Source organism: Daucus carota, chromosome 5 (assembly GCF_001625215.2).
Source record: "Daucus carota subsp. sativus chromosome 5, DH1 v3.0, whole genome shotgun sequence".
NCBI lineage: Eukaryota > Viridiplantae > Streptophyta > Magnoliopsida > Apiales > Apiaceae > Daucus > Daucus carota.
Genome location: NC_030385.2, coordinates 36,234,384 through 36,305,965, shown reverse-complemented (window position 1 = coordinate 36,305,965; position 71,582 = coordinate 36,234,384). Strand labels below are relative to the sequence as shown.

At 35.1% G+C, this 71,582-nt stretch overlaps 7 protein-coding genes across 9 annotated transcripts in view; 3 read left to right on the top strand and 4 right to left on the bottom strand.

Annotated features, from left to right (window-relative positions):
- LOC108221674 (uncharacterized) overlaps nucleotides 1–780 on the top strand; it is an 804-nt gene extending 24 nt beyond the window's left edge. The window contains exon 1 of the mRNA XM_017395537.1: nucleotides 1–780. This exon is cut by the window's left edge and continues 24 nt beyond it. Within this exon, the coding sequence (XP_017251026.1) occupies nucleotides 1–780 (780 nt within the window).
- A 3,832-nt stretch (nucleotides 781–4,612) lies between these two features.
- LOC108222834 (CLIP-associated protein) lies at nucleotides 4,613–18,351 on the bottom strand. Its single transcript, XM_017396760.2, has 21 exons — nucleotides 17,790–18,351; nucleotides 15,798–15,953; nucleotides 15,639–15,701; nucleotides 14,451–14,519; nucleotides 13,232–13,397; nucleotides 12,793–12,954; nucleotides 11,986–12,083; nucleotides 10,635–10,709; nucleotides 10,491–10,559; nucleotides 10,323–10,408; nucleotides 10,125–10,242; nucleotides 9,322–9,420; nucleotides 8,851–9,193; nucleotides 6,958–8,738; nucleotides 6,755–6,856; nucleotides 6,470–6,574; nucleotides 6,313–6,387; nucleotides 6,164–6,232; nucleotides 6,022–6,090; nucleotides 5,415–5,516; nucleotides 4,613–4,944 (listed from the first exon to the last, which is right to left on the bottom strand). Exons 1-21 carry the CDS (start codon nucleotides 18,120–18,122, stop codon nucleotides 4,783–4,785), a joined length of 4,302 nt encoding a protein of 1,433 aa, XP_017252249.2. The 5' UTR covers nucleotides 18,123–18,351; the 3' UTR covers nucleotides 4,613–4,782.
- A 5,707-nt stretch (nucleotides 18,352–24,058) lies between these two features.
- LOC108223656 (uncharacterized) lies at nucleotides 24,059–29,383 on the bottom strand. 2 transcript variants are annotated; one of them, XM_017398010.2, is made up of 6 exons: nucleotides 29,070–29,383; nucleotides 27,810–27,956; nucleotides 27,604–27,677; nucleotides 25,620–27,395; nucleotides 25,029–25,179; nucleotides 24,059–24,931 (listed from the first exon to the last, which is right to left on the bottom strand). In XM_017398010.2, the coding sequence occupies exons 2-6, from the start codon at nucleotides 27,946–27,948 to the stop codon at nucleotides 24,207–24,209; spliced, it is 2,865 nt and encodes a 954-aa protein (XP_017253499.1). In that variant the 5' UTR covers nucleotides 27,949–27,956; nucleotides 29,070–29,383; the 3' UTR covers nucleotides 24,059–24,206. The 2 variants fall into 2 exon arrangements, with proteins under 2 accessions (XP_017253499.1, XP_063949827.1); XM_064093757.1 differs by having other exon boundaries at nucleotides 29,078–29,218.
- A 9,432-nt stretch (nucleotides 29,384–38,815) lies between these two features.
- LOC108223581 (photosystem I reaction center subunit IV, chloroplastic) lies at nucleotides 38,816–40,331 on the top strand. Its single transcript, XM_017397903.2, has 3 exons — nucleotides 38,816–39,194; nucleotides 39,913–39,978; nucleotides 40,105–40,331. Exons 1-3 carry the CDS (start codon nucleotides 38,943–38,945, stop codon nucleotides 40,204–40,206), a joined length of 420 nt encoding a protein of 139 aa, XP_017253392.1. The 5' UTR covers nucleotides 38,816–38,942; the 3' UTR covers nucleotides 40,207–40,331.
- Nucleotides 40,332–40,638: 307 nt separating this feature from the next.
- On the bottom strand, nucleotides 40,639–45,069 carry LOC108223580 (monothiol glutaredoxin-S10). Of its 2 annotated transcripts, none has more exons than XR_010292140.1 (5): nucleotides 44,689–45,069; nucleotides 44,447–44,520; nucleotides 43,031–43,105; nucleotides 41,721–42,937; nucleotides 40,639–40,874 (listed from the first exon to the last, which is right to left on the bottom strand). XR_010292140.1 is itself a non-coding variant. In XM_017397901.2 (5 exons), exons 1-5 carry the CDS (start codon nucleotides 44,949–44,951, stop codon nucleotides 40,798–40,800), a joined length of 516 nt encoding a protein of 171 aa, XP_017253390.1. In that variant the 5' UTR covers nucleotides 44,952–45,067; the 3' UTR covers nucleotides 40,639–40,797. The 2 variants fall into 2 exon arrangements, 1 of the variants encoding a protein (XP_017253390.1); XM_017397901.2 differs by having other exon boundaries at nucleotides 41,721–41,747; nucleotides 44,689–45,067.
- Nucleotides 45,070–55,446: 10,377 nt separating this feature from the next.
- Nucleotides 55,447–56,871, top strand: LOC135152875 (uncharacterized). The gene has a single exon (XM_064094022.1). It carries the CDS (start codon nucleotides 55,447–55,449, stop codon nucleotides 56,869–56,871), a length of 1,425 nt encoding a protein of 474 aa, XP_063950092.1.
- Nucleotides 56,872–60,984: 4,113 nt separating this feature from the next.
- LOC108222162 (probable indole-3-pyruvate monooxygenase YUCCA8) lies at nucleotides 60,985–63,056 on the bottom strand. The gene is made up of 3 exons (XM_017396067.2): nucleotides 62,162–63,056; nucleotides 61,669–62,040; nucleotides 60,985–61,431 (listed from the first exon to the last, which is right to left on the bottom strand). The coding sequence occupies exons 1-3, from the start codon at nucleotides 62,822–62,824 to the stop codon at nucleotides 61,207–61,209; spliced, it is 1,260 nt and encodes a 419-aa protein (XP_017251556.1). The 5' UTR covers nucleotides 62,825–63,056; the 3' UTR covers nucleotides 60,985–61,206.
- Nucleotides 63,057–71,582: the final 8,526 nt, after the last annotated feature.

Here is a 71,582-nt window from a genome sequence, read left to right as displayed (position 1 = left end):
ACAAATAGCCAGGTTTCTCAAGCAAAACTTCACTCATTTCACACAATTGATCGTATGTTATATGCACTTCTAGTGGCAGATCTCTTGTGCGATCCAACAGATGCCATGCAGATCATGGCCTTTTGGTTATGGCTAGAGCAGGCTGGCTTTCGAAATGTCGTAAAAAGAATATTACATCTGCCTCTCATGCTCATTGATGATCTTGTACATGAGGCTAACATATGCCTCAGTTTCATCAAGAATCCACAGGCACTTAATGAAATTGGTGACATTCATCTCACACTGAGGCTAATAAAGGACTTTTCTCTCGAGTATTTACACAAAAATCAAACACTTGCACAGTCTGGAGTGAAAATAGTTTGCACTAATATCTGCTTGCAGGCTTTTAGTGATTTAACACAAAATGCTATTTTGCAAAATGAAGTTCGAAAGAGAGCCCAGAGCCAACAGCAAATCTTTGGGAATCAAGCACTGTTGCCTAATGGCTCTGGCAATGGGGTGGTACCAGCTGATCAGAGGACCATGTTTGTCACTTTTTCCAAAGGCTATTCGGTAGCGGAATGGGAAATTCGGGAATTTTTGGAGAATATATTTGGGGACTGCATTGAATCTATTTACATGGAGGACGTGACGGAGATAGATGATCAGCCTTTGTTTGCTCGAATAGTGTTCTTTCAAGCTTCCATGATTTATTTAATCCTCAATGGATTATCTAAAGCTAGTTTTATCATTAATGGTAAACATGTTCGGATGCGCAAGTTCGTTCCAAAAGGCGAATAGAAACACCTCAACTCTTCTCAAAAATTATTAGCATGTATTTATGATTTAGCAGTTGCATATGTAGCATATAAAACTTATATACATATTGTATTTTGGGACTCGTTTAAATTTTATGTAATACAGTTCACATTGTCGTTTTGTACTCATTCCATCCTACTCATTTTTTACGTATTTTTTTCAATAGTCTGACACGTGTTTTAAGACTCTGATTAAATATAGTTCCTTAACTTAATCTTCAAATTTTTTTCATGAACAAAAATTTTAAAGTTTTATTTTATTCAGAATAGAAAAAATATAATATAATTTATAAAACTATACTTAATAGAATTTTAAAATATGTGACGAGTCCCCGTACCTCTTCTAATATAAAGAACCTGGTGTAGTACGGAGGAAGTATATTTCATAATTCTTCGGTCACTATTTAATTTCACACTCATATAATTTTGTCTATATATATTTGCTCGAGCTGTTAAAAATTAAATATACACATTAAGAATATTATATTATCATGAATGTCATTTTAAATTATAATCCTTCTGTCCCCCTCATTTCTTGACGTTACTTTTCGGCACGTTTTTCCACACTCGTTTAAAGTATAGTTCCATAATATATTTTTTAATAAATTTTTTTCTCTGAATAAAACTTTGATAACTTTTATTAAAAAAAGAAAAATATTGAAAAAGGTTATACAACTATACTTTATAAGAGTTTCAAAATGCATGCAAACAGTGAAAGTAAACAAACACGGGGACGGAGGGGAGGGAGTAGATATTTACCTATATATATATCTAGCAATATTCTCAAGCGTATGTACTCGAGAATTTACTTAAATACATAAGCATATTCTATAAAATACTAAATTATTTACATTTTTCAATGCCAAACTACATCACTTGTGAGGGGTCCGGTAGAATTATTTATGTCTTCAAAATATGAGAAAATTTAACAAGATCAATAATCTAAGTGTAAAATAGTTAAGCAACTACTCCCTCTATTAGGTTACAATATATAGTTGCTTGACTTTTTTCACATACTTTTAATAATTTTGACTATTATATATGATATATATTTATATATTAGAAAATAGCGGTGCGGTTTGAACCGTACTTGTCAACCCGCACCGCACGGTTTGTTAAAATTTTAACCCGCAACCGCACCATAAAAAAAAACCACATTTTGCACTTTAGTATATAACGGTGCGGATGGTTTATACGGTGTGACGGTTTGATGAACACCCCTAGCTTCAAGGAAGGCTTGAGGTTCTTAAAGGCCAGCTCACGAATTTTAAAAGCAAATAACAACATTTGCACTCATTTTATGCTCCCATGTTTTTTTTAGAAATGAAATCAAGTAAATAGGAAAAAAGGTTTATTAAAATATCATTCCAAATTTTGTACTCCAAAAATGAGATGACGAGGAAATCAAGTGGTTAGAGCAACAAAAAAGATAGTGACAAATATGTCCTTAACAATTAAAATGCGAGTCTTCTAAATAAATCAAACCAAACCAAACATACTCGGTATATTCCGCTTAGAGTAGGATCTCAGGAGGGTAAGATGTACGCAGCCTTGCCCTTACCCTTAAAATAGAGAGACTGTTTCCGTGAAGACTCCCAGCTTAGTGCACGATAGATAAAAGAGTGTGTGATATAATATTAATATACCTAATCCATGGCCTTCTTCACACGGGACTTACCTAAACAATTCTCGTTTATCGATGATGGGTGACAATGATCTGAAACAGAGATTTCAAACTGGATAAGAATTGCCATTATTTGCCCACTTGCTTGAATTAACTTGATTCCTTCTTGTGTAATCCATACGGTCCTGTTTCATCTACGCTGCCAAAACAACAACACTCAATACAATAACCGCCACCAATCCAACGGAGCCTCGTTCTTGCCTTCTCCCACCCCCATGTAATACTATTACAGACTATGCTGACACGAATTCAGAATATTCCAGCATAAGAATAGGGGTACCGCGCCAAAACCATTTAAAAACTGCGTGAAATCTTACGTTTCGACAAACTAACATCCGTGATGATTCACTGGCACGCATAATATTAAATCTTGGCCACGCACAAAGAAAAGGAACACGGAGGGAGTGAAAGACAACATCTTGAAATCTTGCAGGAGTGGCGATTAATTCCATTCAAACCACCATCAGTGAAATCTCTTACTACCGCCGGCATTCTTTTGAAGATCTGATCCTTGCGCTGAGATCTCTGTCTTTGTCATCGTAAACACATTCTTTCCCCTAACCATCCATCCCTTTGCCGTGTTAATATCAAGTCTAAATAAAATATAAAATTAACCCTTCTAACTGATTGTACCAAAATGGAAGGACACGAATTCATAGTCGAATCCACGAAGCGCAACCGCGCAAGGCAGCAAGCAAAGATAATTATGAAGATGAAGAAACAAGTGAGTAAAATACTGTCCAATAAGTGCATACAATTCCCAGATGTTGACTGTTAGTGATATATATAACCATTTCAGGAATTTAGCAAACTGCACCGCTGTTGTGTATTTTGGCGAATACACGGGGATCCTCCTCCTTTATTTTCAACATAATCATCAATATCAAATCCCGGGAGGCTCTGCTTACTACAACAGACAAAACACCCACTCAACAATGACAATGTGATCACTGAATAAACGAAAATTTCGCAGCCTCATCTCCAATAACCGTGAGACGCTTCCAAAGTTGTAAACCTCTGTTTCACATACTCTGCCTCTCCATCTTTATCATAGACAATCCTCCCAACTTAATTACAGGGATTCATTAAAAGGTGAAATGCATGAAGGCTGCCGAGAAGAAGTGAAAAACCTTGAGTACCAAATCTTTTCTCAGAAAAAAAAATCGGCAAATATCATTTATCTCGCAAAATTAAATTAAATGTAAGGGTTAAATTAAATAATAATCAATTGAATGCTTTCCTTCCCCTGAGGAACACAATAATAATTCGTGTCCCCTCCCAATAAAATTTTTTCAGAGCAAGTGAGTGAAACTAGCAACATCCAATTTCACATGTTTCCACTCATATTCTTATGTTTTTCATAAGAAACTCGGGAACGTGAATAGATGAAGAAAAAGAATAAGTGACGATGCACACATACTACGATACACAAACTCTACACGTATGAACAAGGATGGAGATCTTTTGATGACGAGTTAGGATATCGTCCCTGATCCCGATTCAATGAAGAATAAATCACAATGAGTGCTGGATTTTGATGCTGCTATGCTCGTATGTTGGGATCTAGCAATGTATGAGTCTTTATGCACTGAAAGAAATCTTGGTAGTATGTCGGAAAAATCTTGATCGCATTCGCATGATAATTGAATTTGCCTTTCCTACTAACATACGAGGGTAATATGCTTCGATTTCATCAATAACCCAATCACATCTGACACGACAGCGCAGACTTATAATGGACTTTTCTTTCTAGTACTTGCAAAAGAAATCAAACACTTGCAAAGGTTTCGGTGAAAATGCCCATGCTAAAATTTTCATGTAGGCTTTTAAGTTTTAACGATTAAATAGGTCAACATTGTCAATTAGCAAAAAAAAGAATAGGTCAACATTGTCGAAAGGCTCTGGCAAGTAGCAACAGATTAATGTGTAGCACACTAGCACTGCTAAGTGCTAATGATACAAGATGGATGCACTCCATACTTTCCAACTGCTTTGCCTTAATTCACATTTTACATATCATACATGTCACAAATCTTAGATCAAAACTCTCCAAAATAGTTGTATACACACAATTACGACTGCAGATTTGATCAGCACAAACCAAAACGGGGGAAAAGTAATTGACAAGCACTCATCACAACCTGAAACCTATATAGAAGGAACAAAATGTGCGTTCAATATATAAAGTATAAAAATCAAAACCAAACCCCGCCGTCTAGAATTCCTAATACACAGGATATACAATCAATGAATAATTAAGAAGAAGATTCCTAAACCCACTATATGTCTGCAACATGACAGTTACTCATTGTTTGCTTCTATTGGAGTGCCAGTCCTAGCCAGTGATATCCGGTTAGCGTAAATTGTAACCAATCGCAACTGTGTACTGTTAAGCCCTTCCAAGTATGGCAAGAATGCTTTACCAAGCATGATATAGATGTCCACTAAACAGAAAACAACCGTCTGAACACCAAAAGTTAAAGTTAAAATATAGACAAATAAAGTAAACATACATTTGAAATACTGATCACTGCTAAAACCTATAAGAATAAGGATCAGAAACAAGAAATTTAAGAGGAAAAATTTGCTTTATATACCACAATATATAGAAAGCCAAAAATAGCACGCAGATGAGACTTGCGTATATCTTAAATGTGGATTGGTTGTCACCCATCATGGGAAGGCAAACAGTTGTGCAATACTAGGCTTTTTTTATCACGCGCGATGCATGTTATATTTTAGGTCCCCCCATTCTGTGGCATTCTGAGCATCTTTCCTCATAATCCAGCAAGTATATGTGCATGGAATATCTTTGTTTTTATTATCATTTATCAACTTTTTTAATATGGTTTTGATGAAACCTTAAATAAGGACGCTGCACACCAAATTCTATGTTCTGTCGGCCTTATATAAAATATATGTGGATATAATACCTTGCGAACATCAGCACTCTGGTTTCCAAAAGCTTCAAAAATGGAAGGTAAAAATGATGGTAGCTGTGTCATTAGTTCCTCCTGAGAGAGCCTGCCCACAAGCTGAAAAAGGCAAGGCAATGTCATTAGCAATTTATACTTGCATCAACCAATTAAATTTCAAATTAACCATTTTGTTATGTAAAACATATGAAAGTAAATTAACAAATACTGCATAGTAAGTGCCAATCACCTAAAACTTTAACATATGCAGAGTTTTCACTAACTTGCATATAAATAAACTAAATAATACTCCGTATTGCAATTACAAATAACATGTCCACTAGCAACACTGAAATTTATCACCAAAACTACAGTACTGACCATCAGAGACCTGAACCAGGCCAAAGTTTAAACTAAAAAATTTGACCTTAATAAAATAACTCAACATCATCTCTATATTTTCTTGCATTAGTCTGCAGTAAGTTTATTTATATCATTGGGTAGAGTACTACACTACTGCATATCATTTTCATAACATAGGGCATGAAACACCTTTTAGGATATAAATGACTACTGTATGGAGTATAATATATGTTTTAATCGGGACAAGACCACCAGATTTTACCTTTGTTAAGCAGTTTATGCATGTAACTAGAGTTTTCTCGTCTTCGGTTACCAATAAAGGGACGACAACCTGCAATGTGCATGCCAAAGGTTATGTATTCATATGGATTTGACTCAATAAAGAAAAAATAAAATTTACGTACACTTAAACATCTGAACGGGTCATACTGAGACAAAACCAAAGTCAAACAACTTTCTGCCTCGCTAGCAACCTATACATGAAACTGATCAAAGTAAGATATTGTGACAAACAAAAGGGAAAACAATTATGTAGAAACGGTTTAAGGTTTACTTTCGCAACAGGATCCTTTGTAACATGGAGCAGTCTTTCAATCACAATCTCAACAGAATCCTCCATTGGATCTTTCTGTACAAAAACATGTGCCATTAAGGAATTATAATCTCCATCAATCAAAACATGAACCATAAAATGTTGGAAGATATAAGACCTGATTCTTTAGCATCTCAACAACCAACAAAAGAGCAAGCTCCCTAATAGATGAATCTGAGTCGTCCAATATCTCAAGTACAACCGTCAAAATTTGATTGAAGTACTGCAAATAAACCAAATACAACATAATTGTTGTTTTAAGCCAGATCACATTCTATCGTCTCCAATACCAAATACAAGTGAATAAGACTAAGATATACAATACTGGATCTTGTTTGAGCTGAGAGATACAATTAACTGCATGAAATAATGTACCAACCGTCAATTTAGAAATTTATCATACCTTAGTCCATATGGAATGATCATTAGCCACAGAAGTTTCAACTAGCTGTTGAAGTGCATCGCGCTTGCTTGCACTAGAACCTTCATCATTCCCGTTGCATATCTTCAAATGATGATTAATAGATGTCAGCATCTCCAACTATAGATTAAAATAATATCAAAGGGAGGGTAGAGTGAGGAAAGATAGCCTTTATAAAAACTTACAAGATGAAGGATTTGAGGGATGCTCAGTTCTGTATCTGGAACCGGGTTGCTATTAATTGCAAGTTTTGAATGATCAATTTGCGCAGCCCCGTTATCAGTAGTAATTCCTGTAGAGACCCATTGATGCTCAGAGTCAGCCAACCCATTCATATCATTATGCTTTGGTGATGAAACCTCTAAATGCACGCCATTGGTCTCTTGCCTATAGTTCCAGGATCCCAAATTTTCACTTGGAATGCTGATTCCGTAATTGACATCTCCGGATCTCAGATTACGGTCTGTGTTAGAAACACTCTCGTGACCGTGATACAAGTGATCTTGTGTATCACTCGATGACATATGACCAATTACATTTGTATTATGTGCTAAATCTTGTCCAGAACTCCATTTCCTGCCACCATCACTGTCAATTGAACCGGAAGAGTATCTTCCATACAAGTGACTCCTCTTCGGAGCTACAACATATCCTTCATCAGAAGATGTTCCAACAACATCAGCAGGATCATAAGAGGATTTAGGGCGTTGTCGCTCTTTCTTGTTCTGCAAGAAGTTCATCAAGTCAACTTCTATACGTGGTGTATTCTTCTTCAGAGCCCGTCTTAAAGAATTCTGTTCTTCAATAGATAAACTCAGAATAAAGTTAAGAACTGCAGCTGAATCGAAGTACGAGTAAACTGATATAATGCACGTTATAGCTGCTTCCTTCAGTTTCGTATTCTTATCATGCACCAATGGTGTCAACTTGGCAAGCCACAATTTAAGAATGCCAGTATTGCCAGAGCCTTCAGCATTTTGAGCATGCTTCTTAAAAGAACCAATGGCAAACTCAATAACAGCCAACTTTGCCTTCGGTGACCTCTGCTCATCTAGTGAACGAAGCAAAGCTGGTAAAAGGGAATCCACGCCATAAGTTTTACCAACAATATCCAGTGTTGTGGAGCACGGTTGCCTTACTGATTCCTTCGGATCAATTAGACGTGAGAAAACATGGGGCAGAATCCTCTCCATGTAACTTTCAAAAGGTTTTCGACAAGCTGGAATCATATCTGCAAGTGTGGAAAGAGCTGCCTGTGCAACTTTGTGGTGTGGATCATCCAAGTGCTGAAAGAATAACTTCATCACCTTTTCAAAACTCTGTGTGACTTCCTGAACACCTTTTGTTCCTTGCTGCAATAAAGACCTCAGATAATTAAATGCAGCTACCCTCGCATTCCAGTCTGAGCTATTACTAAGTCCCTCACTAAGAGCATCATTCAGAGAGGCTGGACCTTCAACATAGCTTGACATCTCACCCACAGAGAACTGATTATCATCAAAGCTCCTCCTCCTGCCGGCAGATGCTCGCACAGCTACATTTCTTCTCACAAGAGGACGCTGAAAATTTGGAATGTAACTGTTTTGCGAGTCCCTAACATTTGCATCTCTGTAGGATGAATCTAAGTACTGCCTGTCACTGTGTAAGTTCACGGATCGCCTAGCCTCCCTAATATCAGTCTCTTCAAAATGGCCTCTTTCTTGATGCCTTTCAGATCCTCTTTTTCCGGAGAATGATGAAAATGTTGACAGCGGCTCAGATCCAATACCACCACGATATGATAACTTACTTGGATCTTTAGATGCTTGAATCTGAGTGATAATGTCAGACATTCCCAAGCCACCACTACGACTATTACCTTTTAAAAAACCAGATGTTGAATCCAGAGATAAAGAATTGGCGAGACTAGTCGAGGCAGGGGCAGCAAGAGGGAATGGTGGATCACGAGATGATGGTGGGTCAACTCCTGCACTAGGGGCAATAAAAGAGAAAAATAGTTGTTCACTTAAAATCCAGAACACAATCTTTGATAAATTTATGTACTGGCAAAGAATCACATCAAAAGGTCAAAAAAATACCTAGATCCAGACTAACTGATTGCCCTTTTCCAGATATATCCAGACCCCGTAGCATGCTTTCAATAGCTGTAACCTTTTGTTTGCTTGCATTCAACACACTTTCCAGGCTACGTTCTGCACCTTTGCCAACTGACGTTGCTTGTGAGGAGAAAAGACCAGAAGACAGTGATGCCCTAGAGGTTATGCTTGCATTTTTATCCATGGCAACAATAGCGGATGTTCCATATCCAGGTAAAGTTGATGAAACTGAAGTTTGAGAGTTTGCTGACATTTGTGAATTCCTCTCACGAAGAGAGGGAGAAGCATGCCGTTTATGCATACCGCCATCCTCATCGTTGATCAACTGCACCAATATTAGGAACAATAGAAACATGACTCACTAGCAATAATATAAGTTTTCCCTAACATCTAGTTGGAAGAGAGGAGAGCTTTAGCACGAAAACTGTTTCTCTGACAAACAGAAGCACTTACACGTTGAATGACAGGATCAAAGCATGAAAATAAACGCCGGGAGCGCTCAGGCCAAGTATTTGCAAACATCCTGTAACAAGCTCTAGCAGTTGATCGCACCTGTAGCCACCCAATAAATGTATGAGATTGACCTTAAAGGAATTACAAAGATACATTAATGCTGTTAGCATGATAAAAAATATACAACAAGGTAGCAAACAAGTACAAATGGGTAAAATGGCTTAAGCATAATCGAACTCAGGTCGAACTTGCAAGTGGGTCACTAAACTGAAAAAAGCTTGTAATGACATAAGTAAATATATAGTGCAACCGACTAACTACGCTAATTATAACTTGGAATTCTGTTAAATCTCGCTGACTTCTAACAGAGAGCCATTTTTATTACATATCAGCTGCCACGTAATTAAAAACAACCCAATTACCAAATAACCCGAAACCCGAGCCAATGACATAATTGCCCCAACCCGACCTATTTTAACCAGCTACCATCTTCATATCGTATCTGTACCCAGCCTGTTCATATCATATCATTGAAACACGCGATTGAAGAACACAAAAAATATGAAGAAGAACATGAAGAAGAATGGTGATAAGCAAAGTCGACAAAACCGAAATCTAAGTTTAATAAATCAATTTCTTATTTAGGATCACATATTCAATCGATTTTCCAATTTTTGTAATTAGGGTTCAAAAAGTTCCCAATGTCGTGTATGTATACAGGAGGCAATCTTATGGATTGCAACAGATGCTATACATGTATATCTGCAGCAACCCGAAAGTAGGAAAGCACCAAATTACAATACCTCACTCATCGCGTCACCAACACAACATTTAATAAAATCTTCATAGAGATCAGCAGCACGTTGAATCTCAGGTGCATCAGCCCAGTATTCTAATATCAGAAGTGCGTAGTCACAACATCTGAGATAAATATATGAAGACTAGAGTGACTTTAAAGAAAGACAATAAAAAGAGTAAACACTGGGGAAAAATAACACAACCTCGCGCGAAGTACAGCATTACGGTCATTCTTTGCACATTCAGCTATTCGAGGAAGTACACGAGAAACTTTGCAGTTACGCAACATCTGGCAGGTCAAAAGTTTTACAAATGATGGAAAGTTATTGGGAAAAATAAAAATCAGTACAGACATGGAGTTGCCGACTCACAGTTTTTATGCAATTGTCCGCAGACTCCGCAATTACAAGCACAGTTATCACAACAAGTTTAAAAAGGACCTGTAGGTAATTTTACAGTCAAATAGTATCAGCAAAGTGCTAGCATCAATTTCTGCAGAAAGAATTTGCACTTACTGGAATGAGCATCTCTGCGCATGCCTCAAAATCACCAAGGAGCTCTTTTGATAGAAAGCATAACAAGTGGCAACCCTACCATAGAGGAAAAATGTAAAAGAAATACATATCACCGATAAAACATACCAAATATCTATGCTCATAGTCAGTACACTTGTTACATTAGACTTCTTAGATTATGACCCGTGACAAGCATCAGTTAAAACAGATTTTTGTTAATTTATTATTTGTTAGAAGTATAATGTCTTTTTATTTGATCACATTACCATCTTTTTAATATACCTATTAAAACTAATATTGTTTAATTATAAAACTTTCTATGTATTAACATTTGATCCTATTTCAAATTTTAATTTAAAAAAAAAAAAAAAAATTGTTCTCAAATACATGTTAATATGAATTTATTTCACAATGATATGTTTTATTTTAGTAAAATCATTATGTTGTTTTATAATTTTAAAAGTGATAGAAAAATATTGAGCACCAACAAATATAGGTAGGGTCTTTAATCTTTAGTAAAATTTAAAAATTTTAATTCGTAATTGTTTTAAACGTGTAACAGGTAAATGTTATGTGTAACGCTAGTTGGAGTTCTTGCAGGTCTAGTAATGATAGTGTTTGAAAAATTAATATAGATGTCTAACAGAGCTTTCAAGTTAAATAACTTTAATTCAAAAAAATTTGACAATGTCTTGTGTTTCGGTTTGTTTACTATATGTTGCAACATGGACAATTATTTTGATAGTAGTAGTGGTGGCTTCATTTTCGGCGGAGTTTACGTTTGTCAAGGCAGTGTTACCACCACCTTATTCATCTTTAACGCAGTCTTGTGAAAGGCAGGGTTTGCATTATATTTTGTATTGATATGAATGTGGCTAATAATATCAATTAGAATCCTTATTTATATGTATTATGAAACATATAGGAATTTTATAGAGTTGTTTCGTAAATTAAATTATTTAAGTTTTAAAAATTTAAAAGAATAGTCTTGTTGGCGATGTGATTCTGTTGGTGGGACAATCGTTACACTATAACAATATTTGTTATAAATAAATAAAACTATTATTAGATAAAAAAATTTATATGATGATAACTAGATTTTGGTACTTTGGTATTTAGTAATTCTGATCTCCACTCTGAGAGGATTTTGCTTATTAATAAAGAGTATAGATTGGTATAATAGCAAATAACTGGTATCTTACCACTAGAACCTCATCACATCAAAAAACAACAAATATAGATAATAACCAAGTGAATTTAACAACATGCCTCTAGAATAGTTCGTTGCTTACAGTCACTTACAAAAATTAAAGCAAACTGACATGCATAACCTTAAGGAAATGTGAAGTACCTGTTTTACTATGCTAGATCGTCGATCAGCTAACTGTGTACTTAGAGGACCAACTAGTTGCTTCAGGAGTCCACGGAAACATGGATAATCAGCTGCACCTGATCGAATGAATTGGAAAATTAGCCTGGTTCATTACCAATTTCCTAACAAAATTTACAAAGAAAAATGCTCAAAACAAGTGCTCGCCGTGTACTTGACCAGCACCAAAAATTTACTTACTACTTCGAGAACTAACGAAAATATATACTCCCTCTGTCCCATTTAATTGTATACGTTTTTTTTCAACTGTTCGACACGCATTTCAATGCTCTTATAAAATATAGTTCCGTAACTTATTTTTGAGATTTTCTTTTTCTGAATAAAAATATAACATCCAAACTTTAATTCAGAAAAAGAAAATTTTAAAAATAAATTACACAACTATACTTTACAGGAGCATTAAAGTCCGTGCCGCGTCCCCGTCCCCCAATGTATACTACTCAGGGGGACGGAGGGAGTAGCAAATTATAATCGGAGTGGGAGGGAGAAGAAGATACAAGTTGATAGACATACTGATATGATATTGTAATATCTGACAATCTTTTTTAGGGACATATCAGAAAAGAAGAGAATTCAAATTGATGGACTAGAACAGCACAATGGCAACAATATAAATGCTAATCTCTTTCAGAAAATTAACACACATGCACCATTGCTGCGTGGCTTGCTAGGTCACTAGTAATAACTCTAAAAAAATTATTTTATGTTGCGTATCAAATAATAGTTTAAATTCCACTTTTTCATTCAGGTACAACATGTAAAACAAACCTCCAATAACAAGAGCTTCAACTCTCTGCATAGCCCCAATGCGTACTGACCAATCCTTTTCTGGAACAAGAGTCAAACTAATTTTCTCAAATTCCCTTATTAGCTCCTTCTCAGAGTAGACTTTGATTGGCTCAACAGGTTTTTCTGTCAAATCGCTGTCTCCTACATAATTCATATACCAGAGAGAATTAAAATCACTGGTAACGAACTACAACTGCATCATTAGACAGCAAGAGCAAACAGATAATGACTGATATCACCACCCCTCAAAGTAGCCAAACCAAATGTTGCAAAATGTATGATAAGATGCAATAGTTGCATCATGAATTACTTTCATCTTGAGAAGATCTAGACACTTCACTGAAACAGGTCAAAATATAAAACAATGTCTTGTACTTGAGACATGTTTGCTTTTATACTAAAAGGATCTAACGCATACCTCCGAACAGAGACGCTTCACGGGATGAACTCTTTGCCTTGGGGCTGCTTCTTTTTGGATGAAGGCTAGAAGACTTCACGTCTCCACTAGCATAATTACTAATACGTCCATCCGAAAGGCTACTTTTAGGCTGAATCCTCTCTAACCTCGCATTAATATCTCTTGCCTGGAGTGAGGTATGATTTTAGAGTAATGGTTGAAAAATACAGTTATTTACTTCTACTTATAATCATAATTATACATGGTGCATGATTGAAGACGGTATATGATGCAGCAAAATGGGACAGGCAAAAGATACGCCTGTGATAGACTGGTCATTAGCCTAGTGTATACCCTTCCGTTTTTGATAACAAGAGATTGAGAGTTCAAGCCTCAGTAGAGGCAGGAGTGTGGATAATCAAATTTCTGTGGATGACCATTTCCAAATGAAAATATATATTTGAGCACTACCCTATATATATATAGGGTAGTGTTCAAATGAGAATCCCTTCAAATAAAAACTAAATGAGAATTGTTGATTTGATTTATCCAGTGACTCCAGAAAATCACCATCAGTTCAGGAATCACCACAATACAAAAAAAATTACAAATAACCACAAAACTGCCACACCGTCGTTGGCCCCGCAACCGCCTCCCACACTACCACCAAATCACTCAGAAATTGACATAAATTAGCAGGAGAAACAAAAAAATCACCAACATTAATCATAACAATCACCAGTTTTCATTTAGTTATCACTTTAAGAGTTCACATTGGATTAAGACCCTATATACACACACACACACACACACACACACACACACACACATATATATATATATATATATATATTGGCATTAAAAAAAATTAAGTTATAAACCAAACAGTGCAAAACAGAAAAGAGAAGGAATGACACAGGTTCTAGCCTTGTGTCTCCATTACTCAAAATTTCTAGGTTTCAACGTAAAGGTATTTCCAGTCATGTAAATCGATAGTTTCCATATTTTTTTTTAACAACTGTCATCCATATCCTCTTCCTGAAGAAAAACTCTATTCAGCCCAATCTAACAGATTTCTATACTTATAACAACAAATTTATGAACTCGCTAGTATGGAAAGCAGTTGACATTAGAATTCATGCATGAGAGCAATCCTTTGTATCAAAAATGAGTTCACCATCATTTATAAAGAATTTAATGAAGATTAAAAACACTGCAATAGATCCCCACAGTTACTCACCATTGATGTAGGAAGATGGTGACGCAGGAGCTCATCACGGAATTGAGGCCCAATGTGAGTGTACATCTCCTGCATGACAAGGTCGGTTAATAAAAACCCAAACCATTCATCCATAAAGCAGTTAAGATTGACAAGTAAAATCCATCTATCGTAATGTTATAGTTGTAAAAGAAAACAACAATATCAGCATGTTATCAAACAATAAGCAACATGTCAAAATTTATTACATCTAACCTCACAATGACAGAAATTGTAAACAGTGTACAACACCAAGTTAAAAGCCAACAAACTCCTAACTACAATGCAATGCCAGGATATACCCACTATCAAAAAATTGAAAACAGATCTTGCATTAGTTTCACATGTTATACTCCTCGAGATATATTAACAAACAACTATGATACAGAAACATTCTATGAAATGAATCCTGGACAATACAGTCGACGGGTCTTTTTTCTACATGCAGCGTATGTATAAGCAGGCAAATCCAATTTTGAAGGATGATTGCCATATATTTGACTCCACGTAGTCATAAATTATCAATTCAAATCACACAATAACATATTATTTCTGACACACAAAATCATCAAGGTGGACAATAAAAGAAGACAAGAGCTTTGAGAAATAGAAGATGGGAAGGAAAAGCAAGCCATAATGTATAAAAGAGGAATTTAGATAGTGTTGGATCAAGAATTTTTTTTTTTTTTTTCAGGATTGGATCAAGAACTTTAGATGTTGGCCAGTACGTGTATAAAATAAAATCATATACACTCAACATCTGATTAAAAAAAAATGTAAAAGAAGACTCTGGTTAGGCAAGATAGGACTCCATATCACGGGAAGAATGACCAGTATAAACAATTACAAGACATATGTAACATATATTCATTGCTCGGCTGACAACTCAGTTCCATAAATTGCTGATGATGCTAAGTTGCTAACACCTGACTAATATCCACATCAAACAAATCTCCCAACTAGTAATCTCTTTTAGCTCATGTGAAAGAAATACAACATAATATATATACACATGCCTGGGGATGTCATCTGACAGGAGTTATCATTGAGATACTAATAAGTCATTTAGAAAGAAGCTCAAAGTTTTATAACTCAACATGGTGAGAACAAAGTTGTATATCATAATGTCTAGAAAACATTGCACCAAGCTAAGTCGTCGACATGACTAACCTCTATGCATACTATAGCTGCTTCACGAACCCCAGGGTGCGAGTCATTCAACATTTGCAGAATCTGACAATTCAATAGGACAAAGCAATATTTATTGTAACTTGCATTCAATTGCTAGATTAGAAATTTTTCATGTGCGATAGGAGTAATATCACGTACAGAAGGAAGAATAGCACGTTGTAGAGGAAGCTCAGTAGATGCGAAAAGACCGATCGCTGATGTAACAGTCCGCGCAAACTCTTCTCTGATTCTCCAACTTTTGTGCATCCAAGCATATGATCCAGCCCTTTCAACTATGAGTGTTGGTGAGGAGACCTGCACAGTGAAAAATTATTTTCCGCATACCTGAGTGACTAGTTAGGGTTGGCATATGATTATACCAATATATAGACAACAAAAAAGAGACGGTCTAACCAACTAAAATCTGATTAAGAATTGACAGTCAATATAAAGTAATAAATCAAAGGGAAACTAGAGTGGGGCTATTATATAAAATGATATACCCAGCAGGGGAGCATAAAATCGAAAATGTTAATATGTTCTTATCTAGGAATACTTTCTAATGCAAGTGATAGCTTGCTTTTATGATTTGGTTGGCACCGAATTCCTAATAAAAGACAAGACATTGAAATAATGGATTCTGGGATTAGGATAACATCCTTAAAAACTCCTATTAAAAAAATATCCTTTGAGAGGTTTAAGGCCGCCATGTTCAGCCTCAGCTGCTCATCTCACACCATACAAAATGCCTCTCCTCTCCCCCTTCGAACAGAAGGCTTTTCACACTATTCACCGATCTTCATCTTGCAGGCTAACCAGATCTTTCAACTTTTACTTGATGTAAAGGTGCAAATACGAGCTAGAGCTGTAAGACAAATTGCTCCATCAAAGTTTAGAGTTATTAAACTTCAGTTTAAACTTCTACCAAAAAGGGCTTAAAATATATCGAGCCTAAATTAATGCGTCCAAGTTCAACCCATACATTGAATGACATAAATTTAACTTCGGTTACGAGTTCTGTATGAGTTTGAACTCCTAAAATGTTCAAATTAAGCATAACCCTTTTTATTGGTCAACCTAGAGCCTATCTCGTTTGAAATTACAAACCTAGGATCCTACCTCTTCCAGAACTAGATTATCCTGATTCTTAGATTTACCCGTTTCATATACTCACACACAACATTCAGACCCTTATCTCGTTTGAAATTACAAACCTAGGATCCTACCTCTTCCAGAACTAGATTATACAGAATCTTAGATTTACCCGTTTCATATACTCACACACAACATTCAGACCCTTAGTTGAATTGTGGACTGTGATTAAACACACAATATATGCTAATTCTTGGCAACTGCCGCGAACTAGATTCTGTCAGTCACTTAAGATGTCAGGATATTTATTTGAGTGGATCATAAAATCAGATGCCAATTCACAGCTTAAAACACTCAATCCAATTTTCTAATGGACAGAGTTTAAACTCGATTGGTGAAGGAAGAATGAAGATCCTCAACAGCATTTTTGTTTTTTGGCAAATGACTCTTAGCAGCCCTTAAGTATTAAAATAGATTTTTGGCAATATTAACTATTAAATACTGGAATTTAAACAACTACAAGTATATATCCTTTAACATCTCCATATAGTAGTCCTGCTAGAGCTAATGAAACTAAAACCACATTCATGTATAGGATACCACCTCCATATCTATGATTGTGAAAGATCACGCGAATTAAATGATAAACTAGCACACATACAAGCTTTTTCTTTTATTAAATAGTATATGCACTACAACTGAACATAAACTCAACCTAGTATCACAATCAGATCAACTAAGAGCACCGCCTATCAAGTGCAATATTTAATCCAAGAAATGCTGTCCTTAATATTACCCAACGAACCCATCATTTAACAGAAGAATACATTTCATAAGTTCCGAATAAATCAAAAAATGTTAGTTAGCATCGACTGCAGCAGATAAAGTGCAACACTATATCTAAATACTACCAATTATAACATTATGATCAGAACTAAAACCTTCAAAAACGCAAATTATCAAACAAATGCATTTACAATACACTAAATAGAATTCAAATATAATTCACTATTACGTAATTAAAAAAACACTAATAAGAGCACAATCGAATCCATATACCTCCATAAGAGTGAGCAAAAGCCTCCGTGCAGCATCGCGAACAGGCTGTTTACTATCACCGAGGCGTTCAACAACGGCAGGCACAAGTCCATTAAAATGAAGCTTAAAATGTTCGCCAGACAACACAGCAGCCGAGGAAAGCGACAACAAAGCCCCTTGCGAAACCCTAAAATTATTATCCTTGAGAAGATCTATACAGCAATCAACCAATACAGTGACTTCAGATGATGATAAGCTCTTTCTGGAAGCTTCTAGAACCTGGTGGAGCCGCTCAACTCCCGCCATTCTCTCCTTGGTGTCTTTCGAACGCGCCATTTCTAGAGCTTCTTCCATTTGGATCTGGTGGGTAGGGAGGTAGATCTGGAGCGAGATTTGTGAGGCGTTGGAACTGAAATTTAGGTTAATTTGGGAGAGATTGTGATGGAGTGACAGTGAAGTTGAATTGAGAGAGAATGAGAGAGAGAGAGAGAGAGAGAGAGAATGAGAGAGAGAGAGAGAGAGAGGTGTGTGCGCTAGATCGACGGGTGAGATGGCATTAATATCGGAACTCTGGTACAGTAGCATGTATGAGTAATTTGCTGTAGTCTTTTACTACATGGTACTGAAGTATTTGACCACTGTCCTGTTGAGTGTTGACTCGACGACTCTAGTAAATTCTAGAATTTCAAATCAAAAGCTGTTTTTTCTATGTAAAAAAAATAAATAAATATGCTGCTTTTTTTTACTCGACAGGTACAGGATTGGTTTAATAATTTCTTAGAGCATCTTCAACGGTGTTGGTTATAATCATTGGCTAAATTAGATCTATAAAGCATTATGTAAAATTTGCTGAACTTATAAGACGTTTTGTTTCAATGATATTGACTATTTGTTTGACTATAATTTAAAAATAATATGTTATTAATATTTTAAATTGTTAAAACAGAATATATCAGTTCAATATGGTAATAAATGATGTGCAATCTTCCTACAAGTTTTCTTGTAGACTTGAAGAGATTCGACAAATTTAGCCATAGATTGGCTAAAATTATAGATAACAGCTGAGTGTGGTTGGAGAATGGATTTTTAGAGAAGTTGGCTAAATTTTTTATTTTTAGTATGTCAGCTCACATTTTAGCTAAAGGCTTTTTGATGTTGGAGATGTTCTTGGAATGAAAGAAAGATTGCGTTTGGAAATTTAATATGTATATGAATTATTATTACATTAAAAATTAGACTTTGTTGTGTACGTTAATTCTTTATAATTCATAACAATCACGCACAATAATCATTCTTCATTGACGTTGCTCCATGAAAGATAGTATCACTTTTATGAAATATTAATGTTAAAAGCCATTTGAATGTAATCTATTATTAATTGATCACATGTGATTTAATAAGACTTAAGTTGAGTTATTTAATTCAGAATTCTCTTAGAATTAAATTATTAAATACATACTTTATTATTTATAACTTGTTGAAAATTGGATTAGGTTTCATACGGGCAGGATTGAATATAAGCTTGTAGATCAATAAAAGCTCCAAATATAATAAATATTAATGTATATATACACACTAATTTGTAGTCTTCTATATGATATTATTGGTAGAAGCTTTTTGAATAATATTTATTCAAAAGGAGAGGACGATTCGAAAAGTAGGTCCCTTCGGCCAGAATTTAAAAATTATGTAATACTGTTACTCCATAGTGTCGTGTAGCTGAGCGCTAAGGTAGGACTTGGAGGAGTTTTCACTTTGAAGAACATGCTAAATAATACTCAAAAGAATGTTGTCAAGTTATGAATAAGATAGCAACTATCTAACCACCAAGCTTAATGATATATACAGAAAGGAAGGTAGTATAATGCAAATACTTAACGACGTGTCCCCTTGTGCATTATCAGATTATTAGTTAATTTTTGTTATGATGTCCTAATCGAGAAGTGGCTGGTGGTGGTTTAGTTTTTGTTTGGAGTTAATGAAAATGATTCATTTGTAGACCAGTGTTTATGTTAATCATTTTGATGAGAGAGCTCATAGAGTAGGGATTAAGTGTTTGCGTAAGTATGAAGTTTTAATTATTCTGATTTAAAAGGCTTTGATGCCAGTGATATGTTTGTACTATAAGCAAAGCAGCACTGGGCTGTCCATGCATAAGAGAGGTCGGATTTAATTATAAGCCCAATAACATTTGTTGTGATTCCTGAGCTACACAAGTTTGAGTGCCCGGGTCCAAAGGCTGATATTAAGATTAATGAATCCAGTTCAGATTCGCTGGGATTAGTTGGGATCATCTACTTCAATATCACTTTGTCATGGACAGGCCGTTGGATCGTTTTTGTCTTCTTATCTCAACAATTGTGGAGACAAAAAGTTACCGGAACTACTCGAGAAAGCCTCGACAGGATCTTATATTATTTTACAAACACATGTACCGAAAGTGTGACTAATGAAACACAATTAAACATGGGTTCTAAGAATTTTAAATTGATAATGTAGTGTATATGATTGGTGGTAATGTAGATTGTCTGTGTATCTGTGGTCGGGTTCAAGGTCAGTTCACTCATTAGAGGCCTTAACCCGAATTTGAGCCAGTTCTTTTCGTCGTAAAAGGTAGAACTCATCATCCTTTGGTTAAACTCAATGTCCCTTGCTGTGCTGCATCCGATCCATGTGGTTATGAATTTGCAATTGTGATATATGGAGACTTAAGAATGAGAGAAATGGCTTCTTACATGGTTTGCTCGAATCAAGCAGAGTTTTTTTTTAACTTGTTGTATTTGCTGATCCGTTTTTCTGATGGCAAATTCCAGTTACCAGTTTTAACTTGATTTACACATTTTGTGCAGCTAGATGTAACAGTGACCGGTAAATACAGCCAAGTGCCAACTGAGACGAATTGCACCGATGTTATGACGCATGTGGTATTCTGTGACATTGCCTGTTGAGCTGTTCTATTCTGTTCACTTAATTTCAAAATCAAGAATGATTGGCCCATCACCCTTCTGCAGAGCTTCATGTTCTAGCCACCAGATACTGCGAAATGCATCAGTGAAGGCACACTCCAAGTACAAAACGAGTTACGAGACTTTGCTTTAATTTTCAAACTGAGGGAAGGATCTGATGTGGTATATATCTGTCACTCATAAATTTCAGACTCATGTGTAATTTCAAATAAATCTACACTAGCTTTCTGCTAGTTCAGAATATTCCTTTTGTTCTCTTTATGACTGGTGGTTAACTCTACTGGCATATTATTGCTTCTGATATGATAACACAAGCTGGTGTATAGTGGTCATGTTTGGCCTCTTCTTTCTGGTTCTTTCTATTGTAGATATGATACCTCCCCGTGACTCTTTGGTGTTGTGTGTTGGGGGTGGGGAGTAGGGTTGCTAAGTGGCTTTTTATATACAAATGCCTCATTTATGTATCATTCTTGCCAACTAAAATTTCTCATAGTTGCTCTGCATTAATTTCCACCTTGTTTTCTTTTATCAGATCATCTTATCAAGACATCAGTCTATTCTTCCTATAAGTAATAAATGAACTCAACTGTTTTAGCGAGAAAATATTACTGCAGACTTGAATTCTGTAGATAGGAAACCATCTAACAAATTCTCAAATCTTAATGAGTAGTACTACAGATAACCTTGAGAAGTACTTGTTGATTTTGCAGAGCCTTTTAACACTGTTGATTGCCAAACATTGAATGCTGCAACTACAACTTCTATACCAGTATACCATTATGAAGGAGGGCAGAAATTGTTTTTTCAGTAAAAGATATGCCTTTTAAGCATTTTACAATGGCCCACTTGTGTATTCCAGTACTCCATATCATTTTCTCCACAAATCAAATAGGTGGTAGTAGAAACATGCTAATATGGTCACATCCATAAAAACAAACAAAAATAAAAATGTGTTCTTGAACTGTAAATTTGAAACCATGCCCTGCTTCCTCCAGACATTATGATAAAAAGGCAAGAAATTACAACATGAATTAGTTCACATACAAACTGAGGTGAGACTTGAGAGTCATACATGAATTCTTTTTATGCAGGTTTCTTCTATACACTGATATACTTAGACTTGGTTCTTAATGCTGGATTAAAGAACCAAAATGTTAACATGTTATGTGGAAATTCATTTTACATAACTAAATACATAATGGTTATTAGCAGAAGGAAAGGTGAAAAAAATCCTAATCAATACCTTTTATTAATAAGCGAAACCACTTTTCGGTGGAACATCGGTACCAAAAATACCAGAATTTGGTCACTTTCATATTGATTAGGATTCTATAGTCATTGTTATATTATTATTAAAAGACTTTTATATTCAATAAAATTTTATTATTAAAGACCTCAACATTCATTAGGACAATGAAAGACTTTATTATTAGAATTTTATTATTAAAAACTTCAATATTGATTAGGACAATGTAATATAAATTTTTTATTTAATAACAACAATCATTATAGAATTATGAAAAGATTTTCATATTATTAGGATTTTATACTTATTATTATACATTTTAGGATTTTATAATTATTATTATACAATTATGAAAAGACTTATATATTGATTCGGATTTTATTAATAAAAATTTCAATATTGGTTAAGATTATTATACTACTATAAAAAGACTTCTATGGTGTTTAGGATTTTGTAATATAACATTTATCTTATTCGCACAGTTAAATCGTTAACCATTTAACTTATGAAACAGTTCTATAAATTCATATAAAAAATTGGATATCATCATATTAATTTTTATTTAACAATTATTACTATTATCAAAAAACTTCTATATTTGACAGGATTTTGTATTATAACAATTATCTTACTAATAAAAATATGTTACCAACAAAATTATTTGTTTTAATTTTTTAAAACTCAAATAATTTAATATACATAACAACTCTATAAATCTTATATCATGCTTCAGATTTCAAACAAGAAGTTCATATTGATATTAATATAATATCCTATCAATAGAATAATAATGTCAACAAAATTTTTCATTTTAATTTTTAAAACTCATATAATTTAATTTACGAAATAAATTTATAAAACTTCTATCGTATTTCAGAATTAAAAAACAAGATTCAATATTGATACCAAAGTACCAAAAAAATTGGTCATATATTTTTTAATAATAATAATTAACATCATTCAATGTTTTTCAGAAGATTGCGATAAAGACGAATAAGGCGGTGGTAACACTGACTTGATGGAAACATAAAAAAAAAAAGTCATTGTCCATATTGCAACATATAATAAAAGAATCAAAACTCTAGACATACGTCAAATATTCGTTTTAATTTTTAAAATTCATACACTTTAATTTACGAAACAAATTTATAAAACTTCTATCCTATTTCAGAATTAAAATAAACAAGATTCAATATTGATACCAAAGTGCCAAAAAACTTGGTCATTTATTTTTTAATAATAATTGTTATTATCATTCAGTGTTTTTTAGAAGATTGCGATAAAAACGAATAAGGCGGTGGTAACACTGACTTGACAAATGGAAACTTAAAAAAAATAAGTCATTGTCCATATTGCCACATATAATAAAAGAACCGAAACTCTAGACATACGTCAAATATTCGTTTTAATTTTTAAAACTCATACAATTTAATTTACGAAACAAATCTATAAAATTTCAATCATATTTCAGAATTAAAATAAACAAGATTCGATATTGATACCAAAGTACCCAAAAACTTGGTCATTTATTTTTTAATAATAATAATTATTATCATTTAGTATTTTTCAGAAGATTGCGATAAAGACGAATAAGGCGGTGGCAACACTGACTTGACAAATGGAAACTCAAAGAAAATGAAGTCATTATACATATTGCAACATATAATAAAAGAACCGAAACTCTAGACATACGTCAAGATATTTGATATCAAATCATTATTCTACTTATGAGTTATATTTTAGAACATATATAGTGTTCAGTGATTTATAATATAATTGTTTTATCTTTTGATTGCAACGATTATGTTGTAGAACATAACCTGCAAATTGTCAGATGTTTACAAATATTGTAGACTAAAAAAATTAAAATTGAAACGAGTAGAGTATTTTTAAATAATTTTGGACAACAATACTCTTATTTTGTGGACTCTATAGAACAGGGACCCATATTATTATGAAATAAATTTAAAGTATGATCAAATTTTAATATATAGAAAGTCTTATATTAAAAAACAATAATTTAAATATCATTTAAAAACAATAATTTAAATAGGTATAATAAAAATATAATAATGAAATTAAAAAAATATTTTTCTTCCAATAAATAATAAATTTTAAAATTTTATTTAAACCCGTGCTTGGCACGGGCTATCAACTAGTAATACATAACTTTAGAGTTGTAAACTGAGTGGAAATAATAAGATAAGAAAAAGCCTCATTAGCTTATCATAATCCACCTGTGAATTCTTCAACAAACTCTTGCACAAGCTCTTCCAGCAAGTTCTTTTCGATGTCCTTCTGGATATCGTCTATTTCTGTTGTCAAATGTTCAACCCAACCCTTCCCTACTACCTCCTTACTCACCACCCTCTCCACAACCAGACTGTTATATCCGTAATCACCAAAAACACATCTCACCTCATCAGAGAACCAGTCCTTGATCTTGTCCCATACATTGTCCACAATTGTCGATGATGCATGATCTTGAAGCTTATAAGGGGAACCACTACGCGACTTTCCTCCTTGGCATGTAGCTGACTCGTAGCTAGCTAGATCCATCAATACACTATTGACACAATCAAACACAAGCTTTTGTGTTGATCTACTGGGCCTTCGCCTGACCTCATGCTGCGTTTCCCAGTCATTGAGGTCTATGTAATTTTCTCTTACTGAGGGGTCTAAAGGGCCTTCAAGGGAATACAGTCTAGGAAATTTTTTGTCAGACTGTACCTCATTGTTTAAGCCAGCTGCTGACATTAGTGTCTGAACCAAAAAAAAACATTCTTCTTTTTCTTCCTCTGCTCCTATGGGCAACGGGGCGGATTTCAATGAAGATGGAGTAGCTGTTTCTCTACAAGAGTCATCCCATGAAAGAGTTCGAGCAATTGATCCTATTGGTGGTGATTTATCAATCAGGTTTAATTTAGTAAGATGTGAAGAAAGCTCTGCTCCTGTTTGATGGAAATAAGCAAAGTAAACAAAAATGAAGCTGCAAATATAGTATGAGAGTCTTCATTTGTAATGTAAGAACAGTTAGTAACTCATTACCATTACTATCTGGCTTTAAATTGTTATAGAACTCAGGTATGCTATGGTCATCTTCGTCAAACGAAGGTTCCAAGACTGATATTGGACTTGGTTGCTCCTGGTTCTCATTACAACTATCATTTTTAAAAGACTTTGATACTGAAAACCCAGCCTGCATAAAGCAAAGTGACTGTTAAAACGATATTGTTGAGTTTTAAGACATCAGAGAGTAATAATGTAAACCACCACAATATAATTTTTGAGCATATCAACAAGAACATAATCAAGAAACACTGGTAATTTTCGTGGAAAATGAAAAGAGGGAAAAGAGATATCTTTAAGTGGTTATCCTGTAAGAGTGTGCTAACTATACATTATTTGAACAAATTCCTCTACTCTTGGGTAGTTCTAATCTTTTTGCTACAAATAAATAAATGAACTGGAGTAGGAGGTGGTAGGTGGGCAATTGGGCACAAAATCAGGCAAAGAGCAGGGTAAGCTTCAGATGTTGTTTTTTTTTTTTTTGAAGAGGAGTTTCAGATGTTTATGTAGCATAAGCAATATATAAATATAAGAGCAAAGGGTCCCCTGTACATTGCATAACTGAGATACCTTGGCAGGAATTGGCGTCGATTTTGGTTCCATGCTAAACCCATCTGAAGAAGATGCTTTGTTTGATGGTGCTATGTCACTGCCTTGCTCAGATGCATAAGAGTCAATTCTGGTAAATTTAGGCAATCCAGAATCAGTTGCACAATTGGACTCACTTGATTCCTCTTTAGAAGATCTTTTATTCCTCGAAAAAAATAGGCTTGAAACTTTCCCCTTTAATGATGATTTAACACTTTTTGCCTTTGTCACCTCCTTAATAATTTCTGTTCTTCCCATCTTAGGATCAGAAACCTCTAAATCAGGCCTAGTAGCATAATTAGTACAAGATACAGGGACAGATTTTGACCTTGAAAAGTTCCTAGGAGAGACGTCACTATTGTCCTTGCCATTTGAAATAGTAATTAGGGATGAAGTAGATCCCCTGCCCTCTTGTCTATGACTAGAATCTTCCTCGGGTCTTGGAGGCTTGTTCATATCTGAAATAGCAAGCATTTCACCTAAAGTACTAGAGCTCCTCCACATATGTCTTTTCTCTTGACAACTTCCATTAGATGCCATCATGGACCACCTTTCAGACAATCGCTTCTTGGCTTCTCGGCAAACTGATGACTCGGGTGAATAAGATGCACGGCTCAAGGAGGAAAGAGAATAAGGACTATCAGTCCGGTTTATGTAGTCCCATGAATGCCTAAAAGTCGGGGACATAAGCTCAATTTCACTGATGTTTTCCACAGCAAATTCGTCCTCCGATTTGTGGAATGAGCTTTCATCACCAATATAGCCAGTGGAAAACACAGAGGGCAAGGTCTCATCTCTCCTATGTCTGGCCAAATCTTCATGCATTTGCCGTGTGATCTCCTTTGAAAATTCTCGAGCATTATCCTCTTCACACTCTCCATGATGGTCTTCAATACTTAATGCACTTGGTAATGAGGAACAAGGCAATAAGACATTCTTAATGTCATGCGACTTTTCATGGCTAGGTTTTAGTACCACTATTCGAGTCGTTTGAACACGAGTATCCTCAAATTTACAATTTTCTGGAGTGGAAAATCCACTTCTTTTGTCCCTATTGACCTGCTCAGTTTTAGATGTTTTCCTCATTGGAAACTGCTTCTGAGAGCCAGCAACTATTTCACTATCTACTATCTTAGCAGGCCTAAGAACAGTAATGCGCTTTGTATCAGAATACGGACGGATGGACTGCAAATCATATAATTGCTGGGAGAACATATAATTTGGTTCCTGGAGGAATTTGACGAATAAATCCTTGTTTGAACTTAAAACTTCTAATGCATCTTGATACTTTTTGGACTGGCGAAGTTTTTCATCCGTCCCAAGACGCTTCAAATCTGTGAATTTCTCACGAACCAGATCCATCTTTTTATCACTTTCACCTCCACCATATCTGTCTCTTTGAGATGAATTATCTTTAACACGAATGTTGTGTGACTGCCATATCTCATAAACATCTTTGAATTCATTCGGCTCCAGATGTTGACGAATCTCAGGTCGCTCTTCTGCCTCCAGTGGCTGGTGTCCTTGCTGCCAATAATTCAAGGGCACATCAAACTGGGAAGAACTTCTTGTGTGGCTTCTTCGTAAAGCAGGAGGCTGCTGACATGGAAGGGCATCTAGTCCCATTAACCTGGCAACCACATTTGGTGCATTGTCTGTAGAAGCTGCTTCCTTTGCCATTTGTTCGGCCACGAGCATCTTTATAGGTTTGCTGTTTGATTTATTACTTGACGATGTTCTTCGTAATTCTGATATAATCTGTACATCACCAAACCAAAAAAGGTATAATCAAGATGCCATCACAGAAATAGCTTAAACTATACATTTGTGCCAAGTTAGAGATAGATATATGTAATTCTTTCTAGAAGAATCTGATTGTATATTAAAAAATTGTGAATCAATTGCTTGTTTGATGCATTGATGATCACATGAAGAAGTATTGCAAAAAATATGGTCGGTAGATTACCAGTTTATCTTCTACAAGATCCTGGATCGGACTCATTCCTGACACATCTGAACAACTCCTTGACAATGGGGAACCTGTTCATAGTTGCTACATTGTTAGTAAATGCCATTTTTTTTACAGTATTTCACATCATGAGGATAGAGTCAAATGCTGAGTAATGGGGATGAAAACTAAGCCATTACATAAAAATAATTCAATAAATATACCATCACGATAAGGTTTCTCAGTAAGGAGACGGTTTCCTGGCATCCCTGCACTTAGATCAAAAAGGTTAACCATTTTTCCCAAGCATCCGGGAAAAGGTTTTTCGAGATTTCGAGTTCTGCCATTCTGGATCCCAGTCATTACGGCACCTGGATGAACATATCAAGACGTAATTCTCAAGATAAGAATGATGCAAGACATATAAGCCACCAGAAAATAGAAGGATAGGGGAGGTTAACAATAATATAGTAATGAAGATGCTAAAATCATATCAGAATAGTTGTAGCATTAGTAGTTGTAAAGATGTTTACGATCGGAACATAGAATCGGAGCTCCTCTAGATTTATAAAAACCCAATCATGTTAATAATTAACACGGAGAATAAATCCCCATCTCATATATGTTATATGTAAATGCTTCTGCACATAACAAATTAACATAAATTTAGCCAGAATCATGTGGACAAATAGAATAAGTAAAGTATTATGTCCTTTTCCAAAAACAGGCTGAAGCTTTATGCCATTGCAAAACAAAATGTTTAGTACCATCATTCACAACTTAATTGGATGCATATTTAACAGTGTCAGTGTGTGTTTGTGTGTTTTCTTGTGGAAGTGTATAGTATTGTATTACTATTGTTAAAGAACCAATACAACACTGCAAAATCACCTAAATTTGTGAGAAAGAAGAACATAACCAATACAAGGCTTCTTTTTACTTCTGAAATTTCAGAATATTCACATAAAACCTCACATCACATAGTTGAACGTACATAGATTTGTGTGAAATAAAAACATAGCCAATACAAGACTACTTTATACCTCTGATTTTCAGAATATTCACATGAAACCTCACATCACACAGTTGTATAAACCCAATTAAAAACAACTAGAAAATGTAAAATTATTGCCCGAAAAATCGATCCACCTCCTGCCACATTAAGCAGATTTGTGCTAAAATAGCTTAATTCTAGTAAAATCCACATTCACATATATGTTATAAACTTCGTACTTAGAGCACGAGACTCGAAAATAGGTACTTAGACAAGCCGACACTAAACTATCGCACCAACCAAAACAACTTAGAGTTCACAATTAAGAGACAAATCAAACAAAATGTGACAGTCACAGATTGATGTTTAAAGCTTCAATCTTTAACTTTAAACAAGTGGAATAACAAATCAAATCAAGCTAAACAGTGTGATTAAGACAAAACAAGAAAACAAAAACGAAAGAATGAATAGAAAAGCTGCAGTCACTTACACTCTTACAGTTACAGTAGAGTTAAAGCAAATCAGATGGCATAGGCTCAAAACGGCGACGCTGATTAAAGTTACTGCAAGAGCAGAAAGGGTAGCAAGCACCTCGATAGTAGAGCTACAATGAAAGGAGAGTCACAGTGTGAAGTCGCCGAAAATTGATATTCGGGTGAGAAAGTGGCCGGAGATTGAAAGAGAAACAGTGGTCTTCACCGACAAATAATTAGAGTTGATTTGGGTTTGGTGATTCTCGCTCATTCATTGCCTTTTGATTGTGGAGGGAGAGAGAGAGAGTGTGTAGGTAATAGGTGTACAGTTAGATACAGTTTGTGTAGGGTGATGTATAAATGAAAACTTTCTGTTTTGGTCCCTACACTCTTCTATGCATTCGTATTCTCGTCCTTGTTTTAAAAATTCCTCATTTACCAAAAATGTATATTAATGAGCGGTTTTGGGTGAGTTTAAAATAAGTGTTTCTTTCTTAAAATAAAAAAATTGAAGTAAAAGTTAGAATTTAATTAAGACTTATAAGTGATTAAAGTGTTTGGGAAGAATGTAGAAATCATGATTTTTAATTTTTTATAAGTGCTTCTCGATTTTTTGCACAAACAATACAATTAAATAATTCTAACTTATAATTCCAAAAATGGGGCTCAAAAGCTCCACACAAACACCCGCATTATATTTCTGTTAAATCTTGAATCGACGTGATAATTGATTAATTATGATTTTCGATTCCTGCCATCATGATCTACTCTTTTAAATATAAAAAGGAAAATCAATAAATCAATCTCTAATCAGATTTTGAGAAACTAACCATCAGGTTTATGGACATTTTTTAAAAATATAATTAGATTTATATATTTTATAAATGAGTATCAGTTTGAATTTTGAAAATAACAAACAATGTCTTATGACAAAAACAAAAAGAAAATAAGAAATAAGCACCTTTCGGTTTTTGGCCTAGATTAATCTGATTAAATTTTATAGTCCAAACTGGGGAGCTCTGCCCTGTGACAGTAAGATATCATGAACAAAATTGGTGTCCAGAATATTAATATGTAAACACGCGGCAAATTGTGATAAATAATCGAATACCTTAATAATTGATTTAATAGAAAATTCAAAACTACCACAACTGAGGTTCGAAGAAGTACAAAGGAGACCATTTAGAGTGTCCTTGGATTATTTATCATAATCCAATTATTAACAAAATGCACGAAGCCCCCACCACCACACCGCTATGTGACATGCTATTCTTTTCTCATAATCCCATGTATCCGTGCTCCTTCATGCATATGCATGTAAATGAGGCTCAACTATATTTTAGTTTTAGCTCACTAATTAGTAATTAGTGTATAGTATGGATTAAAAATAACAACACAAGTCTTTGGAATGTTTCGTGAATCTCTTAGTGGGTGTTTGGGATCAACTTTTAAGCCAGGCTTCTCGGTTTATAAGTTAAAAATATTTATTCGTACTGTTTATATAAAAAGTCAAGAAGCATCTATAAAAAGTTATAAATGCTAGCTTTTGTTTCAAGGTTTCTACTTATATCTCAAACATTTTAATCACTTATAAGTCTTATCTTGTTTCTAACTTCTACTCCACTTATTTATTTAAGCAAAAAGCACTTATTTTAAACTAACCTAAATGGCCCCTTTAATTTGTGAAATCGAAATAAAAAGCCTTGCGGATGCGGTGCATTCATTCTCGTTACGAGATTGCCATACATTTTATGAGTCATTATTTCTAGAAAAATACATAAACGTATAAATTTTGCAAGACACCGTCAAAATAAGTTCATTCAAAAGAATAACAGATTTCGTTCCATGGATTGTTAACGTTCACTATTTGCACATATTTTGAGACTCCTATTTTTATAAAATACAATTTTATAATATTTTTTCAAAAATTAAAAGTTTAAACATCAAATTCTTATTCAGAAGAAAAAACAAATTTAAAAATATCGTGGAACTATATCTTAAAGAGGTCCTAGAAGACATGCCAAAAAGTAATATTAATTATCCAACGAGACGGAGACGTAAATCAGATAATTTTCATGCTAAAACCGATATCCGAATACATGGAAGTAGCGATGATGGATTTTTTGTGTTATGTAGCTAGTACAGTATTTAAACGACGATCGGCGACAGTTGGAGCAATAGTGATGTTCGCTTGCAAAAAAGAGGCATTTAAACCGTGACATTGACAAGGTGGCCTGAAACAGGAATGTTTCTGGAGATGATAAGAACCACAGCCTGCAACTGGTCGTATCATTTAACCATTTCCAGTACTATTAGGTGAGTTTTTATTGTTATTACGAACAAGCATTCTCGCAGATTTAATAAGCAGAGCCTGTTTTTGATAGTAAATGTTAATGGAGTATGTAGAGTGGTCGCTTTCTCATGGTTACATGTATCTTTCGCAAACGTGCATGAAGTGGCCAGGTTGAGTAAATTTGTTTGCTTATATTCCAACTCATCCCACTTTGGTATTGTGGTTCAAACATTCCTCTTAGTTTAAGTTTAATTTAAATAATTGATTATTTTCATAAGTCGACATAAAACTCTGATAACTTGAACTCTTCGTAAATTTATTGCATTCTCGTATATTTTTTACAGAATATACTGTTTTTGAAATATACTAGTGTTTTTCCTCTAATTTATTCAGCTATGACCCAATATTAAGAAAGCAGAGGTCTTCTCACCTCCGGAAAAGGAAAGCGGTGGTCTTGAGCTTCCGCCAAAAATTTGAGCTAAGTGGGCCGTCACAAGACCCAAAAACTTAGTTTTGTGTATTTGGGCCGTTTCATATTTGGGCTGTCTGGGCCCAATGAATAACTGATCCGGACATCAAACGTTTGGGCCCAACGAGCATATTGTTTTGGGACAGAGAACAGAACTAAAGTAGCTACTTGAATAATTTATATGTTTACAATATTCAATATAATTAGATCACATAGAAATAATAAATAGAAGAAATGAAACATATGTGAGATTGTTATACCGTTGATATAACAATTTCAAATTGCGCCGGTAATTTAGAAATATGATATGATATGGTTGAAGTATCATTTTATGTTATATTCTGTGTCTCTTGGAAACGGGATGATATCGAAAAACATTTTTATCCAAATATTAATTAATCGTGTATTAGCAGATGATTTGAACCTAGAAGTTCACCTTATAATATTTTTAGTGATTGTTTATAGGATTGTTCCGTGGGTCGGTAGGATGACGAGTTCCTAATTCTTTTTTTTTTTTTGAAACAAAGGTGTTAATCTAATAATAAAAGGTCATACGGCATCTGCACCAATGATCGAGTCGAACAAACAGTAAATTGCAATCGCCTGTTCTCACAAAGAGACAGTTAAACGATATTTTGAAGAAATTGTATGTACAAATACAAGTACCCGCTTCATGCATTCTCGTTGAATTACTGGTACCCTCTTCATCATGCCCTGATAGAGCTATCGTTTGAGTTATCGACCAGAACTACGATTCCATACAAACTTTCATACCAAATCAAACCCCGCTTACAATTAAGAAGCGAAAAACAAAGTTCTCACCAAGGAGAGAAAACAATCTTAGATGGAACCACACAAACAAGAGAATTCCGACCGAAAATCCACCCACTTGAAATAGAGGAGATAGACAGCGAAATCTCCGATGGTTTTAGATCTAAGAATCCCCCGAGAATAGATCTGGAGCAGAACCACAAAAACAAGAAAAATCAAACTGCAACTCACCCGCTTGGAAGAGAGACAACGAAATCTCCGATGGTTCTGGATCTAAGTTTTCCGAGAAGAAGTATTATTCAAAAACTAATAATAAAATAAAGTAGTTAACTGATTCGGGGCTTTCCACCGGTGAAAACCGATGGAAGCCCCAGGCGGCTACGACCAGAGATAGGCTAGAGAGAATTAGGGTTTTTTGGAGAGAGAGAGGGGCTATCGGATAACATGGTTTTTTACTTTCCTAATTTCTGCCTCACTTTCTACACTTTCTTTTGATTATTTCAAAATTAAAATGGGGTTAAGTATCAATGTGGTCACTGAAGCCAGGGTCATGTATCAATAGTTCGATTCTAGTTTTGGTGGTCTCATATGTACCACTCTAGTAACGGATAATGTCACGCCGTTACCCTGAGAGCTTTGACCTGACGGAATTCCAGTTGACCCAATACGTGGTTTAACGGATGTAATATACAGGCCCACAAAAACATACGTGGCTACACCTGGCATCATACGTGTAAACTAATCCATTAATGTAATAAAACTAATTAGATTTGTAATGTAATAAAACTAAAACGTAATTCAATATCTAAACACAACGGTAAAGAAATTTAGGAACTGAAGAGCTGGGGTTAGAGGCGATTTGGGGAAAAAAACCCTAGAACTTGATTAAGAGATCGAAGCTGTGTCAGTGTGTGACTTTGAAATCCGGCGTTGTCTCAGGTGTGTAAACTCTCTTTCCTTGTCTCTTATGTGTCCTTTCTGCGATTTAAATGTTTGAATGTGTAAACCCTAGACTTGTGTATTGTGTGTTTGATTGTGTGTTTGTTTGTGTTTTCTTGCCTTGCTTTTACAGTATGTCTACTAATGTTACACTATATCTGCACCACCACGGCGATTTGACATCTCGCCCTAATGTGCGATATGTTGGTGGTAGAATCGAAGTGATTCATGATTTTGATACTGATTTACTGTCATTTCGTGATTTTGAGGAGTTTGCTGAGAAGTATGGTTATGATGCTAGTAGTATTGTCTGTTATAAAACTAATGGTAAAGATTTCAGTGATGGATTTAGTGTTGTGTATGATGACAAAACTGTTAGGCACGTGGTTAAGTTGAATGAACCCTTTGGTAGGATAGAACTATATGTTGATCATTTCACTGTAGATGCTATGTGTGACGTGCCTAAAACACCAACTAATGAGGCAGACATTGTGCAAAAGAGTGATGATAATGACAACATATTAGACTATGAGGAATACAGTGAGGAATCTGATGATGCTGATTATGATGTGGGAAGTGATACTTGTACTGAGGATTCTGAGAGTGTGAGTTTAGATCATGAGCATCCTGAAACTGATGAAGAAGTTGATAATATAAGAGAAATGACTAGAAATTTTAAGACAATTATGAAATCTTCAATGAAAGGGCCTCCTTGCATTCCTGATGGCAGTGAGATTTTTAGTGAGGAGTCTGAGTTTGATTCAGACTATTTGAGGTCTGATAGTAGCACAAGTGAAGATGAAAATGCTAAAATAGGTTATGTTGGGCCTGCTAATCCTAGAAAGAGGAGCAGAAGAAAAAACAAGAATTGTACAAGAGAGGGAACTATCAAGTGGGAGGTTGGTCAGAAGTTTGTGAATATGGATGAATTTAGAGATTTGGTGAGGCAGTATGGTCTAGAAGAGAGGAGAGAAGTTCAGTTTGTGACTAATGACAAGAATAGGTGCCAAGTTGTGTGTGCAACAGATTGTAGTTTTTATATTTGGTGCAGCAAAGATAAGGACAGTGAAAATTGCACAATCAAGACTTTGGTGGATGAACACAAGTGCACTAAGCCATATAATAACAAGCTTGCAACAGTTAAACATCTGAATGAACTTTATGGAGAAAGAATTAGGAAGAATCCACAGTGGAAGGTGAAGGAAATGGCTGAGGCAATTAAAAAGGAGTTGGAAATAGAAGTGTCAAGAATTAAAATCATTAGGTTGAGGAAACTTGCTTTAGAAGGTGTTCATGACTCTCTAAAAGATCATTACTCTAGGTTAAGAGACTTTGGTCATGAAGTACTTAAGAGCAACCCTCTGAACACCTTTAAAATCAGCACTACAAGGCTCAATGAGAATGACCAGAACAAGTTTAAGAGGGTGTATATATGTTATTATGCATTGAAAGCAGGTTGGAAAGCAGGTTGTAGGCCAATCATTGGTCTAGATGGTTGTTTTTTGAAAACTGTGTGTGGAGGGCAACTGCTTTCAGCAGTTGGTAGAGATGGGAACAATCAAATGTTCCCAATTGCCTATTCCATAGTTGAAAGTGAAAATACAGAGAGTTGGACATGGTTTATAGAGCTTTTGAAAGATGACTTGGAGCTGGAGAATGGTGCAGGGCTGACAATAATTAGTGATCAGCAGAAAGGTCTGGAGAATGCTGTGAAGAGGCTGCTTCCACAAGTTGAGCATAGATTTTGTGCAAGACATCTATATAGCAATTTCAGGAAAAGGTACTTTTTCTTGCAATTTCAATTTTGTCTTTCACTTCTCTATCATAAGCACTTGCATGACTACATTTTGTCTTTTACTCCCAGGTTTTCATCTTTGCTTTTGAGGAGGGCATTTTGGAATGCTGCAGGTGCTACACATCCAGTAGCACATGCTAAAGCTATGAAGCAATTGGAGAGGCTTTCAAAAGCAGCACATGATCATATGAAGCAAATACCTGCCAAAGTCTGGACTAAGGCATTCTTTGGGACTCACTGTCTAGCAGATAATCTTGACAACAACATGTCAGAGTCATTTAATGCATGGATCATTAATGAGAGGTTTGTAATTTATTTGCTTTTACATTGTATTTTTAGTTGCTTTTATATTGTAATTTAGTTTGTTTTACATTATATTTTAGTTGCTTTTGTATTGTAATTTAGTTGGTTTTATATTGCAATGATTTAGGTATCAGCCAATCCTGACAATGATGCAAGAAATCCATTTTAAGCTATTAACAAGGATGAGGGCAAATAGGGATGGGATGAAAAACAGTGACAACATGGTATGTCCTAGAATTAAAAAAAGACTGGACAAATTGGTGACTGAGTCCAGACAATGGACTGCTTCATGGGATGGAATGAAGAGGTTCTCAGTAAGTGCTCTTTTCCCTGCAATTTAGTTCCTTGTAATCTAGTTGCTAGTTTTTCAATTTATGTTGGTCTTGTGGTTAAATTGTCTTGCCTGCAGGTTAAGAGTGGCACAAGGACATGCACTGTTGATCTAGATGCTAGATCCTGCGATTGCAGGGTTTTTGATTTAACAGGCATTCCTTGTGCCCATGCAATTGCAGCAATTCATGATAGAAGGCACAACCCTGTGGACTATCTTTCAGAGTATTACAAGAGGCCTCTATATCTTGCCACTTACAATAATTCTTTGGAGGCCATTAAGGGGGAAGAATTTTGGGAAATTTACTCAACAGATGAGTTGCTGCCACCTGATATACCCAAAAAACTGCGAGGAAGGCCAAAGAAATTAAGGAGGAGAGAGCAATGGGAAGGGGGAAACAGAAGTCAAGCTCAGTCACAACCAGTGGAGGGGCCAATAATTCAGAGGTTTACTAATAGAAGAGTGATGCATTGTGCCATTTGTCGGGAAATTGGCCATAACAGGAGCAAGTGCCCAACAAAAAATGCAGCTGAAAATCCACACAATGATGAAGAGTCTGAAATTAGGAGGGTTGAAGAAGGGGAAGCTCAAACCAGGGAGCAGCAAGAGAATGAACCTCAAAATTCAGTTCAAAAAGTGCAAAAACCAAAAACAGCAAAGGAATTGAGGAGGCTTAAAATACCTATTCGAAGGAAGGGAAAGGAGGTTCCAAGTCAAGAGCTGCCAAATCAAGGACAAGCAAATACTGTGGAGCCAACTATAGACCAAGATGATGAGGTTCCAGATTTGGAGAAAGATGATGTCAACAATGAGCCGTTAATATCAAATGACAGGGGTAAGTATGTTGATGAGTTGGCTTTTTTCAAGAATTTTCCAAGGAAGAAGATGCCTCTAATTCAAGGACAAACAGAGGACTGGCAGGAGTCAGGTAGGGACTATGCTGCTTTTCAGCAAAAGCTAAGGGGAGACATAGGTTTCAAAGCTGTATTCATGCCTACTCCTGGACAGCTTCCTTTCAGAGCTACAGGAGGGACACCACCTGTTTCAACACCACCAGTTCCTACTACTCAGTCATCCAAGCAAGCAAATCAGGAGGTGAAGGGAGGCACTCAATCATCATCTAAGGGAGGCAGTCAGTCATCATCCAAGCAAGGTGAAGGGAAAGCTAAAAAAGCTGGGAAGGATGCACAAGTTTCCACTCAACAAAGTTCCAGTTCAGCACCAAGTAGGAGGTCCACAAGGCTCATGTCACAGAACTCATTCAAGTTTAGCAACACTGAAGAGGATCCAATTGATATTGACCTTGCCTCTTGATCACTGGCATTACTATTAGTATATCTATTTCGTTGACCAAGAACAATATCATTACTCTCTTTTGTTTGTAACAAGATAATTTGGGTAGTCTTTTGCTGGGAATTGGTTGTATTTTGCTGGTTAGGTGCTACATTGAACATTATTTATGGCACCTAGAATACTTTTGGCTAATTATGGTAATGATATATCTTGTTCAGTGTTTATTACAAGCTTTCACTTCTTGTTCAGGTTTATTATTTGTCTATTTGTGCCTTCACTTCTTGCTCAATCTAGCATCTATCAAATTAAATCATGTCAACTGCAAATTCATTACCATTTCAACAACCAAATCAGAGCAATTCATTACAAATGCTACAATTGCTACTGCATTCATTACACCAACTGTAAATGTACTAGAGTAGATACAAGTTCTCTCCTCCTTTTGCCATTTTCTTATCCCAGACAAACAATAACATTGCTACTACTATGACCACAAACACGTTTTTAAAAATCTTCAATCTCTTCTTCTCAACATTGTCTTCCAACATTTTCAATTTTTCTTCCAAAATTTTCACCTTCTCATCTGCAATCTTCAACTTATCAGCTGCAATCTCCAACTTGTCTTCCAAGATCTTTACTTTTTCTTCAGCAATTTCTTTCTTCTGTTTTAGTTCACAGAACGCATCCTTCGCTGGACCGGTTAATCCACCATCTAGCCACATAAAATAGTGACATCCACCTTCATCCTGTAACACAACACAAAATCATTTACTTTTGTATCAACAAAAATCTTTGCCGAAAAACACTCACTCACCTTATATTTAGCACACGTCTCGAATCTCCTTCCGAGATTTTTTGATGTCCATGAGGTGCGATTTCGAACCACGTTGTTACAGTAGCATAACCTACTACCACATTCACCATCCGAAGAACACTTGGAGATTTCAGACATGGGGCTGAGATTTTTGTTGATAATTTGATTTGGGTTTGTTTGAAAGAGAAGCAGATGAAGGTGTGTATGTATATATACAACATTTATTATATAGCCGTTTGGTAGATATTAAAGAGAACTGATGTGGAAGCAACGTGTACAACAGTTGTTGGTTCACTCGCCAGGTCAGCAGCAGCCGTTAGGGTCAACTGGAATTCCGTCAGGTCAAAGCTCTCAGGGTAACGGCGTGACATTATCCGTTACTAGAGTGGTACATATGAGACCACCAAAACTAGAATCGAACTATTGATACATGGCCCTGGCTTCAGTGACCACATTGATACTTAACCCAATTAAAATGACAATGCAGCAGCAAATTATGTTATAAACGGGTCCTTAAAGTATTCAGCAAATCGGTTAAGATTGTAGGAAACAGCAAATAGAAAATGTGGAGCCGTGGATGGATATCTCAAAAAAGAAATGGTTAAAAACATACAACTATGCAAGTCTACTAGACTACTACACAAGTAAGCTGACAACATTATCCAGTAGAACGAGATATGGTAACTTACATGTCACCATGCTATTGGCCAACTCAAATATGAAACAGATCATCATTTTCCAACAAAAAATAAGATATTCTTTGATTAATTCAAAGCCTCACAATTTATTTCCTCCACACTCCCCCCTGCCTCTTGGCATTTATTAATTTTATTATTCACACTCAAAATAATTCTTGACTACACAAAAGAATTATCACTGATAATGGCTAGCTGCAGTATGGCATCAGCTGCTCGTGGATTTGTAGTAACACCAAGTGCCACAAATCCCAACACCACCACCACTAAGATGATGATGTTCAACCCACCTTGTAATTCTTCTAGAAACTTCCGGTCTGGTAGATTGGTTGTCAGAGCTGCTGAGGACGCTGCGGCGGCGCCACCTGCAGCTGTCCCGGAAGCTGCGGCTCCTCCGGCGGCCAAGCCCCCGCCAATCGGCCCCAAGAGAGGAACCACAGTAAGTAGCATTTTCTTTTTTTTACAGCAATTACATAATTTAAGTTAGTTTGTTGCAAGTTTATTAGTTTTTAATTTTTAAGATAAATTAAGCATATCAAGTACCTTAGAGTAACCAAACAAAATCTTATGTGACATTGTTAGTTTGTGTACTACTGACTAGCTGGACTACTTTTGCGAAAGTATGTGCAAATAATGAGTATTTATTATTTTTAAAATGATGTTGAAATACAACACGGAATTTTTAAAAAAAAAAAGAAAAGGAAAAGATGTCTATGTGCAATGGCACCATCTTAACCAAGTCCTGAAGCCAGGCAGATGCTGGACACACCAACAATCCCCCAGCATCTGCCAACACTACACGGCATGCTTCTTGGGGAATCCGTGACATGCTCTGATACCATTTTTTATTGGACCCCTTAACACTAACAAGTACTCCAAAAACAGTTACTTGTTAAAGTTGTTGAAGATGGCGCAACTATAATCTTTATAATGTAGCAGCTAGTGTCACGGTTCGAGCCAGGATGATGTTGGGACACCCCAACAAGAACCTCGATAAATCAATATTTTTTTTTGGCCCCAACAATAATAAAGGCTGTATATTCCTAACTTTGTTAAATGAAAATTTACCTCAAATTCCAATGGCATTCATTTATCGAGGTTTAACTGTACATTTGTGTAATGCATAAATTCTTATCTGTTGGTTTGGATTTGGATAGGTGACGATTCTTAGGAAAGAGTCTTACTGGTACAAAGGCACCGGATCAGTTGTTGCTGTTGATCAGGTAATTTCCTTCTCTAAACATTATCATTAATCATCTCCTCCCAGGTTTGTCAACTTGGAGTAGAGTTGTTTGTCTATACAAAATTATCTGACTGTTGTGTTGGTTCGATGCTTCTGTGATTTGCAGGACCCCAAAACTCGCTACCCGGTTGTTGTCCGGTTCAAGAAAGTGAATTATGCCGGTGTATCTACAAACAACTATGCATTGGATGAGATTAAGGAAGTGTAATTGAGTGGTGTCTGTGCTTATGTTTTTGTTGTAATTGATGTTTTCTTAGTATTTACAACCGCTCCAAGGTTGTGTATCATACTTGCCTTGGTACATTCCTAATTTTCAAGCACATTTTGATTGTATATTCTTTTCCAGTTTTTCACCCTTAGCTCTGAAGGGGAGCTGCATGCTCCGCAGGGCTTCGCGTTTGAGTGTCTGAAGATTTACCAAGCGTTGTCAATTGTGGAAAAAAATTGTAAAAATTAAGTTATTTGCAAATCAAGGTTTCACAGAAATTGAACGAACTATTTGCTTACTTCCTAAGACCCAGTCTAGAATGTTGGGCAGATGAAGATCCATGCACTGGCGCCATCTGGTGTGGTGATAGAAGATGGGAAGAGATAGGATTTCACCAAATATAAACTTCAACAAAGAAATGCACTAAAAAAATATGTGAATATGGGTAAAGATGTCATACCAATAAATGATTATTCTGTGTACATATTCTATTTTTGAAAGACAAGGGAATATGTCTTAACTTAGTTATGATATCTAACATATGGGGGATAATGAAGAATACAATTGACAAATGACAATAAGCTTTGAAAATTAGCTCTCTGCCTTTTTGCCACAAGCTTCTGACAGCAAAGGTTCAAGCTCTCCTTTCCGGTGTAGTTTGATAGTATCTGCACAATGAATTGAAAAACAGGAGATCTCGGTAACTTCAATAGAGATGCAAGAAATCTCAAACTACTTGAATTGAACCATAAGCAGTCAATTAAAGATTATGAGTGACATAAAAAAAAAGGAATTAACAAGATTCACTCATTTAGAATGACGGGAAAAAAAATTGTTCATTAATCAAATAGGGATGACGGAGAACAGATATTGTGCATCTGACAGCATTTCTTGGTCTTGTTCACAAGAAATTACAAATTGTGAGGCAGAATTCACCTATACTTTCCAAAAAGATTAACTTCAGTTGTAACACAATGAATTGGGGGGAAGAATGAAAACCATAAGGCTTCAAATTGCCGTCAAAGCAAAATTTCTGGAAAACTTTATAATATAAAAGGATGAAACTTCTAGATATATGATACATCACAACTATGCCTAAGTCCTGCGGTAAAAAAGTGCAGCATTGAAAGTTAAGCATTTAAATATGAAACCAGTGGTATGCCATAGACTATTCATGCAGGTAACAGTGTATCCCTATATCTTTCTGATTTCTTACTTGTACCTTGTATGAAATCATAGTTGCGTTGCAAACTTTTATTGCGCTCCCGGCATAAAAAATATGTATCATCTACATCTTCTTAATTTAGATTTCGATCTACTTCTTTGATATAGCCACTTGGACTTGGTATTTGGTAACTATTATTTTGATTTCATACACTCAATAATGATACAGTAAATAACATTGTTACCTATACATTTTTGGTAAAGTTCTCTTTCTACCGATTAACTAGAAAATAGTGAAAATATCTGCAAATTAAAAACTATACAAAAGTGAAAGGCTTTTAAAGATGTACCTGTACAACCTCCAATGTGTTTAGCCCCTGCTCAAGAGTACAGAAGACCAGAAAGAACTTCAGCAATAATTCATTTTTGATCATATGTGGATATATTAAACAAAGACTAAAATGTAAACTGGATGTTGCTAATTTGTCTAATAACAAATGTAAACTTCAGCCATGCTTTATGCACGCCTATATAGAAACCTAATTACAAAAACATTTTCTTATTAACAATGCTAGACAATGACTTTGACAGCCATCTTGCTCTATGTATATATGATATTAAAAACCAATCCCTTATTCTAATCCCATCATAGATATCAAATGGTGAAATAAATACCAATGAACATACGTAAAACCTGATGCAAAACCCAAAAAGCCAGACATAATATTTTTGAAGTACAAGGGGATAAGTTTCTCGTCACAGCAAAGTAGGGATACAATCACATTTACCTACACTTTAACTGAAACCCATGGTCTGATATTGAATCTTCGTCCAACAGAAGAAAGCTAAAAGCCAGTTTCGTGTCACTTTCGTGTACATTTAATATAAATAAATTTATAAAATGCAACTGAAATATACATTTTTATGTACTATTTTATGAAATATATATTAAAAATTTATATTTGCATACAATTACGAATGGATGTGTAGATTTATATATATATATATTATGTATATGTTTTCACGTTAAAATCTACTTATAAATTTAAAACTATTTTTATATCGTGTACTTTCGTGTATATGAAATGAAAACCCATAACCAACACTAAATTTACCGTGTATTTTTGTGTTCGTGTACTTTTGTGTTTGTGTACTCCCTCTGTCCCATTTAATTATATACGTTTCTTTTTAATTGCTCGACACGCATCTCAATGCTTTTATAAATATAATTCTGTAAATTATTTTTGCGATTTTCTTTTTCTGTATAAAAATATAACATCCAAACTTCAATTCAGAAAAGAAAAATTTTAAAAATCGATTGCACAACTACACTTTGCAGGAGCATTAAAGTCCGTGGCGCGTCCCCGTCCCCCAATGTATACTACTCAGGGGGACGGAGGGAGTATCAATAATTGAAACCCAAACACCAACATTTTGTGTCGTGTACCAAATTGCCAGGTCTGACCCCTCCCACTCCCCCGCCCTTTTGGCAGCCCTACTTATAATATAGACAATGTCGAAGCCTATTATTCAGGGCAAAGTTCAGCTGAGGATTAAACTTGTCAACCTACGTGTCCGAGATGAGATAATACATATTAGTTAGATCTTAAAAATTAATTGATATGTTTCGTATAGTTGTACAACGGTTCATAATTCTTACCAATAAAAACATTTGGCACCGTATGCTGTCCGGTCAGTCTTTCCAGCACCTTCTGTAGTTGCGGTCCTTGGGGACCTGCAAAGATACGCACTATCAATTCTTAGAATATTGTGATCAATCATACGCGGAACGTACCACTGATTTAATCTTCATGGTACTGGAAATTTTTCCGTGTGAACTAAAGTAGAATGAGCCAATGAGAATAATACTCAATGATGATACGTTTTGAGGTGATATTGTAGCAGATATCAATTTTTAGGTTCTTTTCTTATAAAATCCTTTTAATCCAAAAGTTAGCATATTAGCCCCCAAAATTTAACTGCAAAACATCATGCATATGTTCAGTAGCGAAATAGACTGGTTAAATCAAAACCACTTCTGCTTTTTCCTCTTCCTACTCTATAAACTATTTATTTAAAATGTATCCGTAGGGGGGGAAATTCTAAGTAACTGTGTTCAAACCTGATTCAAGTTCCTGATATATATTGAGTTTCATGTCACAGAAGACCATTTAATATGAAACTCGGACCTGGACAAGAACGAATGCCAGTACCCGTTTAAAACATGGATAAGTTCCTTAAACATTCATACTTCAGTTTTGCTCACTTAAGACTTTTACATCATAAATTCTAAAATCTTATACTGCCTCCATATTCCCAAGTCCCAACGGGTTCTTAACATTGTTGTTGGGCATTGAGTATAATAAAAAATGGAGAAATTTAAAGGAAAAAAAAAGAAGAGAAAATGGGTGTAAGATGGTGGGACCTATTAAATATCAGTAAAAAAAGATGCAACTTCAAGAAATGTTAAAAATTGAGAGGGACACCCCAAAATAGAAATTGTTAAGAAATGAATGGGCCGTAGGGAGTATATGTTAAACAAAGCTATTTTTGGCATGACAAAAGTAAGCACAATAAAGTTCCGTAATTAAACATGCATATTATGGCTCATTACAAAAACGTTGCTACTCGTATACAGATGCCTTATAAAAGAATTATAGTCCATTCAAACACTTGTAAGCAAGCATATAAAAGTCACTTCTCTGTTAACTTCACCTAGCATATTGGGTCAGTTAATCATTTATAAGTACCTTCAATTATAAAATTCTTCTCACCTAGAGCTATAAAACAATAAGCAGTGGCATCTGGGGTAGGAAATTCAGGCTGTATTTGTAAACATGTCAATTTTGTGCTGAAGTTTAATAAATATATATTTATATTACAAGTTCAAGGGGAAAAAATTGATAAATAGTAATCTTGCATCATATTTGGTTTGATCAGGTGAATGTCATATTGTCATAGGATTTTATCTCAGTTAAATTGGGTTGTCTTAAACGTTGTTACTCCTAAGCTGAGACGTCAATTTCCATAAAGGCATCCAAGGAAAACAGATAAAAAGAGCATAAATGAAAATTACCCAATTGATCCAATTCAATAACTAATGGTTGCACACCAAGCCTCTTGAACAATTGTTTCACCTCAGTCGAATACCTTCAAAAATGAAAAAACTCAACAAACCCAATTTCAAATCATCAAAAAGATTCAAACTTTAACATCAAGAACCAACCAAAACACACCCACAAATCAAAATTATCAAAAAGATTCAAACTTTCAAATCAAAACATACACAAAGAGGCAAAGAGCAAATGGGGTACTCACGAACACCAAGATTTAGAGTAAACAACAACAGGGTTATCAGAAACAGTCTTTCTAACAGTCTCTTCTAACCGGGACCCGAACGAGGGTGTCATTGCCCGAACCCGAAAGAGACCCGAATTTCTTGAGGCATGAATGATGGAGAATTTAGATGGGGTTTTGTGGGTGATTGAACAAGTGGGACGAAGAGAGAGTGAGGGTGCTTTAGAAGGAGAGTGAGAGAAATGTGGGGGTGGGGTAGACAAATGAAAGTTGAGAAGAGCCATTGAAGTCCAAGAACAAAAAGATGTCCTCTTCTGCCAATCGCTGCTCTGCTTTCTTTGTTTTCTATGCTCTGCTTCCGTTTTTCTTTTGCACTTTGTTTGACTTTCTCGTTTTTATTTCCTTGCTTAATCCGAAATCAATGATCGATTTGTTTTAAACTGCCTTTTGAGTTGGGAAAATGCTGCACCAGAAATGTTTTGCTAAATTTTGCGTGCATGTATTTAGCCAAAAAAAAATAAAAAATTTAGTGGTTTAAAATAAATTAATATTTAATTTAGCGATAAGTTGCTAAGATTATAAATAATTAATTGCTAAAAATTCCATTTCTCAATCATAAAATTTAAAAGAATGACTAAAATCATAAACACTCTAACGTTGATGATAATATTGAATAAATTAATTGGTTGGTGATAAGAGCAACTCCAACCAGAACAACCCTCCAAGTCCTAGCCAATCGCACACTTTCATTGTCTATGATTTTTTTTTTTTATAATGAGAATAAATCTCAACGAATATGAATCGGCAAATCACCGTGATAATTCTTTCACACAAGAAATCTTATTATCTAACCGTCGGACATGCAAGATGACCGGGGATATTTAGACAATAAAACTTTAATGTCCGAAAAGAAAACCGGTCTTCTTCCCAAAATCCTGAAAATAAAACAAAAGAAACAAAAAGAATATAAATCGACATATCCTTAAAAAAAATTAAAATAAATATAAGTCGACATATGTAACAGATTATATCAAAATATTCCCACAATCATGATAACTCATAATTGAGACAATTACGCTCTCAATTGAGGCACAATTAATAAACTATTAACGTGCTCAATTAAGACACAGTTAACGCCCTCAAATAAGGCACAAATAGCGCATTCAATTATAAGGCACAATTTACGCCCTCAATTAAGAGGCATAATTTACGCACTCAATTAATGAGGCACAATTAACGCTCAATTAGGAGGGACGATAAACGCCCACAATTAAGGCCCAATTAACGTCTTTCTTTCTGAAACCGGATCCTGGAACCGCCGTCGCCGTCACCCTTGACCGCGATCCGTCATCTGCGGCCAATGATTCGTGTGATTTCTTACACGGACCTGTTGTGTTACACCATTCAAAGATTTCGTCAGGCAAGTAATAGCAAGACCAATTGACAAACTTCCGTGATGCTGAATCAAGGGATTTCATGGCGAGAAATTCCCAAGAACGCGACGACACCTGTGGATTTTCAGGTTGATTTAGCAAGTGTAGTGAGATTTAGCGACCTAAACATCAAAAGCAAGAAGCTGAAGATCATTGAAGATCATGGCAGGGGCTAAGGTGGAGGTTGATGCAGTGAGTCGTAAGAAAATCGGCAAGAAAGCTATTCGACTCATAAAAGGAGAGAGATTTGGTTTGCTAACGCTATAGTGTTTTTGTTTTTGATATTAATCAAAAATCCTGTCAATGATAGTATTTGTTAAGATTAAAAAGACATAACATTAAAAATCCTGTCTATGATTTTTAATTAAACTCTATGGAAGTTATATTTGTCGAAAAAATACAGATTTGTTACAACTATCAGGTCATTGATTGACATATTAAAATAATACATTCCATTTATAATAATTTAAAATAATAATAACATATTAAATTTAAAATATAACTAATCAATATAGTCAGTATATCGAAACAAAATGTTGTTACATGAACAAATTTTACATAAAATCTTACGAGTCTGATAGTGGGAGATGTTTTAAGTTTCTAAATGAGATAATAGTTCTGTACCAAAAAATATATATATTTTTATTAATTAATTACCAAACTCCTATTTTAAGACAAAAATGAGCTTAAAATTTATTTGGATTGCCAAGTTCAAATGTCTGAGTTTGTGAATTGTGTAGAGCTGCTTTGCTTGGTTTATTCTTAAGATTTTGTGTTTATGACCGAAGATCATGGAAAGGAGATAAAAAAGAAAGGAGATTGTGGAATGAAGAAGAAAAGGAGAGAATTCAGAAGAGAGGTTAGACTACTCTCTATCAAAGTTGCATTTTAGTTAACGAAGATCTTGGGGTGGAGGATGGAAAAGAGAGAAAAGAGAAAGGAGATGGTGGGACGAAGAAAGAAAAGGAGAGAAGTTAGAAGAGAGATTAGACTACTCTTCTATCAAAGATGCATGTTAGTTGCAGAACGTATTTTTAAAAATAAAATTTTTAAAATAGTAATATTGATGATAAAATTTAAAATAACAGTATTTTTGAAAATATTTTTTAAAAAATATGATATTTTAAATAATTTTCCAAAAAACTGTTGCCTGCTGATCAAACAAAAGGCCTCCGTTTCTTTTTTTTTTTTTAACATCGCCCTCGGGCTTTATAAGGCTTTTCTTCGGTGTTTGTGAGGCTTTAGTACCAAATAAGATACCGAACTACAGCTACACGATGAGTTCAGTTAACATTGAGGATTGACTGGGCCGATTACCCTCACCACTCACCACCTTACAAGCCCAAATGTTTGTAACATCAACCAACCAAAAACTTTACGACGTCGTCGAGAGAAGGTTAAACTCTGACACAGCGCGCTGTAACTGTAACGTTAGTTCCCGCCACAACACAGCTTCAGTCTCAGGCAGGTCAGTTCGACACAGTGATTTTTGTAATAATTAGAATCCGGATCATTTAAATTTCTGGTCCCTTAATTTTAAATTTTTTCCCCCCGATTAAACCCTATTTTATTGCAAGTTATTCTTGCGTTTATAGGTTAGATCGAATTGTTTGGATCTGATTTTTCTCAAAATTAGTTACTTTACCTCATTTTCAAGAATCTCGGATATTGTAAGTATACTCTGGATCGTGATTTCATTTAAATCGCCGATCATTAATTTTTTTTTTACCATGCAAACATGCTAATATTTTATATATCGAGTTTGTCTGGTCAAAGATACTTATCTACTTTGGACCGTATCATCACTTGACCGTGTTTGGAAGTTAGAGGTTCGAGAAAAATATTAGAGGTTTGATTGGATGAATGATTTGATATTGGTATTTGGTAGTTAGCGATTGAAAGTATCGGTTGAGACTCCATAATCTAATTTTGAAAAATTTACAGGAGGAGTTTTTTCAATTAGAGGATTGTCATGTGTTACTTAAAACACAAAAACTAATTCAATTCGCTAATACCTACTGCTAACCATTAATTGTCAAACATGGCCATGATATAGGAATTCGTTTAGTAACATAAAGCGCCAGTGGAAGCTTGGCCACTTAGAACTGATTTAACATCCAACCATATCAGTGTAGGTGGGAGTAGTTAGATTTGATTGGCAATTGTAGGACATAAACTGTCACTGATAAAGGCTTGAAGTTCTACTTACTCTGGTAAAGTTTCGACCAAATTCAGAATTTTTACCACAAATGAGGCTCTTGATTTGGGAGATAATTTACAGGCGTGAATAAAATTCGAGAAATAAAATTGTTTGCTTAGATAAACAGGTGAATGTTGATATCAGTTCCTGCTTTCAAGTAGGACTGATGTATGATACTCTCTAGGTTTTGATGATGACACTAACAGCAAGCTAATAACATGGAACTGATATGTGAAAGCATGCTATCAAAGGTTGTTTATGCGGACTAACAGTATTTCAGGATGTTAGCATGATTATAGCTGTCAGCAAGCTTACAGGGATATTTACAAGCTATCAGCAGGCTTACAGCGTGAACAGAGAAACAATCGGATAAAGATCAAAGTCTATTTTCAAGGAGAATTAATAGGAAACGACTTTGTAAGGATTCTAATATTTGTATATATCTTATATAAATATTAGAGCTCAGTTTTATAAAGAGTTTCATTCAAAAACGTTTTCCTAACAAATAGGAGATTTTATTTCAAATCGATCTTATCTTTAACAAACTCCTATTTAGTTTCAAACGGATTTTATTTAAATTCTTTACTGAGATGTTTTCAAACGATTTTATCTTTTACTCAGTAATCTTACTTCATTCAAACGTTCATCATTCAATTCAAATTTAAACGTGAGGTTGTTACCAAGATCGTTGGGAAGTTTGTTGGATTATGACCGTTGGTATGATGTATATAAATTTGTGTGTGCTTTCATTTTCGGTAGAGAAAAAGGAGAACACACCAAGCTTTCTGAAATACAACTCTTTACATTGCTAAATCTTTTGTTGAGCTCTAGTACTTATATTTCCATATATATCTATATTGAGAGTTCATAGTTTCGGTTGTTTTACACTTATTCATTGTATTGTTCAAGGTGTAATGTTTTGTTGCTGTGTATCGAGCTTGTGAAACAAGGGAACAAGGGGACTAGTTAGCTTGGAGAATATACTTGGGAAGTATAGGTCTTGGTAGGCTTTTGGTTCGTGGTTCAGGGGTTTCAGCAGGCTGATAACAGGAACAAGGGAGAAAGGGAGTTATATTATTGAATCTTGTAATCGTTGACATTTCTTGATTAATAATATAATCTCTTACCAGTTGGTAGGGGACCAGGACGTAGACCATTAGGGTTAGGGGTCGAACCTGGCTAAAATTCTTGGTGTTGCTAGCATACTGCTTTACATTATCTGCATTGCATTTATCTTATTAGCAGGCTAACAGTTTACTCTGAAAATTAACAGCAGGCTGTCATTGACAGATTAATTTATTCGGTAACTTATAAAAATCGGGTATATTAGCCATAACACCTATTCACCCCCCTCTAGGTGTGTAATTTCAATTGGTATCAGAGCTGTGTTTGTACTAACAATTCTGTAACAGGAATAGTATCGATCGATATGGCTGATAACTTTCAGGGAAAGTCCGATTTTAGAGCTCCCCTCCTCACGGGTTCTGACAACTACAACTGGTGGAAAGGCCAAATGGAGGCTCATCTGTCCAGAGATCCCCTAATGCAAAGAGTTGTGCAAAAAGGTCCTTATGAATATCGTGATAGCGATGGCAAAGCCAAGGACGTTGATGTTCTCACAGCGGACGAGCTATCAAAGGTTGCTGCCAATGGAAAAGCAAGGAGTACATTAATCAATGGGCTGAATCAAGCTGAATATGACAAGGTCTCTTCTCTCAAATCCGCAAAAGAAATTTGGGATGCATTGGAGACATATCACGAAGGCTCAAAGGCATTAAAGAAAGTCAAGCTCGGAAAGCTTATGAAAGAATTTGGAAGCTTTGCTATCAAGAAGGGAGAATCCATTCGAGAAAGCCAAGCTAGATTCCAAGTCACTCCCAACAGTCTTGAAAGACTTGGCAAAAAGATTCCACAATCGGAAATCAACATGAATATTCTAAATGCAGTTCCGTTCGAATATGGTGCCAAGGTCACAGCATTGGAGTCAGCTCTTAACATTGATACTATGGATCACCTGGCTATATTTGCTGAGCTGGAACAATTTGAAGCTAAGATTGAAGCTAACAGCTCAGAAAGCAGCAAGCTGCCAACAGAGAAAATGAAGAATCTTGCACTGCACTCCTCTGTCAGCAAGCTGGAATCAGATGAGGAAACAGAATCAGATGAGGATCTAGCTCTTATGTCCAGAAAAATCAAGAGAATGATCGAAAAGAAGAATAAGATGAAAAGAGAAAAGGGCAAAGCTTTTGGTGCAAAGAAAGATCCAAAAGATGATGCATGTTTCGAATGTGGCAAGAAAGGACATTTCAAAAGGGATTGCTACAAGCTGAAAAACAAGTCTAAGCAGCCTAAACAGCAAGCTGATTACAAGAACAAGAAGAAATCAAAGGCACTTCTCACATGGAGTGATGATGAAGATGAATCAGCTTCTGATGTTTCAAGTGATGAGATGGTTAACTTGGCTCTTGTTGGTCTCGATGGTTCAATAGAGACAACCGATTCGGATTCAGAGACTAATAGTGAGGTACATTCTATTAATTCTGAATTACATTCTATTGATACAACATCTTGTGAACTAACCATGCAGGATAAGAGTTGTCTATCAATTATGGAACTCATTGATCTAAAGAATGAGAACTATGAGCTCGAGAAAGAAAATGTTCATTTGAAGAAAGTCATAGGTGATTTCTTGAATGAAAAGAGTGCCAAGGCAAGCAGTGGAATCATTGCTACTCTCAAGGAACAGATCTCACAACTTGAAGGGAACAACATGCAAATCCAAAGAAGGAATGATACACTTATGAAGGAACTCAGCTCGCTGAGAGCAGATCTTAAAGCTAAGGATGCAAGCTTGGAGGCGTTCGAGTTAAGCAAATCTCAAAGCTTAGCCGAAATCTCTATTCAAGCTGAAAAGATCAAATCATTGGAGCAAGAAGTCAAAGATCTTCAGAAAGCCATGGGAAAGTTTGTTCAAGGAGAAGAAAGTCTCAAATCTATAATGAAACAAGCTAAAGGTTCTCATGACAAAGGAGGCATTGGTGCAGCTTCTACATCCACTTCTTCAATGAGATATGAAGGGAAAAATGGCATTCCATATAATTATGCCATGCCTTGGGTGACTTGTCACAAGTGTGGAAAGAAGGGCCATCTTGCTAACAATTGTCCAATGAAGAATACTCAATCAGCAAGCTGGAAATGGAAGTCAGCTCACAGACAGTATGCTGACAACAGAAACAGACAGAAGACAGCTCCAAGACAGTATGCTGATAAGACCAGCAGAACATGGAAGAAGGCTTCTAATGTGGTCCAATTGTGGATCAAGAAATCTGATCTTAATGTTCTATATGTTTTATCAACTAACACTACTGGACCCAACAAAATTTGGGTACCAAAACGTTGAGTTGGTTGTGTTTGTTTTGTAGGTTTGTCTCGTGTCTAAAGTAAAGCCAAATCAATGGATATTGGATAGTGGATGCACTAGGCACATGAGTGGAGACAAATCTCAGTTTCTAAGCTTGAAGATGAAGAAGGGTGGTCGTGTCACAATTGGTGATAGCAAAACTCTTCCTATTCTTGGCAAAGGAACTATAGGTAATAGTATCATTTCTATCAACAAGGTACAATATGTTAAAGGTCTTACTTATAACTTGCTTAGTATAAGTCAGTTATTTGATGATGGTCATATTGTTAACTTTGGTAAGGATGAATGTACTATACTTGTTGGTGCTAACAAAACTCCTCTAGTTGCAAAACGAGAAGGAAATATATATGTTTTGAACTTTGAAGAACAGGAGGCAGGTGTTTGTTTAGCAGCTGTGGATAATAATCCAGAAATTTGGCATAGAAGGCTTGGACATGCGCATATGGATCATCTCAGCAAGCTGTCAGCAAAGAAGCTTGTTCGAGGACTACCAAAGCTTAAGTATGTCAAGATGGAGACGTGTTCTGCTTGTCAATTAGGAAAGCAAACAAGGACTCCACATAAGGCAAAGAAAATGGTATCTACTTCTAAACCTTTAGAGCTTCTACACTTGGATCTCTTTGGTCCCGAAGCTTATAAGAGTATTGGAGGTAAACAATATGCCTTTGTTATTGTTGATGATTATTCTAGATTCACTTGGGTATTATTCTTGCGTACTAAAGATTGTGCTTTTAGTGAATTTGAGAAACTAATCAAGTTGCTTGAGAACAAACTAGATACAAGACTTGTAGGTATTCGAAGTGATCATGGTGGGGAATTCCAAAAAGACTTCATTACTTATTGTGAAGAAAGAGGAATCTCACATGAGTTCTCAGCACCTCGTACACCTCAGCAAAATGGAGTTGTAGAGCGTAAGAACAGGTCCTTACAAGAAACAGCTAGGACACTGCTGCAGGAGAGCAAGCTGCCAAGAAGCTTTTGGGCAGAAGCTGTCAATACAGCATGCTATGTTCTTAACAGAGTGCTTATCAGGCCAATTCTCAACAAGACTCCTTATGAATTGCTAAGGAAAAAGAAGCCTAACATCAGCTATTTCAAGGTTTTTGGATCTAAGTGCTTCGTACTCAAAACCATTGATAGGGATGGTAAATTCGATTCTAAATCTTATGAAGCTATATTTTTGGGCTATTCTTTAACAAGTCGTGCTTATAGAGTGTATAATCTTGCTAAACATACTGTTGAAGAGTCTATTGATGTTTCATTTCAAGAGTCTACTGATGATCTTGCAAGGGATGAGGAAGAATGTGCAGGTACAGGTACTAGCAGCAAGCTGACAGTGCAGGAAACTGGAAATCAGCAGGCTGACAAGTCAACTACCACAACTTCAGAAGGCTGTAAAGCTACGGAATCCACTCCATCTCTTGAAGAAACTTTGGATAAGATGTCTAAGCTTACATTGGATGAATCCAGAGGTCAAACTTCATCAGCAAGCCAAAATGTTGTTGATCAGACTCCTCCTAGGCAGACTACAAGGAATGAAGAGGTCATAGCTCAACATAATCTACCAAAATCAACTAGAACAGTGAAGAATCATCCACCTCAGTTGATCATTGGAGATAAATCAGCTGGAATCAAGACAAGGAAAGCTCAAGCCAACATTTGTGCTTATGCTGCCTTCATAGCTCAAGAGGAACCAAAGAATGTTCAAGAAGCTTTACAAGATGAAAATTGGATCATGGCAATGCAAGAAGAACTCAACCAATTCGAAAGATGTGATGTTTGGGAACTTGTTGATCCACCAGAGGATGCTTCAATTGTTGGAACCAAATGGGTATTCAAGAATAAAGTTGATGAATTTGGTACTATCACTCGGAACAAAGCTAGACTTGTTGCACAAGGATACAATCAACAAGAAGGGATTGATTTCGATCAAACATATGCTCCGGTTGCAAGATTGGAATCTATTAGGATGCTATTATCATTTGCATGCTACAAGAAGTTCAAGCTACATCAAATGGACGTCAAAAGTGCATTTTTAAATGGATATCTAAAGGAAGAAGTCTATGTCAAGCAACCACCAGGATTTGAGGATGAAAAATATCCCAACCGTGTCTACAAGCTCAAGAAGGCACTATATGGATTAAGGCAAGCACCTCGATCATGGTATGAAAGGTTAAGTGAATTTTTGATCAAAAATGGTTTCATTAGAGGTAAAATTGATCCTACTTTGTTTACTATCTTTAAAGGTCAAGATATATTAGTTGTTCAAATATATGTAGATGATATTATATTTGGATCTACTAATGATTCTTTGTGTAAGTGGTTTTCAAAGTGCATGCATAGTGAGTTTGACATGAGCATGATGGGAGAGCTCAATTATTTCTTGGGGCTCCAAATTAAGCAAACTCCAGAAGGAATTTATGTGCATCAATCCAAGTATATCAAGAATCTACTCAAAAGATTTGGATATGAGAATATCAAGGCGAAATCAACACCAATGAGCGTTGTCAGCAAGCTGACAGCAGATGAAAATGGTAAAGATGTTGATATTCGAATGTATAGAGGTATGATTGGTAGTTTACTTTATCTTACAGCCTCTAGACCTGATATTATGTATAGTGTTTGTGTTTGTGCTAGATTTCAAGCAAAACCAAAGGATTCTCACTTGCAAGCTGTTAAAAGAATATTTAAATATTTAAGTGGAACCATTACTTTGGGCTTATTCTATCCTATCACAAATGCTTTTGATCTTGTTGGGTATAGTGATGCAGATTATGCAGGTAGTCAAACTGATAGAAAAAGTACAAGTGGTGTTTGTGCATTTTTGGGTCAAAGCTTAGTTTCTTGGTTAAGCAAGAAGCAAACTTCAGTTGCTCTATCTACGGCTGAGGGGGAGTATTTAGCAGCTGGTAGCTGTTGCTCTCAAATGCTATGGATGAGACAACAATTGAAGGACTTTGGAATCAAATGCAAGCAAACTCCAATCTTTTGTGACAACACAAGTACAATCAACATTTCAGAAAATCCAGTCAATCATTCAAGGACAAAGCATATTGATGTTCGACATCATTTTCTGAGAGACAATGTTGCAAAGGGTGCTATCAAGTTAATATTTGTGGCTACAGCAGATCAGCTAGCTGACATCTTCACAAAACCTTTACCTGAAGAACGATATGTTGTGCTGAGAAGGGAATTGGGTATGTGTGATGTGCAGTCAGCAGGCTCTTAAGCATGGTCCGGGTACTATCAGCTTACTCCTAGCATTTTACATAATTTTTGTTATTTTTGCATGCCGGTCAATTTAAGTGTTTATTTGAAATCTGTGCTCTTAAATGATATTGCCGTTGTACGTTTAGTAATTTGAAATTTTGTGTTGAATTTTGATACGTGATTATGTGCTTATCTGTGAAATTGATGATAAGTTTAAAATTCAAATTTCAGTTTCTAGGGATATATATATATGTGATAAGTGATAAGTGCTGTTCACAAATTTTGAGTTATTCGGTATCTAGTCGATAAACATGAATTTTGTTAGAAATTTGAGTTCGTTTAATTTTATTCCTAAAACTACTCCCCTGATAATTATTAAAAGGATTTTAAAACAAGTCCTATCACCACGACTCTTCGGCTACATATACACTCCATCTCGAGACTCTAGGGTTTTATCTCACCTACTACGCAAACTCTTCGTACTCACCATAGCCTCAATCGGTCTCCGTGTCGCAATGAGGAAGAAGACAAGAGCTAATCTCAAAGCCCACACCCCACAGCCCTCTTCGATTTCCCAAAAGAGAAAGCTAATTGATGAGGATGATGATGAGTTGGTCACTGTGGAAAGCGGTGATGAGTTGTCTGGTGTCAATCGCGGTGATACTGGAGTTGAATCGGGTCAGAAGAAGGTCAAATCGGAAGTTCTTGCTGTTCGTGGACTCGCTGGTCGGAAAGTCATCTTGGGTAAGCCTATTTCCGGCAAAACTCTCTTTACCTGTGGTATTGTCAAGTTGTTTGAGGATCTAGGGTTTCAATCTTTCTTAGTTGATTTGCCTAAAACTTGCTATCCTGATTTAGTGCGTGAGTTTTATGCAAACCTTCAACTAGTTGGGTCGGATCAGTTTGTTTCTTTTGTTTCGGATGTTAAGATCTGTTTGTCTTCGATGTTTTTGGGTGCGATTTTAAAAATTCCACCATCTACTGTGTCTATCCATACTAAGAGAGGTCCTAAGGATGTCGAGGGTTTTTCTCACAACGACCAGTTGAAATTGATCACTGGGTCTGAGAATGTTTCTGATACTATGTTTCCTTCCACTACACAACTACTTCCACTTGCTCAAGCACTTTTTAAACTATCTATTGAGAATGTCAGTCCAAGACTTGGGACTCGGTCTAACTTGTCTTCACAAGATATTGTTGTTGTTGCAATGATAATGGCTGGTCGAAAATTTGATTTGGCTGAATTGATTTTAAAGAATATGCTGGAGTCAGTTGAGGGTAAGTCATCTGGTGGACTGCCCTATGGGTTTTTGTTAACAAGAGTTTTTGAGTGGTTTGGGGTGTCCTTTGTTGGTGAGGATTCTGTGTCTGCTAAAGAATTTCTTGATATGAAATTCTTAACTCAATCAAACTTGAAGTTGGATAAGGATGGTCAGTTGGTTGTTGTTGAGGTGTCTCCACCTACACCTCCTGCTCAATCTGTGAACATTGTTGACTTGGGACTCTCTGCACAAGAAATTCAAGAATATATGGATGAGCTTCGAGCAAATCACAAGGAGGTGATGGATGGCCAGAAGCAGTTATCTGAGAAGATGGTTGAGCTGAATTCTCAGTTTGCTTTCTGGAAGGATATGATGTTTGGGGCTAGGACGTCTACTGCGTCTGAGAAGTGCAGTTCTGGAAGCTTTGCTTATGAGCTCTGCAAAAGGATGTATGGTTCTGGAGGTTCATCTGATGTGAAGGCTACTTTCACTTCAGAGGATGATGCTACTGATAGCCCACGGCCGAGAACAGCTATGGATGCTTTGAAGGAGGCTGCTGGAACGGACTCCAAGTATGCTGCTGCAGGGGAAGAAATGCTAGCTCGGAATGTGATTGCAGCCGAGCTTGTCAAGAAGTTTGGACTGGAGAAGAATGAACAGGACAAGGCTGGATCTTGATTTTCTCACCTTTTTAATGATTAAGGGGGAGGAAATTAGGAAATTAATAATACTTTTACTTAAGTTTGTGTTATCTGCTTAAGTACATTATTGGCCCTAAGTTTTTATTTGCTTTAAGACTAAGTTGTTCTGTGCTGGTTGGATTTGAATTTGGTGATCTCAGGTGGTTTATCCTGAGTTAATTTGTTTTGTTTGGATAATTTTGTTGGATACCAGGTGGTTTATCCTGGTTAGGATTATTTGAAATATCTATGCAATTTGCTTTGATTAATTGTTTCTGTGTTAAATTTTGCATATCTGTGAATTAGATATATTTGTTAGATTATATTCTCTGTGATAATTGTGAAAGTTTAGTGATATTAGATTGCTATATTTAGGGGGAGTTTATTACTTTTCCTAATATAGTGTAATCATCAAAAAGGGGGAGATTGATACTCTCTAGGTTTTGATGATGACACTAACAGCAAGCTAATAACATGGAACTGATATGTGAAAGCATGCTATCAAAGGTTGTTTATGCGGACTAACAGTATTTCAGGATGTTAGCATGATTATAGCTGTCAGCAAGCTTACAGGGATATTTACAAGCTATCAGCAGGCTTACAGCGTGAACAGAGAAACAATCGGATAAAGATCAAAGTCTATTTTCAAGGAGAATTAATAGGAAACGACTTTGTAAGGATTCTAATATTTGTATATATCTTATATAAATATTAGAGCTCAGTTTTATAAAGAGTTTCATTCAAAAACGTTTTCCTAACAAATAGGAGATTTTATTTCAAATCGATCTTATCTTTAACAAACTCCTATTTAGTTTCAAACGGATTTTATTTAAATTCTTTACTGAGATGTTTTCAAACGATTTTATCTTTTACTCAGTAATCTTACTTCATTCAAACGTTCATCATTCAATTCAAATTTAAACGTGAGGTTGTTACCAAGATCGTTGGGAAGTTTGTTGGATTATGACCGTTGGTATGATGTATATAAATTTGTGTGTGCTTTCATTTTCGGTAGAGAAAAAGGAGAACACACCAAGCTTTCTGAAATACAACTCTTTACATTGCTAAATCTTTTGTTGAGCTCTAGTACTTATATTTCCATATATATCTATATTGAGAGTTCATAGTTTCGGTTGTTTTACACTTATTCATTGTATTGTTCAAGGTGTAATGTTTTGTTGCTGTGTATCGAGCTTGTGAAACAAGGGAACAAGGGGACTAGTTAGCTTGGAGAATATACTTGGGAAGTATAGGTCTTGGTAGGCTTTTGGTTCGTGGTTCAGGGGTTTCAGCAGGCTGATAACAGGAACAAGGGAGAAAGGGAGTTATATTATTGAATCTTGTAATCGTTGACATTTCTTGATTAATAATATAATCTCTTACCAGTTGGTAGGGGACCAGGACGTAGACCATTAGGGTTAGGGGTCGAACCTGGCTAAAATTCTTGGTGTTGCTAGCATACTGCTTTACATTATCTGCATTGCATTTATCTTATTAGCAGGCTAACAGTTTACTCTGAAAATTAACAGCAGGCTGTCATTGACAGATTAATTTATTCGGTAACTTATAAAAATCGGGTATATTAGCCATAACACCTATTCACCCCCCCTCTAGGTGTGTAATTTCAATGTATATGCATATAGATGTTTTTTTTAAAATCAGTATTTAGTAGTTATATCTTTTAGAAACTGCCAAGGTACCAAGACCGAGTTTCATTTCTTCACTAAGATATTTTGAACTCGTTTATGTATAGAGTATTCAGGAACTTGATTTATGTATTGCATTTTAATGAAAGGGATACTGAGATAGTAAGGTCGGGTCCGGCATAGTAAAGATAAAGAGGTGGCCAGAGAGGATTATGGCCAAGACATGTGAAATCTGAATCTGCTGGTTTTGATGTCCCAGGAGGAGATGGTTACAGATGTAGTACCATGTTATGCACACGAGACCAAAAGGAAAAGGACATTTCATGCAGCTGTTTAGTGCAGTCGCAAGTTCTAGTTGCAGATCTAAAGAGTGGTTGTGAAGACTGTAGATGGGCCCTAAAACTAAAATTCTCTCAAGTTAAATAGATATCAGGGGACCCCTATGGTCATTCTGTATATTAGGAATTATTCAAAAGCTTGTCCTTGCATTTGGTTCATCAACAAGTAATAATACTGGTTGCCTTGGCTTTAGTTTTATCTTGTAATCTTTTTTATCTTAGATATGACAAGTGTTTTATTATAGCGACATCCGTATCAATCGCAGTACACATTCAAGGCCCAAGGGTCAGTGAGCTATAAGTTTTAGTATACTAAGGGTCGATATCTGGAGCCCTAACATTTGCTGTACGGTTTGTTCCAATGTTTTACAGCCACAAGATGTCTTCTACCTTTATTTTAGAAAAACCATGAATTATATTATTGAGATTAGGGTACTTGTTTTCTTTAGAATACCATGTGATGTGAGATGAGAGTAATAATTTTGTCAGCTGAACTAGGATACCTGGAAGTGAAACTGACCTTTTTAACTGCTGCAAAATTTTGAAGTGTTTATACTTGTTTGTGAGGATTTTGTAGGTCGACTCCTTGAACTGAGTATTTTAGTATCCAGTCCCCTTCTCTTTCAATGATGCTTCTTGGCATATCAATGTTTTTACTAATTAGTCCTGACAATTAAGCGAACATATCCCTTAACTACTAGATTCAATGATGCCTCATATTCCCAGCTGTTCAAAGTTTATACTAGCTGTAACCATAGTTGCCTACAAGATATAAAGAATGCTAACTACCTGTGAAGAATAGAAAGATCAAAGACAATTATCTCTTCCTAAAAGGTTGAAGTGGCTAGAACCCAAGCAATGTCGAGAGAGTTCCATTTTCTTTGTATGACAATTAAAAATATTGTTTTAACCTTTTTTCTTCATTGTGTGCATGATAGGAGTGTGGATGGTTGTCATTAAAGATATTAACCTGCTAGTCTGCTACAGCAAACATACGATGATTTCGCAGGCATTACAGAAATCCACAGCATCATATACTGGTACTGCACTTTAAGGTCGGTATAAATATAAGTATTACGGATTCTTAATTATGATAATATGTGCAAAGAAGCATATCAGTAATTGTTTAACATGTTTTATGCTGTAAAATTTTCCTGATAAAGCTAGTTAATTATTGATATGGATTCACTGTCATTGTTAGGGTGTATAACCATCTGCTTGGCTATCCTAGTTGCATATCATTTTAGGCGTGTTGGTTTCCTGGCGCTATTGCATTGTTGTTACTCTAATAGTCTCCGGTTTTGAGTTTCCTGTGCTTGGCTATTTTAGTTTAATGCTGTATATTGTTATGCCATATAGTTCAGTTTCAATGCTTTAGTTCCAGCAAAGGCTTTACAGAGAACTGATTCTGATTCTTTCCCTTTTGCTTAAGATTAGTCCATGTTCTATGCAACAAAGTCTTTCAACTTATTTCACTAATTTACAGTTGGTCAAACTCAAGTAAAATCTATCTAAGATAATAGCAATGCGCTATCATCCTAACATCAGGTAGTTCTGGAAGGAAGATAAACAAGGTACTGTGAAATAAATTCCTGGTCTATTGTCCTATAGGCCCCACCCATCTTCCAATAGATGTTGATCCACAAGTTGCTCAGCTGAAATAAGTGAAACCAGTGGACCATTCTTGGCAAAATTATGATAGGCATGTGAAGAAAATAATGTACATTGATACCATACCTTGATACCATCCAAGCTACAGTAATAGTTAGAACTTATAAAAGTGAACCCCCTACGATGTAGAATTGTAGATTAGTATTTCCTTTAATGGATCCACTCTATATTCTGTATGTGTCTGTGTTTCTTTCAAAACTTGATAACTGTATTGATGTTGAAGCTGAAAGCTATTGGTCACAAGAGGACATAAGAGGGTATATGATTATCTACCTCAAATTTCCGCGCCTTATTTATACGTGGCTATGTATGATCCCACCTAGAAATGAATTTAGGACTGCAACTATTTTTTCCTGAATATTTGATTATTAGTCAGCACTCAGCACTTACATCCTAGGTTCTAAGGAATTATGCATGAACTTGAAAACAACTGGACTTCTAGTAAAAGAAGAAATATGAATAAAAGAACAAATGTATTTTTCATTATAAGTGATAATGAATCATTCCATAAATCCTCAGATAAAACTAAAAGAAGAAAAAAAAGCCTCATCTTCCTCTAATCAGTATACAAAATGCCCTAAAAATCTCAAAACTTGGGCTTTTTGGAGAGGGCTAGTGTTTGTGCTATCTCTGTATTTTTACATTATACACATTACTATTAGCCTATTGTTTCACTGATTAGAAAGTTGAAATGCATCGTCGGTGAGTAGGAACTTTTTGCTTTTTATGGGTTAAGTCCTCCTTCCAAACTTTTGAAATGTCTTGTGCTATTCTCGTGGCATCTAGGGATGCACCAGAAAGCCCTCTCCGTGTGAACCCAACTGCATAGAGACCAGCATTTCCTTTCCAACCATTTGGGAATGGTGTCTTGGGAAGACCATTCTTGGAGAAGAAATCAGTTTCCTGTTAATAATCAAATAACAAAACATTAGCCATATGTCCAGACTATGTAATCCTTTAAAAGCTTCTAAGTCAGTTTCTTTTTATATTCTATTTATTTATAAAATATTAACACCCTTAACTTTTCTTACTGAAAATATAATGACAAAAGTGACTTTGTATAATAGCTCTAGGTTTTAATTTTTAAAAATTCCTGTGAGAGAACAGAGAAAAAAACAGAGGAAAAGAACTTCTTCATACCTGGAGCCAGTAAGGGACATTGCTGCAGTAGCCAGTAGCCAAAACAACAGAATCAATTTCAAGTTTCTCCCCATCGAGAAGTTCTACCAGGCCTTTTGAGAACCTCTTGATTCCAGGAACAACGTTAATATCTCGGGATCTAATCTTTGCTAGTGCACCAATGTCAAGAACAGGGGTCTTTCCACGAGTGTTTTTCAGCTCCAAAGGGCCAACTGATGGCCTTTTGAGACCATAGCTTTCAGTGTTTCCAAGAATAAACCATGCTAATACTAGCATAAGTTTATCAACCAGCCAAAGAGGTAACCACCTCATCATTATCATGGCCAATTCGAAAGTTGATTTTCCACAGATTTCTCTTGGCAATACATGCACCTGAGGAATGAAAAAAACTGATTAGAATTTGATCGTAATAGTATTATATTCAGTTTGAAATTTAGAGATAGGAACGAAATAATATATTATTATTTTTGTCAACACTTTATTGATGACTTACCGAGCTTCGAACGACCATTGATGGTTTAGCATTGTGGTTGCAAAGATCAAGTGAAACTTCCATGCCTGAATTTCCACACCCCACAACTAGAACTTTTTTTCCACTGTATTTTTCACCAGATTTATATTCACAAGCATGGATAACCTCTCCTCCGAACTCTTGTAATCCTTCAATGTCTGGTACAACACGCTCTGCATTTTCTCCAGTTGCCACAACTAGCCATTGACAGATGTACTCAACCTCGGACTGGACAGAACCACATGTAGAAACAGTCTTGATTCGCCATAGCTGGCAAGCCTCATCATACTTGGCTGTTTGGACACACTCATTAAACTGTGGATTGATATCGAAGTGCCTTGCATATGATTCAAGATAATCAATGAATTGTTTCTTTGATGGGTATTCGGGGAAGTGCTCAGGGAATGGGAAGTTAGGGAGTTGGCAGAATTGCTTTGGAAGGTGAAGCTTTAAGCGATCATAGGTACGTTTTTGCCACAAAGAAGCTATGCAGTCAGCCCTTTCAAGGACAACAAAGGGTATACCTTGTTCTTTGAGGCATGCTCCTACAGCTAGCCCTGAAGGACCAGCACCAACTATAACTGGTCCATTAACCCAGACACACCGACGATCAAGGAAGTCGTTTTGATCCGTGAAAGTAAACATTTTTTTCGACTAAAGTGTAGGATAGAAAGACTGTCAAATTTGTAGAGTGTTGTATAAGATTGGAAGAAAGCTATAAAGAGATTTTTTTTGGCAATTGTTGAGAGTAGTTGTATAAGGTTTATGAAATTTTTTGTTTCTGAAGCTTGAAATTGAGAGATTTGTAAGAGAATACTATTTGAGTTTGTTGAAAGGAGAAGAGGGGATGGAGGTGCTTAAATAGAGGTGATGGCCATGAGGGTGCATGTGAAGGGGTTTGGGGAGTTTAATGCCCATTAAGAGTCATTCTCAAATCATAAGCCAGAGCCTACCTTCAACTATTTTATGTTAAATTTATTATATATTAATCTACACCTTATTATATTCTAGTTTATTTAAAAAGCGAAGAAAGAAGATTTGCTTAATTTTTATTAGTATAGTTCTTTATTGTTATTCTGAAGTGTGAATTAATTGCGTTTCATACAATGATTATAATCAAGGAGATGCTCATGTGATTAGAGGCATTATACTTTCAAGATATCTATAGAAAAGATTATGCTAACCGTGCTAATGATTATATTTTAACCTATATCAAGTAAAAAATCTGGGATACAAGATTTTTACACCTTTTATTAACAAGCACTGAAATTTTCATCTTGATGGAATCATTGGATTGAGGTGCACCGAAATAGATACTTAGTTACTGCCCTGTCTACTCAATAGAAGTATAGCAAACAAAGCTTAATTTGGTTTAGGAGTAGATTACTTAACATAGTAAGAAGGAGAATTAGGGAGCAGTGAAAGTGACTGGGTAATCTCATCCCTGATTTTGATGCCCCACTTAATAATACTGAAATCTCATTGAAAATTAAAGAAAAATCTTCTCTAGGTAAAGGGCTTACTTGGCAATAGAAGGTTTGCTGACCTTGGCTGCCGCAGTGTGCTCACGTGGAGTGATTGAGCCACCTGGAGTGAAAGCTCCAAGCATTGGGATTGCGACTTGTAAGGCTGTTTCGTCCCCACAACGCCCATTCCTTGCCAACCCATCAGTCACTCAACTTACATTTGTCTACTATTTCGACTCTGTTTTCTTCCCTTGCAAACAAACAGAAAAAAATCTATTTGATATTCCCTCTTAAGTTCTTCAAGCTTCAAAGCTTCTTATTAGCAGCTAATATAGTCATCTTTTCATAAGTTCTATCATTAATCTTTAATTTAGAATTTATCTTTCTTGGTTAGGCCTTTTACCTTGGTCAATTAGGATCATTATCCCTGTGTGTTGAAATTATATAATCTTCGATCCTCATTGAACCATATCTCTTGTTTAAAACATACAGTATCACTATCAAATGTTCATAAATGTATGTACAATAAGCCGATAAGGACCTGTCATTGTCATATGTCTATCCTTATCCTACAACATTGGTGAGAATTGTTTGTGAAAAGATATGGTTAAGTTTCATCGTCATACTCTTGTTAAGATTCAATCAATAACTACTATTTTAGTAAGATTATGATTGTGCTATTAACAATATGGTTCTCAGATATTAAGTAGTGGGAGCTCATGCATGGTATCATCTCCTGACCTACCTAATGCCACTCAAGCACCCTTGTAATGAATCATTGTTAGTTTATAGAAAAGCATGCATATGGTATTATGTCCTTAAGTGCAAGTTTATCGAGGCTTAATGACTCAGCTCATCGATAAACAGGTCTACTTTAGCTGTCATTTTTATAGACCTAGTACGTGACAAGTATTTACAGTCTTTTGAACCGACGAATCTACATTCCCTGTATATTATATATACTCTGATCAGTTCACGGAATGCAGTCCTGCATGATAAATATACCCTGATCAGTTCATGGAATGCAGTCCTGCAAGAATGGGAAAAGTAATTGTACGTGTAACTCTGAGATAGGATCTTCGTACCATCCATCTTATTAGGAGGTATAATAGTTTTTTGATTAGCTTTTCTACAACTAGTTTAATGCCAAGTGATAATCAAGTACCATGAACTTGCCTTTAAGTTTACTTTGGCTCTTACTTGTATGCTCTGTATAGTTAATTAAGTATACCAGCACGAAGAACTCTGAGTTGTAAAAGAATTGTCCCACATAAACATTCATGTAAAGTTGGGGGAAGCATGTGCATGAAACCTTGGTTTCATAGTTTTTTTCTTCTTTCCATGAAAAGATTTGGGAGCTATGAGTTTCGCCTTTCTAGGGTAACGGGTTGTTTCATAATTCTTAAAATGGCTTTCGAATATCGAGTAGCATAATTTATGCATTCTTTAGAACAAGCCTCCAAATGGTGGTTACTAAAGAGAGATATGCCCCAGAAATGAAGAGATACAGAGGCACATTGCTAGAGTCATTATCCCATGCATAATGTGATGGGGATATGTGTGTGATTTGTTTATCCCTAGTATCCAACAGGCTTGCAATGCTCCACAGCCAGCTTGGTAGCTCTTCTGCACAAACCCTTTAACAACTTTTATGATCATCCTGAATTATTTCTTCCCTCTCTTTTTCTATTTTAACACGAACTTGGGGCTTGGAGCTGTGCTTTCTCAGGGTCGGCGGTGCTTTATGTTGAAAAACACAATTTTGCATATTAAATTATGCAAAAGTTGTGAAATGTATGATTATGAAGATGATCACGCGTTTTAAAAGTTTTCAAGAATATTGCAACTACACAACTGGTTTCACATCAGTGCATAAATTGTTTTCCCTGAAGTCCAAAATCTGAAGGTGCTAGGATGAGTAGGGCTTACCAAGATTGGTGTCAAGACTTCGGTGTTAAGACTTAAGAGGAGGGTTTATCATGATCGTATTTTTATTTTAACACTAGGAATTAGAACCCTTGTCGGTTAGAAATAGGTATATGTAAATTTTAGAATATACAATTTAATAATGTATATAAAGTTAAGAGTCCCGAAAATTGAATTTAACTTAAACTATGAACTTCAGCTCCGACCCTGAGCTTTATTGACAAAATTTGACATGTATATATATCAAATTTTACAATAAAAATATATGACAATATTGACATCTCCTTTTATTCTTGAGATTTTGGAACAACCAATAACGGAATACGTGAATATTGAGTTTGGTGGTCAGCGGCAGCCCCCGTTAAATTTACTATAATATCTTCAATTTCAATATGTAATAGAACAATATTATTGTTGTAAGAGTTGGAAGGTAGCAGAACAAATATTCCTCAATCGGCCTCATCAACTGTACAATCCTAATGCTGAGAAGGATCAACGTCCAATGTGGTACCTGTAGTATATAAATTATAATTATAATGCATACACATGATATCTGTAATCTGTTAGAAAAGCACAGTTTCCTACTACTTTAATTATTAAGCTAATACATGCAAGTTGCTTCCACATACATTTTATGTTTATTTTGAATCCTCATTTCATGTGGCATTTTTAGTTGATTCTTCTCAATTATATTATAAACTATATACGTAAATTTGTGTGTATATGCATGTACAAGGACCAGTTTTTGTATACATTGGAGAAGAGTAGTCACGTAAATGTTAATAATTAGATTCTGAATATCGTAATACATACTTGGTAAATCATGGGGTTAGATATTGTTCTAATGTCAGAGTGCAAAAATCCAAAATTATGAAACCAACAGAATCTGAATTAGATTGTTGAACATGTTTAAAATAGTAATTGTCTGTTTACTTAGGCCTTGTTTGTTTAGCAGGATTCTTGGTTACATAGGAACCCACATTTACTTGGAAGTAGGTTCCAACGTGTGGTTGCGGTGTAACTGAAAAATACAGTGTTTGGTTGTGCTGCATATCACATCTGTGACTATATAGTTTTAATAATTTAAATAATATCAGATTAATATATTATAAATATATAAATAAATAAATAAAAATGATATAATATGTATTATTAACATTAAATAATAAGAATTTTAACCTAATATAAAAAAAGAAAAAACATGATATTTAAAAATATAAAAAAATTATTTAGATGAGATGATATATTAATATAATATTAGTAATATCTAAATAAAAATAATTAAAATATAGAACAAAATTTATGTTTCATAATTTAAGAAGAAAAATAAATAAAAATATTTTAAGATGGATAAATTTTTATATAAAATAAACATATATAGTAATATATAGTAAATATTATTAAGAAAAAGATATCTTTTCTATAATTATTGATATATGTGATATGAGTAAATCCTAAATAAAAAACAATATATTATTAAATAAACAATTATGATATGATATTTATTTATAATTTAATTTTGGATTTGGTCATGATTAAATAAGTAAAATTGTAATATAATAATAATGAAAAAATGTAAACAGCTATGTAACCTAGAAAAACCACACATTAGCTGTGTAACTAGGTTACACCGTTTTGCAGGAAGTTGAAGTTACATGGAAGTGTAAGTTACTTTGCTCACTTTTAATATCATACAACCAAACACCGGCACTCAGATGAGTTCCATGGAACTGTAGGTTACTGCGTTGGGTTACAGCGTACCAAACGAGGCCTTAGTCGTAGACGTGCTTGGTTTCATATTTATATGGTTCATATTTTTTCTCATAATTCTATGTGAAACTCGGCACAAAATATATGAAAGGAGCAGAGCTGGACGGCATTTTGTTAGGTTGGCCAATCTGTTAGATACCAGAAATACACAATATTTTTCCAACAACCTCTTTTTAAACTTATCAATCACAATTCACAAGTCCACAACTATTTATAGAAATATTAATTTCGCATAGCGCCAAGCAGAAGATGATAGTGGAATAAGTGGAAATCTGAAGAAGATACAGGGGCTTGTCAGCTTATTTTGTACAAAAACTTAGATTTATATTTATACTATATATTCAGAATTAAATATTCAGAAGGCAGTTTACATTTAGACATTTTTTAGTAGAAAATGAAAATCATGAAATCCATACGAAAATGTCATTTATATATAGTTGGCATCATGATAAGTTATATTTTTTGCATTACTCGACATCGACATGCATGTTAAGGCTCATATAAAATATTGTTCGATAACTTTTTTTTGAATTTTTCTATTTTTGTATAAAGGTTTAGATAATAGATTTTTATTCAGAAAAAAAAAATTCAAATTTTTTCTATCAAACTATATTTTATGAGAGTATTAGAATGTGTGTCGAGTTCTAGTCCGTGAATATAAACAATTGAGAGAGACGGAACGACTAATATTTGTCCTCCGAAATACACGTTATACAAACGGTAGATTTGTTTGAATAATCACTTGGTTATCCACTTGTGTTAATTTATGGGGACCGATCGATAATATAATATGAAATAATTACCTTGGGCCGTGAATTATATGTGCATGCATATAGTTAGGAGAGAGCATGGGTCGGTTCGGCTCGGTTTCGGGATAAAACCGGAACCGCAACCATATATCTTCGGTTTTTAAAATCGAAAACCGCAACCGCCGGTTCGAGTTCGGTTTCGGTTTCGGTTTAAAAAACCTCGGTTCGGTTATAATCGGTTCGGTTTCGATTACAAAACCGACAAATATAAGAATGAAAAATAATATACGTATGAGAGAAATTGACGCGCGTAATTTAGACATACTAGTTAATATACTATTAGAATTTAACAAAAATAATAGTAGTTTATTTAATGTTCAAATTTATAAGTGGGGGAATCAAAAGATTACAGTGCAGCAAGCATCAGGAGGATTTCTCAATCCTCTCAGATTTATACAACCATATTTCTCCTCCTGGAGTCATGTTAATACACAAGCAGATTGACATACATATTTAAGATTTAGAAAGTATTCTGGTAGCAGAGTATTTATTTTCTGGTGACAAGTGCCTTATTAACATTAAAAAACAGAGCCCAGGATTGTGTTTCAATAATTAAAAGACATACTATATTTTGTAGTTTTTCTATCTTATGTGAACTTATAATTTGAATAGATTTTTTAATTTTTAAATATGATATACATTATATATTTATTAAAAATATATATAATATTTATTATTTAATTACTCCCTCTGGTTCTTTTTACATTTCCCGTTTGAAATGTCGGAACTGTTCATGACATGAGACAAATTACTAATTTATGCATAATCTATAGGATCAAATATAGTCATGAGTGATCTTGTTGGATTCGTATTTATGAGTATTTTAATACAATGAAATTTTTATATTTAATACTAACACGAAATTAAAGATATGAATGATTAAAAGTGTGCATTGGCAAACGTGAAAAGGACAAACGGGAAAAGTATTAAGAGACGGAGGGAGTATTATTTTAATAATCGGTTCGGTTCGGTTTTTATCGGTTCGGTTGGAAGGTATAACCGGAACCCAACCATTTAAATCGGTTCGGTTTTTAATTTTTCGGTTTCAGTTTCGGATCGATTATATTCGGATCGGTTTTCTCCGGTTTCGGTTCGGTTTCGGTTTCAAATCGGTTTTTTGCTCAGCCCTACATATAGTATCCGGAGGTTGGTGGGTAGGTAATTCAGTTTGAATCAAGTTAGTACTTAGTAGTAGTATGAAACAACGAGCAGCATGTTATAGGGACCACTGCACCTGGCGGAACCATAGCGGTGCATGTGGCACTTATCAGAATATGTACCGTTTACTCTTTCATCGATCTGTAATATGACATACAATATTTCTTTCAAAATATATTCTAATATTAACAGTAGCTAGGTGCCAGCCCCCTCCATGGTTTTATAGTTAACACACTTATTTTAGTTTCTTCAGTACAATAAATTTATTCACCGGTTCAACTCCACATGTTTTCGTGTAAACAAAATAAAATTACATACATGCACATCTGGTAATTATCTAGTATGTGTGTTCAGAAGAAGACTCGGAAAACACAACTTGTGATTAAATAAACATAAGCGGGACGTGGACTGTTCTATTCCTTGCTGCTGCTGCTGCTGCTGCATGTATATATATATGTCTTTGCCCTTGCATCAATGCCGCGTAGAAATGGGTATAGTTTAGATATTCGATATATTGGATTAAGTTCAACATAATTCACTTATATAATATATATGTTAAAATATTATTAAGTTGGAATAAAAATTAATAAACTTAAATACGAATTAATTCAAAATTGATATTATTTAGTTCAAATTTTAGCTCAATAAAAATTAATAAATTCAAACATGAATTAATTTTATGATATATCTTGAATGTAATAAGTTCGACATGATATGTAATAGGAGTATTACATTAATAGCTAAATATTTATCTAATTATAGATTATAGATTAGTAGTAGTTAAACAATTGAAAATTTGACTAGATTTGTATGAGTAAATCGAATAATTTAAAGATGAGCCATTGCATAACTTGATACTCCCTCCATCCCAAATTAGATGGCCCCGTTGACTTTGGGCACACAATTTAAGGTTCATTGACCGCATAGATACGTGACTTATTTTTAAAATTTTATTTTTGCAAACAAAAATTAAAATATGAAATTTTCATTTATAAAAGAAAAAATAAAAAAATAAATTTCGGAAGTAGACGGTCAATGCACCTAAAGTTACGTGCCCAAAGTCAACGGGGACATCTAATTTGGGATGGAGGTAGTAAAATATTTGAACACCCGGAACCCGCTGAATGAACCATATCTATATAAATGGATTATTTCTTGATCTCAGAACCAACGTGATTATTGGAATACGTGGTTTACAAGTGAACGCGAGACTCACTGGGCGGTTACAGAACTTAGCCGTTCCAGACTTCGATTAAACCGTCCCCAGTATACTACTAGGGTCTAGGGCTAAGTGGTCCTCTCTGTGAAAAATGCCGACATGCTGCTGCATATTACCTCTATTTTATTATATGAGGTTTTACTTTTTATTGTATATTTCTAAAATATTTTGATAATTAAAAATATTAATTTTTATAAGAAAATTGACAAAAGATTATACTATTAAAAGTACAATCATACATAGAACAAAAAATCAAAGGAGATAATAATTTTTAATCTAAAAATGTGTGTTAAAATTAAAGTATAATATAAAAATATAGAGTATAGAAAGCATTTCCCAAATATTATTTTTAATAAATTAAGTATTCATTTTTCATTAATATAACACAAAATTTGTGTTGTGTCTCTTATTTTTATCCATAATTCAACTTGTTTAATATAAAAGTTTTGAAGATAGGATTGTTCAAAAACAAAAACAACAAAAACCCAACAATATCTGCATGTCAACGCGTTTAACTCAATCAAATCTTAATTATTTCAATTATTTCTGATTATAAACAAATTACTGTCATATTCCGGTCACATTTCTCCAACCATTTTCTAGGAACAATTTTCTAATTTCATTGGCTTATTTTATTTATTCAAACATGATCATCAGTAATTAATCACCATTCTGTGTGCTAATTGGAGATCTATTAATCTCACCTGATTGTTTACATCTGACTGATACATAACTATAATAACTACTCCCTCCGTCTCATTTTAACTGCTTTTGACTTTTTTACACGTATTTTAAGATGTTAAAAAAAATCACATCTAGACATAATTATTCTTTATAAAATTTATATCAAATAAAAGTTTAGAATCTAAACTTTTATTCGATATAAAAATTTAATTTTTTTATTAAGTATAGATATTGTTTTCTCACACCTCAATATACGTGTCAGAAAGTCAAACATCAGTTAAAATGGGACAAATGGAGTATAATTTAAGGAGGTTATTATCTTTCTAAATCCTGATTAATTTAGTGCCAAGTAGATGCTTTTGAAATTATAT

Coding starts and splice junctions, on each gene's coding strand:
- LOC108222834 (XM_017396760.2), bottom strand. CDS start 18,122: ATGGAAGAAGCTCTAGAAATGGCGCGTTCGAAAGACACCAAGGAGAGA. Junction 10,560..10,634: donor GCGCAGAGATGCTCATTCCA/GTAAGTGCAAAT, acceptor AATTACCTACAG/GTCCTTTTTAAACTTGTTGT. Junction 6,233..6,312: donor CAAAGGATCCTGTTGCGAAA/GTAAACCTTAAA, acceptor TTTCATGTATAG/GTTGCTAGCGAGGCAGAAAG.
- LOC108223656 (XM_017398010.2), bottom strand. CDS start 27,948: ATGACTGGGATCCAGAATGGCAGAACTCGAAATCTCGAAAAACCTTTT. Junction 27,678..27,809: donor TGAGAAACCTTATCGTGATG/GTATATTTATTG, acceptor AACTATGAACAG/GTTCCCCATTGTCAAGGAGT. Junction 24,932..25,028: donor TTTAAAGCCAGATAGTAATG/GTAATGAGTTAC, acceptor TCCATCAAACAG/GAGCAGAGCTTTCTTCACAT.
- LOC108223581 (XM_017397903.2), top strand. CDS start 38,943: ATGGCTAGCTGCAGTATGGCATCAGCTGCTCGTGGATTTGTAGTAACA. Junction 39,195..39,912: donor GCCCCAAGAGAGGAACCACA/GTAAGTAGCATT, acceptor GGATTTGGATAG/GTGACGATTCTTAGGAAAGA. Junction 39,979..40,104: donor CAGTTGTTGCTGTTGATCAG/GTAATTTCCTTC, acceptor TGTGATTTGCAG/GACCCCAAAACTCGCTACCC.
- LOC108223580 (XM_017397901.2), bottom strand. CDS start 44,951: ATGGCTCTTCTCAACTTTCATTTGTCTACCCCACCCCCACATTTCTCT. Junction 44,521..44,688: donor TACTCTAAATCTTGGTGTTC/GTGAGTACCCCA, acceptor TCATTTTTGAAG/GTATTCGACTGAGGTGAAAC. Junction 41,748..43,030: donor GGTGCCAAATGTTTTTATTG/GTAAGAATTATG, acceptor ACTCTTGAGCAG/GGGCTAAACACATTGGAGGT.
- LOC135152875 (XM_064094022.1), top strand. CDS start 55,447: ATGAGGAAGAAGACAAGAGCTAATCTCAAAGCCCACACCCCACAGCCC.
- LOC108222162 (XM_017396067.2), bottom strand. CDS start 62,824: ATGTTTACTTTCACGGATCAAAACGACTTCCTTGATCGTCGGTGTGTC. Junction 62,041..62,161: donor CAATGGTCGTTCGAAGCTCG/GTAAGTCATCAA, acceptor TTCATTCCTCAG/GTGCATGTATTGCCAAGAGA. Junction 61,432..61,668: donor ATGTCCCTTACTGGCTCCAG/GTATGAAGAAGT, acceptor GATTATTAACAG/GAAACTGATTTCTTCTCCAA.